The following is a 72,089-nucleotide window of genomic DNA, read 5'->3' on the forward strand; positions in this document are numbered from 1 at the left end:
TACTTTTGAAAAGGAGCCAGTGCTTGTGTAAAAACAATGAAGGACAGATCCTTCTCTGATTGGAATCCATGTTTAAGTTCCTATTACTTTCTTTGGGAGTATGGTAGCCCCTCCAATTTCCACAGCACAACAATACTCAAGGCTCAGTAAAATGCAGCTGTGAACATTTCCATGCCTTCAAACTCTGACCATTAATATAGTTTAGTTATGCTCAATCTATGGAGAATTATCAAATACTAAAATTCCTGATTTCCACTGTTACATTTCATATTCATTCACCAACTCATAAAAAGTTCAGGAACTTTTTTCATGAGGTTTAGCTAAGCAATGTTATACATTGTATAACATAGAATAAAATTTAATTTGTTAAGTCTGTTGAGCGCCACACCAAGGTGAAAACATTGGCCCAGATCCTCAAATACTATGGGTATCCACAGAGTGGAAGGTACACAAAGCAAGCCAGCCATTCAGCTGCTAGTTACATGCTCCACATCCTAGTCTCCATCGGTGCCAGAACTATACCACTGCATTTTCCAGTTCTGAGTCTGAAACATGGGCAAGCTCTCTCTTTGCAGCTGAGCCACCTCTGCCACGCATGGAACAAAGTGGCAAGCATGCTCATGTGTATTGTGGTAAGGAGCCACTGTTCAGTCAGTGACATTTGAACTCTCTGCTGTGGTAATGGTGACTGAAAGGTCACCAACCAGGTGATTTGTGATTGCATCCTCAGCACTCATTACAATGTAACATAGAGTTTGATTGGCCATGCCCCCTTTTCTGCTAATACTGCTACTTCAGGTCACCTCAGGATCACAGGAGGCAACATATTAATGTTTTTCAACTGGAAAATGTCAGCCATATATCTGCCATAGTTCAGCTAACAGGCTGCAAGGAGCTGAGTCTTGAATCAATGTATTAGGCATAAAGTCATTGTATAAAAAATCTCAAACTAAGTGTTATTCACACATTGGACTCAGAATGACAAGCAACCTACAAACCACCAGTATGCAATACAGGTGCACCTGACTACATTGTTTTTTCTAATGTCGATGCTTTGTGTCACAAAGAGAGGGAGAAAATGCTAGTTAACCAAAAAAACCCAGAAGAATTGAATAAATTATTTCTGTGCCTATAAAGTTGAAAGCTTTTAAGAAAGGAGATTGCATTTGGGTTTCTCCAGGTGCTTGCAATTAGAAGTATATTGGTTTACTCAAATTGACCGCAATGAATTCTGCTGATACTAAAATACCAGAAAACCAAGACACTATTTTACTCATTCAACAGTTAAATCTCTTCAACAATCGTCAGCCAAGAGGTATGTCACATGCAGTATATCACACAGTGTAAACACCATGCAGATTTCCCCACTGTAGTGTTTGTGTTGGCAAAAACTAATGGGTGGTGTGATCTTCAAGTATTGAATTACTTTTCAGGTACAAGACTGATTTTACAGATAAAAATCCTAGCTATGCGTTCATTTCTGATTCAAATAGTGCAGCACATCTCTGGAAAAAAGAATTTGAATGTGTTTTATTTTAAATATTTAAACTTTTGTTTATTTGTAAATCTCTTGCATAACAACAAGGCCAAGATTCTGCACTGTGCCTAAGCTGGACTTGGTGTAGCTTGAGAGAAGCAGAGATGGCTGTACCCTACCTTTGTGGCCTCCAGATTTGGAGACCTGCCAAGAATCAGTCCAGCCTACTTAGTAAATTAGGCTGGCTCAAAGACTGCTTTGACTTATGCTCAGTTGCCAGGGGGCTGTTCCAGCACCCAGAAATACTAACCTTAACAGAGTTGTGTCCCTTTTTCTTGACCATAGCTCCTACTCCACTCAGCAACTGCCCTTCCCTCAACCTTGACCCCTGGATCTCCCCTACCCGGCACCACCACACACACCAGTAGTGGTTCTCTTTCCTCCTCCCCCTCATACACTCAACACCAGGCAATTCCCCTCAGGTAGCTGCTTTGTGCTGCCAGAGTTGTGTAAAGCAGCCAGCAGGTAGTAAAGCAGCCAGCACAGGGGCCAGAATCTTCATGTACAGAGACTAGAAGAGGAAAGGTATCAAATTCACACAGGCAGAGGTTGATTTGGGCTAGTTCAAAAAGGCAATGTTTTTCTGTAGCATCTGCCATGTTATGCATGAGATCTCACTGTGTGTGGGGTGGGAGGGGAATCATCTGTAGTCCACATGATTGTGAAGATCTTCCAACATGAGCTAAATGTAAACTGACTCAATGTCCATCTACAAACAGTGTGAAATAACAGTTATGAGACAAGAGTAAATTGTCTCTGTTTATTTCAGTGTGATGTTCAATCCAAAGCCTTGTGACAATTTAAATTTCAATATTAACTATTTTACTTCTGAACAAAGCATAAAAGAGAGGAGAGAAATGATCATAGTATGCAGATCTGCACACTCTAATGTGAAAGACATCTCATTTGAGCATCATGACTAGGCAGAACATGGGTTGTGGACATTATTTAGGAGGAGGTACTACCACTTTTTTCCAGTTGTTCCTTTCACAGAAGTATTTATTGTTGGAGTACTACAGAGTGGAAAACCTGTAACAGTTTATAGAGGAAAATGCACATTGCAGGGCATCATATCTCACATTTGTATCTCATTATGAGGTGTGTTACTCATTTCCAAATCCAATCTAAACTAAAATATCTCACTTTTCATTCCTAGGAATTGACATCCAAAATGGAAAATCTTACAAGAGACAAGCTTTTCTCTCTGATTTTATGATGTAACTCATGATGTTTCCTTGCCAGACTTTAATTAATATGTTTAGGTCTTGGAGGTAGACATCATGCATTATGATGTCTGAAAATATTAAGGAAAGGGCTGATTTGAAATGCTTTGAGACATGTAAAGCAGGTATGTGATAGGATGTTGTGACTTTCAACAGGGAGTTTTTGGAGACCTCCTTGTATAACAGTAACCATTGGCTGACTCGTGTCATATGTCATAACCTGATTCCTGTCATATGATAGAGGTATCACTTTCTCTAACCCTGGCCCACGTAATGTGATTGAAACAAGGGAATAATGATCAATCTATTACCAGTTCTCCTGTGCATCACACTTTTACGACATAGCAAAAGGGGTAGATTAAGTATGTGGTGTGTGTAACTGAAAGGAGAGGTTGACATTCAGTGCCTTTCAAACTGCAGCTTAACTCTCCCACTCCTGCATGCATTCCTAGAGATATTGTGGCTAAATCAATCAGAATTCCTGCAAAGACTCTGGCCACAGGATGAAGCTCCTCCTCATTCATTTTACAACATACCTAGTAGCTTTACATCACAATATGACCTTTATTCTGTATAAAGGAATTAATATAGATGCTTTTGAAAATCCCAAACTAAGTGATTTAGAAGCACAAATCTCATTGAAAGTCAATGGGACTTGTGTTCCTAAATCATGAAGACATGTTTGAAAACCCGCCCAAAACCTACTTTCTGACAAGATTTATAGTATTTAATAATATAGAAGAGTGGTTGTAGATATAAACATCAAGGATATGATAATTACAGAAAACAGCAGCTCAAAGACACTATTATGAATCAATACCAGTTATAATAATAAGACTGGGCATTAATATACTTCAGCACTAACAACTGAGCCATAACATTAGCAAATCCTAATTTATCTTACATTTGTATTCTTCCATCCTTCTTCTGGTACAGTGTTTTATGCTTTAAATAAGACTTAGCACTCCAGAAATGCCAACAGGAATTTTTGTGGCTTCCCAAAGAACAGCCTTCACTAAAGGAAGTTTTGCTGTCCCCATTAATAAAGCATTGTAAAACCAGAAGTGTTGTTCTACTGAGCGTTTGTTTTGTCTTCTGTGATAACTGCTGCCTATTTTTCTGTAGACCTATCAATAGGAGGCTCCCTATCTCTCTGGTATGGTATGTGTTGTACCAGAATATCATAAACAACTTTTATGCATTTAATTAATCTAATTTAGTTAATCCTGCTACCCAAGAAAATGTAGTGAGCAATTTTGAAAGAAGTTTCTTTCTCAGTTTCTGAAAATTAATTACCTATTTACATAAAATTTTATCTAATTTCAAGAATCCACTTTGGCTTTTTTGTTTGTTTTGTTGCAGCTAGTAGTTCTTATTACCATCCACATTATATTAAACCAAGGTTTTCAGGGGATGAAGGGAAAGAGGGCCAAATTCATCCCTCTTGTTAGCTGCCTGAAAACAATCCAGGGAGGAATTTGGTCCACTGACTGTGTATGGGATATTTCACTGTCCTTTTCTCTTCTCAAATCCCCCACCCCCAGCCCCCAAAGCAAGACTGGGATGTTTTCAGGTCAGAGTGGTATCCATCCACATCTTTTTGCAATAAAAAGGGAATATGTCAGAAATGCAAGTTTAACTGTGCACTGAAAGGGTAGCTCCCTGAAATGTAGTAGGCCAGATCAACTTTTCCTATAGGCCGGGGCTAGGAAAACCCACAGGCAGGGCAGAAAGCAGAACACAGAGTTTCTCCTGATTGGGCTTTCCATAGATTGTTCCATCAGCAGTACAGGTTCTGCCCATATGTGGAAATGGCAAAGGATCCAGCATCCAGAATGTGCAGGGCACACCTACACAGAGATAAAAGACCCACTGCATGGCCATGGCTGGCTAGGGTCAGATGAGTTGGGCTTACGGGGTTTGGACTGTGAGGCTAAAAATTGCTGTGCAGATGCTCAGGCTTGGGGCTGGAGCCTAAGCTCTTGGACCCTCCATGATCGTGGGCTCCCAGAGCTCTGGCTCCAGCCTAAGCCTGAGCATTTACACAACGATATGTTTCTACTCACAGAGATTGAGCCCAAGTCAGCTGATATGGGCCAGCCACAGGCTTTTTATCTCTGTATAGACATAGCCTTAGTGACCTGGCTGGAGGGCTCAGTCACACAGAGGAAGCTACGGCTCCTGGAGTGAGAGAGAGGCCACAGCATGAGAGGAAGGACAGTGGGTTGAAAAACTGCAAGAGGAAGTTTGAACAAGGAAGAGAGCTATTCCCCAGAGAAGCCAGAGCACCACCTGTGGTGAGTGTGTACTCTGAGACATCCACTAGACCCATATTTCTCAATCTTTTCAGGTTGGAGACTCCTTTGAAGTAAAAAATTTGTGCGGCCCCCCTAACATTTACTATAAAAGTAAGAACAAAAATATGTATCTGTGATAAGACTCTATAATGTATTTGTGCTGAGAGGTTGACAGAGAATATTTGACCTCAAAGGGTGATGGTGGGAGGAGAGCTGTGGAGTGAAATTTTCTTCGCTTTCGATTGTAATAAAATTTTCAGTGCCTTGTGACTGAGAGCTGCCACCCACCAATTGAGAAACACTGCACTATACCAAAACATTTTAGTACCTGACTGAGGAGGGTCCTGGAAGCCGGCACTGGAAATTGTTTTTGTCAGCTTCTCACTTAGCTTGTTTCAAAAAGGAAGATTAGATTTTGGGCAGTAATTTTACTATTTAGTCCAAGCCAGGAGGTAGAGATGTACTAGAGGTGTGGTGAAAAGAGGAAGCACAATGTGTGTCAGTTTGTTAGCTAAAGGGGTAGGGAGAACTACACCATCTGTCTGTGACCAGTACACTCAATAAAGAATTCCCTTTGCTTTCCGTGTAACTGAGTCCTATTTCTTCTCAACCACAAGTGAGGCCACCATGCTCTTTCACATGAAGACCATTAAAAGTAGTGATTTTTTTAAATAGATCTTAATGCTTCTTAAAGGTACTCTTTATATGTGTAGTATTCATAAAACTTTATTCCAAACAAGCAGAAAACAGTTTAGATTCTCCCTTCATTTACACCAGATGGTCAGTGAAAACCCTGACTAACCCTACTGTAGTCAATGGAATTACATCAGCATAAACCTGGTTTAAATTAGAGGAGATTTTGATTTTTACAATGGAAAAAGGTCTTCACTGTAACTTTTTAATACAAAACAATTCATGCCTTCATTTGTATGTAAATATAAAATATCATTTCAGAAACGGGAGGTCAGGGAGCCCCAACTGCTAAGGAGGTGGTTAGCCCTGTGAACCTGGGATCCCACTGAACCTGCCAGCCACACGGTGGGGGAGCTGGGTAAACCTGGGAACCCAGGAGACCAGGGAGCCAAGCAGCTTCCTGCCTGCCAGGTTTCTGTTGAAAGTTTCAATGGAACTGACATGTTCCCACAGTCTGTTTTGATTTCTTTGAATCTTCATTTTCCAATAAAAAAAACTGTTCCTTTGGAAAATTTATATTTCTAGCTAGATCTTAATCCAGGGCAGACCTATTTTCCACTTGGATTGTGGCTGATTGTGTGAGGATTCTGTCACATTGTCCTGGGCCTGTGCATTTTGGTATGCTCATGGTAGACAGAATTAGGGTTTTTTGAGGTAAATGGGGAAAAACACTGTTTCTCAAGCTCATCCAAGAGCACTGAGGCCAGTTCTGATGGTTCTGCTTTTGCTGATGCCCTGTGAGAATAATTAAGCAAAAGAGGAACTTTCCTTTCTTCAGTTTCTCTGGGATTGCCAGACCACAGGGGATGAGAAACAGTGTTCTAAGGAATATTCAATATTAGCAGAAGTACTTACAAAAAAACAGGACATTGCAGCTCTTATTTAAAGTAGCCAGTCTAATCTAGCCAACCTTTACCTGAGCCCAAAAATCCTTTAAAACAATGAAAAAAAAATCTGTGTGACTATGTAGATAAGGATAAGATAATGAAAACCGCTGGCAGACTGGAAATCAGTTGCCAGTATAATTGCTTTTCCTGCTTGATGAAATCATGAAGGACCCTCAAGATATTACAGGGAGTCTGCCTCTTGCAGATTACTCAGCAAAAAGAAGAGAGGGTTTTCCTCTTCTCCTTGCTCTTTCTCTGGCCAATCCTCATCCTATGTCAAAGGGATAGATGTTAATATATTTTGAGGCTGCTGTAAATTGTGCCTTCTGGAACAGAGGGTTGAAAGGTACCAGAAAACACCTATGTCGAGTGATATTCTATGTCCTCCTCCTTACCTAAGTGCACTAAGAATTCTTCTGCAGTACCTGGGGATCTAACCCAGATATTATTACACCTTTATTCACAGTCTGAGCATAGTTCATTAGCACTGGTTTGAGAGGTTTTACACATCCATGTAATGGAACACTTATTTAATTGTAACTAAAACGTATATAAAGAATCATATTATAGATCAGGGATCGGCAACCTTTGGCACACAGCCTGTCAGGGAAATCCGCTGGTGGGCCGGGACGGTTTGTTTACCTGCAGCTTCCACAGGTTTGGCCTATTTCAGCTCCCACTGGCTGCAGTTCGCTGTTCCAGACCAATGGGGGCTGCGGGAAGCCGCATGGGCTGAGGGATGTGCACGTTAGGGCTATGTCTTCACTAGAAGCACTGCAGAGGCAGAGCTGTAGCACTTCAGTGTAGTCACTCACTATAAGGATGGGAGGGGTTCTCCCATCACTGTAGTTAATCCACCTCCCCAAGAGGTGGTAGTTACATCAATGGAACTATTCTGCTGATTTAGCACTGTCTACACCAGAGTTAGGCCAGCTTAACTATGTGGCTCAGGAGGGTGGATTTTTCACACCTCTGAGCAATGTTGCGGGGTTGTCCTAACTTTTTAGTGTAGACCAGGCTTTACTTACTCAGGAGTCAGTAGGACTAATTTTGTGAATAATTGTTTGTTGAGGTAATAAAGTAGTTCACAGTCTAGCCCTATGTAATCCTTATTTTGTTAGCTTTATAGGTAAAGTCCCTCCTTCCTAGTCATTAGCTTGGTTGCCTAACTCTGTATTTTGTTCATCTTGCCTATGTGCCAGTGGAACTACGCTGATTTACACCAGCTGACATTCTGCCTATATATCTTCAAATGAGGTGACCAACAATGGCCACTGCACTCAATGCTATGAATTCTCCAATTATATATGACGTTATTTAGCTTTAACCACTGTACATACTAAATGGAACTCTAAAATGCAGCTACCTTACTTTTCAAAGAATCCTTCTATAAGATGAACACGCAATACTTGCAATGAACCAGAAAACAGTCCGTGTTTGCCCACGGTTTTTATTTCTTGCCTTAAGACAATAAACAAGGCACACACTCTGAGCTGCTAACACTAGAATACACACACAGCACTCAAGTTGACAGGGTAAGTAGACTTATTGATAAGAAGAGTGAAAGCCTAGCATTTACATAGCTGTGGAATGAATCAAAGGAAAAGCAAATGAACGAAGTGTTCCTGACCACAAGGAACTGATATAAAAATAAATAAAGTTCTGTACAGCTAGCAACCTGTTTGAAAATCTAAACAAAGAGTGCATTTACCATATCAGACAGGGTTATGGCAGAATTTGGCTCAGGAACATGGATATCACAATGATGAGCATGATCTAAAATGATGTTTTAGAGTTCTGGAGTTCATCACCCTCGATTTAAAAGCTTTAAATAAATATAGTTGCGGTCAAGTTGTACTCGCCAGCTGAGAAATGTATTGAGATTTAGTATCCTGGAGATTCCATGAAGTTCACTGTGTGGAATTTCCTTGGAATTCTTTTCTCAAGCAGACAGTGTTTTCTCATTGCAGAAATGATTAAGGAGAATTAAGAATTAAGAAATTAAGAATTTCTTCTTCCTAGCAATCGAATCAGAATTGTGTTGAAATGTGTAGCTACAGTAAAGTGCAATAAAACAAGTCCCACTGTTTACTGAATGGAGATATATAAATTAATAGATACAATAGAATCTGTTGAAAAGTAATTTGGCTATTTCAGTAGAACCAATGCTTGTTGCCATGTTGTTACGTGTTTATGATATGTTTTATGATTTACAGTGCACAGGGGTCAGTTAATTATAAACCTGATGAAAAGTCTAGATCCTTTGCTGAAGTGGGATAAACTGTGTGACCCTGGAATTTGGAATTTCAAGTCACACAGTGACAAAGCTTGTGTCGAGAAATGTTTGAAGAGTGATAAAGCCTGACAGCAATTTGCTATCTGCAAAGTGTAAACCACCCACATAAAGTAGTTAAACAAGGAAGTAGGCATTTAAAGAGATTAGTTTAATGGTGTGTTGGCCTCATTTTTAATCCATATGAAAATGTGAAATAAAGTATAAATAAATACATATATTCTTCAAAAAGTTATTCTATTGGTGAGTCTTCCATGATAGATTGAAGCACTGAGGGAGAAAAGCTAGAGATCACTGTTGCAAATTGTAGGTAACATTTGTGTCAGATATTTTGAGGCCTTGGACTAGCTGAGCTCTGCAATGTAATTTGGAGATCATTTGGCAAAGATTTTGGTTCAATTCCTGACTTTCCCAGTAAATAACTGTATTGCTATCTATCTTTGAGAGTTTAAAAAAATCTACTCATAACTTTGTATTGACGTCTCTGACGGATGTCCCTTGTAGATAATGCATTCTGATAGTACAGAAGCTGGCTAGTGAGCAAGCTCTACTGCAATGTAAGTAGATAATAATATATATAGAGAAGGAGACAACATGAGTGTTCAGGTAGTAGCTGACCAGAGGAAAAAAGAAGACGGGAGAAAGTGGAAATGAAGAAAAAAGGAAATTTTCCAGAAGAGGTGATGTGGAAATCAAGGAATATTAGGTGTTAGAAGTTTGAGAGGAAAATCCTAATCTGGCCTTCACTGACATGAACAGGAATGGAATTTGGGCTGTCTCTTGCCTAGGAATCAGCAATGTGACAGAAGTGACAGAAAACGTCTACCCCCCCCCCACAAAAAAAAAAATGTCCACTGACTATTGACAAAGCTGAGAAGGAGGTAGCAGTGTCATTCTGCAAATTCTGTCTGGAGTCTCAAGGCAGACAGATTGAAATCTTGAGAAGAAGAATCAAAGTGCTGGTAAAGGGGGAAGTTGCTCAAGTTCTGGAAAACTCATCCTGGAAGTTGTCACACTAACACAGTCTGAAATGTGGCCTTAGGAGCAGGGAAAGTCAAGGTTAACAGTGGATATTAATGAAGGCTCGGACCCTGATAGGTTTGTCCAGACTGACATTCTTTACTTGTTTGTTTATTATTTTTTAATGGTTTTTGAATTAAGAGATAGACTTGTTTGGGAAAATAACTCACACATGGGGCAAATTTTGATCTGTTGCACTGGTGTAAATCCAGAATAATTTCAAGGAAATCAGTGGATTTACTCTGGATTTATAGTGCTGTAGCTGAGAGCATGTTTTTTCATTTTGCAAGATTTGTTTTCTTATGGCAAATTATTAGTGCCTGTATGAAAAATACACAAATATAGGGCTGAGGATATTTTCAGTACTCTCATCTGTGTTGTATTTAATGAAGTTAAGCCTGTGAGACTGAATTAAATATTTTGACAAGTTTTATTCTGTTGCACTGCTATGGTATTCTATTTGCAGCAATACAGGTGGAAATTTTAGGTACAAATTGTTCAGTAATTCATGTTTATCCTATTGTTGAGGGAGAAAAATCCACAAAAACATATGGAAGGAATAAACCCAGCAGCGGTAATCAACTTGAGTGTCAGTTCATTAACAGCTAATCCTACCCAGATGATGTATAATTCTAGACCAAATACAATCCTGATGTAAATGAATGCAAATCTCATTGAAATTAATGGGAATTGCCCCTGCTTACAAAAAGAGTGGAATTTTGTCATTTAGTTTTACAGAAGTAAGCAACCAGAGTGGTTTTTAGCTTAGCAGTGCTATTCCATTGACCAGATAGGTTAGCTGCTGTCTGATTTCATGGTGCTGTTCAGATGTTTACAATTTCCAGGATTTATAAGTAACACTGGCGAGAAAACTGCTAGCAGGGATATGGTGAAGTATTGAAAACCCCACTAACATTTGCCCATTTATAGAACTGAGCATGAGATGAACTATTTTTAAAGCTGGGCTGTGTTTAAACAAGAGCTTCATGTTTGAATCCAGACTAGGTTCTTCAATGCAGTGTTGATCACAGTGTGCTCGGTTCTGAAGTCAAAACAGGAGTACGTCAGGGGTGTCTGATATCTGCAATCCTCTTCAACATTGGCATTGACTGGATAATGCAGTGTACAACAGAAGACATGCCAAGAGGCATTAAATGGACATTCTTCTCATCCCTGGACTCCCTTCTCACCCTTGAAGATCTTGCTCTCCTATCACATACCCAATGCCATATACAAGAAAAAACAACTTGACTCAACGCATGCAGCCAGCAAATTGGATTGAAAATCAACCGCAATAAGACAGCTATCATGACCTTAAATATTGCCTCACCATGACCAGTATGGATAGATGATTATGTTCTCACCCGTGTAGAAACATTCACATACTTGGGCAGCACCATCAGCCAGGATGGTGGAACAAGCCAGGTCATCTGGAACAAAATCAGTAAAGCCAGGAACACCTTCAGGAGCTTAAATACAGTCTGGAAATCGTCAACAAACAAAACCAAAACCAAACTCAAGATTTATCAGGGCTGCATACTTTCAATATTGATTTATAGTTCAGAATGCTGGGGAATGAGAAAGTATGACATGTCCAAACTATCTTCAGTCCATACAACCTGCCTCACAAAACTCCTCCATATCTTTTGGCCCAGAACAATCTTAACCAAGATCTATTGACACAGTGCAGCAAAGAGGATATGAGTACCATCATTTCCAGGAGGAGTTGGAGATGGATTGGCCATGTGCTTCATATGGAAACTGATTCCATCACCAGAGTAGCAATGAGATGGACACCTGAAGGCAAGAGAAAATGAGGCCACCCAAAAACAACATGGCGAAGAGCTGTGGAAGCCGAGCTGAAAAACCTGGAGCACAGCTGGGGAACCATTGAAAGACTTTTCATAAACAGACAGGAGTGGAGGAGCTTCATCTCTGCCCTAAAGGCCAGAGGTGTAACGGGAACTTGATGATGATGAAGTGGCAAATTATTACAAAAGGACTGTTCTTGTAATATTTTCCTACTGGGGCAGGAAATAGAAATTCTGGCAATCTTGTATGCAAGTCTTTTTAGAGAAAGTCTTCAAATCTCTCCTCTGCTCCATGTACCTTTACTGATGTTGGCAGGGGATAACCAAATGGGCCCCCCACTCCACCCCGAATCCTAGATCTTTGAAATCCAGGGTTGAGTTTGTTAGGGTACTTTCTAGGGTTGGGGAAGGGAAGCTATAGAATCTTACCTACATTGATACATCCCTTACCTTCCTAACAACTATGCTGGAAACACAGGCAATACATCTTGCTGCTGCTGCTGTCATCTCTTCTCATTGTTTTATGTCTCTAGAGCCTGTGATGCCTCAGGGTGAACTGAAGTCTGTAGGATTCCCCACAGGGCCAGACATGAGAAGCAATTAAAAGGTGGGGGAATGTAACAGAACTAGTCATTGTATATATTTACTGGTCCAACTGGTGCTTCAGAATCAGAGGTGCAGGTGAATGGGCACGCATTCATCCCCTGACAAGATATCCTGGGTAACCGAGGGCCTAATTTTTCCCTCACACCTGCAATCTAGAATAGAGAAGCAGATCACTGGTCCCACCAGTGCAGATATAGGATGAGAAGACTAAAAGCCAAGATGGTTATAAGTGGTTCTCTCTGTGGTTCTCTCTCGGGAGTGGGTATGAGATAGACTTCTAGCCTTTTTCAGCTGGGACAAGAGATGAAGCCTTATGTGAGGTTCTTTTTTCCCCCACCAGAGGGCTTGGGTTATTTTCTTCCTCCACAAGAGCCACTGGAGTCTGATGGATTCCCTTATCTCCCAGTTCTCTGAAGTGTTCATCAGAGGGGAATTTAGGGGTCATTATTCCCTTCCCACCATCTTCCACATGATTTTGAAGAAAGATAGCTGACCAGTCCCACACACACACATACGGAAAGGAGGAATCGGTAAGGAGGGGACTAGTGTGTCCCTATATTAATAAATGGTCTTTAAAGGTCAAATTCAAATTCTGTGTAATTCATTTAAAAGAACAGCTCTGAAATGTGCATAATAAAATCTTATTAGCAACATTTATTTTTGTCACAGGAAGTTTTACTGACGTACCAAAAAGAGTCAGACTGAAGCATTGATTAAAAACTGCTTACAGGGATGTTATTGATTTTTTTTTACTGTGACATTAGTGAACGAAAGGATTATGTCAGGGCTTTTCTGTTTTAGTCTTTCAGAACAATGCTGTTTTACTTCAGGGTTTTACATTAAAATTCAACAGAAGATCAGAAGAAATGCCTTCATCCTGATTTCATCTATCACAAACATGACATCTAAAATATATAGAGAGAGTTTCTTCAATATCACAAAGTATTTGTTGTATCGCCCATCTAGTGTACCAGTCAGCCTTTATATCCCTCCTTAAAACAGAATTCTTCCATGGGGCATTTCAAAAATGATAACTGTGAGATTCCTACACTACATCCCACATGCACCAGTTTACCGTATGCTTTGTGTATCTGAATTGGTTTGTCTTTCTTCTGAATTAGATTGTAAACCCATTGAAAAAGAGTGCATGTCCCCTTGACTCTACAAGGGTTCAAAAAAGAACTAGATAAGTTCATGGAGAATAGGTCCATCAGTGGCTATTGGCCAGGATGGGCTGAGATGGTGTCCCTAGCCTCTGTTTGCCAGAAGCTGGGAATGGGTGACAGGGGATGGTTCATTTGATGATTGCCTGTTCTGTTAATTCCCTCTGGGACACCTGGCATTGGCCACTGTTGGAAGACAGGATACTGGGCTAGATGGACCTTTGGTCTGACCCAGTATGGTCATTCTTATTTGTCATGGATGTGCCAAACACACTGCTGGCACTCAAATACTGTGTATTTATAAACTTCTTCTCATTAGAGGATCTCAAAACACTGTTCAAAGTTGGGCAAAACATTGTCATCGCCATCTTACCACTGGAGAAACTGAGGCACAGAGATCATCATAGCTGATCACTCCAACACCATAGTCAAGAGCTGGTGTTGTCACTTATCTCAAATAGTTCCTTGGGAGTATGGGATACTGACAAGGGCACTGCATTAGGCAGTGTTCAATTGTTTTCCTAGGCTCTCCGTATTCACATTTAGGGTCACTCCTCAGCTTTCAATTGGTCATATTGTCACCAGTCTTTGCCACCATTTGGAGTATACCCATGTTTTCATTTGAGGCTAGTGCCTGGAAGGAGATGTTATGAAGTAAACAGTAGTAGGTTGGGGTAAGGGATTTTCAGAGTCAAAGATCCTTCTGGATTCAGCCTGTTGAGTAATGGAATGTGTCTATACAGTAGATGTCTTGGATCATGGACCTGTTTTTGTCTCTTTTTACTGAAGCCATTCCACTTGACGGATGGTTGTGCAATCCCCAAGAGGCAGTGTGGCAACAGTGTGGCAGCTGGTTTCAAAGTCCCTGTAATTATCCTACAGGATTGATTGAGCTCAGTATCAATTTTGTGTGCATGACTCAAGTATGACCATTCTGGAGCACAGTACTATGCAGCTGAGTAACACAGGGTAAGAGACTGATTGCCAGGAGTGTTTTGGAGTCAGCTCCCCATTCTGTGTTGGCCAGTTTCTGGAGTACACAATTCCTAGGGTTCATTTTCTTTATCAGCTTCTTGATGTACTCTTTGAATGTTAGTATACAGTCTAATGTGACCCCAAGATACACCATAGTACTCAAGGACTGTACTATCCCATGATATCTGGAGTTTTTGCTTCACCTGACGGTGTTTCAGGTAGAAAGTGCACATTTGTATTTTGCTAGGATAGACACCAGGAACCCTGTGCAATAGTAGTTTTCAAGTACACGCAGGGAGCCAGTTAAAATGCAGTCAGTGTCTTCAAATCTTTCTGATTAGGAGGCAATGCAAAGATTATGTGCATAAACATATCTTAGCCTCTTGCGGAATTCTGGTTGGTCTGACGTAGACATTAAACACCAAAGGTGATAGCATGGAACTTTTGGGCAATTCTTTCCATTCACTTTTCTGACCACCTATCTCAACAAAGAAATGATTTTCAAGCAGGGAGATGACCTAGACCATCTAGATATTTCCCAAAATTATTGCTAGTTTCTGGATAAGTACATGATGGTTCACAAGTGTCATAAGTTGCTGACAGATCAACAAACTTGTAATTTTGCTGGTTTCAAAGCCATCTTCGATGTATTGAGTTAGATTTGCAACTTGGCCACAGTATAAACATCCTGGGTGGAAAGCCAGGTCATCAGCTGCCCTTCCTTTACTGCTGCTATTCTATGCATTATAATCTGCTCATATAACTTGTAGGTTGAGTAGTGTAAGAATATTTGGTGGTACCTCTTGGCAGAGTTTGGGTCTTTATGTGATTTGAATACTGCAACCACTTTGGCCTGTCTTCACAACCTGGGAATCTGCATTGTCTCCATGCAATAGTTAAAGAAATCAAGCAGCCACTTCTGTGCTCTCATCCCAAAGTGCAGTAATAGTTCATTAGACATACCATTGAGTCCCACTGCCTTCCCACATTTTCAGGATTTTCATGGCTATTGTCAGCTCCTCAACAGTGAGCTGCTCACTGTGGACTTTGCTGTCTCTGAGACATGAGCAAAGTTCCTGCTTGACTTGTGTTGTTCTGCTCTTTGATTTGTGAACTGGTTTACTATTTAGGATAAGTTGGTGTGGAACTTGGTTGGGAGAGACTGTGCTGATCTACTTTGGTAGTTGTCCATCAGGGATCAGCTTGTGAATGCTGACCCATTCTTTTTTAGCTATTATGACTTGGCTTTATTGTTTCAATCAGTTCCCTCCACCTATTGGCTCCCTCCAGCCCTCCCTTTCCTATCTGTCTCAAAGATTTTCCCCAGGCCCAGTAGTTTTTGTCACCAAAGGGATCCGGTTCAAACAGTTCAGAATATCTCTTATACTGTTGACTTGTCTGTTCTGAAAGCCAAAGTACATATAGTATCCAGTGTTGCCTGAGATGTGCTTTTGGTCAGTCTTCCACACCAGGGAGATAAATTCTCCAGAGTGCTCCTGGCTCAGAGTAATATTACAAATGGATTCATCTAATTCAAAGGTAAAACCTTCCCACTCAACCTTTCTGAAGTCAAATATCAGAGGGTATTGTTTTTCTGGGTTGTACTGCAGCCTCTGTTGTCACTTGCACTAGTCCAAGGTAAGACTTGCTCAGGGTCATAGAGTGCCATAGAGTGAACAGAAACCTGAGTTTTTAACTCCTTGCTTTGGAGTCACTACTGAAGTGCTGCCACTTTTATTGAAAGTCTTGTGATACTTGGTGTTTTTCTTAATGATCCCACTTTTGGACTCATAATGTGAGAATCTAATGATATTTTTATATGAAGGAAGTTTCTAGCCCTCACGGTTGTGGAGCAGAGCTTGAAATCTTGATCCCTAAAAGCTCAAAAACCAGAAGGCAAATAAAAAGAACCCCAAATATATTCTTTTTACGTCTCGATTTTGAAGGTGATTTCATTATCTTTTTGGGACAGACTCATTATTTTTCAATGGTTGGGATAGCAATATTGCTACAGTAGTAATCAGCTATCAAGAAGCCATACTTACCATATAAACAATTATTTGAAAATAAACATCTTGACTTATCTGGCATCAGCCCAAACATCAATACAATTTATGTTATGTCAAAATAAAATGTGATGTGTACACTTCAGGGCACTACCTAGTCCCCAGTACACAACGGGTTAACTCCAGCTTCCCTGTCCCTTTGTCTGCACCTATGGTGACTAGATGTCCTGATATTATCGAGACCATCCCAATATTAGGGGCTTTGTGTTATATACACAACTATACACTTCCCCTCTTCCCCCCAAAAAGTGTCCCAATTTTTCACACTTGCTATCTGGTCACCCTATCTGCACAGATGCAGGGCTATAAACAGGGCTGCTGGCGAGCCTTTGGCTGGGGCCATTTTTGTTAGTGTCTCTTTGCTTATATTGCTTTGTGTTTGAGACTCTCTCTTGCTGAGCAGACCTATTGTCATGTTTAGCTTCTGCCCAGCCTTCCCAATAGCTTGCAAGTATGAGAAAGAGGAAATATTTAGTGACACAAAACATCTCCCTTAAGTTGAAATTTAATTAAGTTTAGTCTCCTGGACATCTTAAAGTTGACAGTCATAGTGGATTGGTATAATAATTTTTTTTTGTTTTTAGAACGGTGGCGTACCAATCCCCAAATAGCAGTTTCTATAATTAGATAATTTTATGACTCATTAAAAAGGGAAATTCCATCTTCACCTCCTCTTCATTTCCCTTATTCCACAAATAGTTTCTAAAACACAAGGTCATAATTCAAGCTGGGCAAAACTGACAAATGTGCTTTCAAATGGACTGAAGAAACCTTGGCCATTTTTAGATTAAAATGCTCTTTTTATATCCCTTCACTCACAGACCTGCAAGCAAAACCAACCCACTAACTCCCTCTTCGCCTAACACACGGAGCGAGCACTTGGAGCTGGTGCCCCTTGATTTATTGGAAGACCCCTGCCTGGCATGAAGGGGAGATGAAGACACATGCTCCTTCAGTGTTTGGACTCCATCACCTTCTGATTGTTTTGGAGGTGAACAGAGGATTGAGGGGAAGAGACACTTCCAGTCCCCTCTCCCAGCCAGGCAGCAGGAAAGGCAGTTAGAATTCAGAAGGAAGGGAACATTTTTTCCAGTCAGTGGGGGACAAGTAAAAGACATAAATCAATGGGGGTTAGGGCCATGAGCTGACCTCTGACACTTTGTGATTGCAAAGGTCTGGGAGTGCATGCATTAGATAAATTCTATCTATTTAGGGTACTTATATGGCCCCAATCACCATAGATTGTGAGCCTCTCTCAATCTTCAATGTATTTATTCTCACAGCTTAGGCAGACAACTTACTTCCTCTTCCTGTAAACTGACCCGCCCTAATGAGCTGAGCTGGGCAGCCTCTTTTTAGAAGCCAGTGGGCATAGCAAGTCTCTTTGGTGGAGCTGGCCCTCTGCCTGGTTACCTTTGAAGTCAGTTAAACCTGTGAGTGCCTGGCTCCATGTGAGGTATGGACAGGCCACTGGTGATATACTGATTTTACACCAGCATAAGTGAGATTTGAATCTGCCAACCATGTTTCTTCAAACTGAAGAACAGTATTGTTGAAAAAAAAATCATAGGAATTAAACAGCGAAGATTAAGGAAGCACAATACAATGGCAAAACACTTTCCTCCCATTTTAAACAAGACTATTCATGCAAGTAGGAGAAAATTAGTAATGCATCTCATGTGTTTAATTCAGCTCCCGGGCAAAAATTCTATTCAACATACAAAGTTAGCTTATCTTAGTTGACTTTTTAATATTTTCCTCTCTATATTATCTCAAAAGCAGTAACTTCCCAGCACAGGGCACTGGGCTTGGAGATGCTTGGCTTCCCTAAGAAGAAAGGGGTCTGCACCTCTGAGCTTCTCTGCAAGACCTTGAAAAATTATTGTTAAAAGGCTAGCAAATTAGCTGCTGCTCCCCATAAACAGAGAGTTTATTTTCAGCAGCCTTGTCAAGTTGGGAATTGTAACCACTAAAGTAGCAGTAAGTTTTCAGATCTTGTTCCAAAGACATGTAAATGAAGAAATGCCAGTTGTGACACGTGCCTTACCATCCTGCTAAATATGATTGCCATGTTACTGGAGGCTACAGGACCAATGAAGGGATATGCTCCTCCTAAACAGATTGTGGTATCTCTGCTTTAAATAGGAAGGCACTTACAATGAAGAGCAATCTATGAAATAGGATAGTTTGTTTTTCTAATGTATCCTTTCTAAATATATAGGTACTCTGGAGGTCTCTTCAATGTATATTATGAGTGTATAGAAAATTCCTTCAGTAAGTTGCTTAGGTTTTTTTATTCTATATAAGGTGATTTAAAGAGTTTTACACTGTCATACCCTGTAATGGGTGGCAGGTGAAATAGGGCTGGCATTAGCCATATGTAGTAGGAATTACAATTCAGTATCAACGCAGAGCCTAAAAGGCTTTACAGTGGACTCGTTCATTTTTCATACATCCATTTAGGTTGGCATCACATTTTTCCCACTCTTAATTAGCCACTTTGTAAGTATCCATTCTTAATAGAGAGCCTGTCCACTGAATTGAAAATTATCGAAGGATATGAAAATAAAATTAATATTTTTAATATTTGTTTCACAAAGTATAAAATGCTGGAAACTTTCCTGAGGCTGGGGTATGTTTGCAATATTTCCTGAATCATACTTCAGCCCAAGCATTCTTTCCACACAGAAACCCTCTCTGTGTAGAGTTATTAAAAAGATCACTGCAGTATTACTGCTATTATTACTACTCTTTTATGGAAGCTATTCTATATCAAACACATTGATGCTCCTAAAATCTGTTTAGTTGCATGACTTTACCATCTATTCTGCATAGATCCATGTTCTATGGTAGTATAGACCCTCTCCTAGCCTGCCTTCTATATTGTACAATTTTCTGTGATTACCTTTGTCAATAGTGCATGAAATCTTGAGGAGACAATTAGCCAGAGAACTACAAAATCCTGGGACTAAGAAACAGAGTATTTCCTGTAAACAGATATTTGGCAAGTAGACTTGTATGCTCAGAGATTCTAGTTTCCATTAAGTTTTTAACTTGAGTGACACAGTATAATTAAAATGAGAACATCAAAGTTGGGGATACAAATCTTTAATTATCACTAAACTTGTTCTCCTTTATAAGGCTAAATTTCTGCATTTGCCTAGGTCAGAGTTTTCAAACTTTTTTCATCTGTGGACTCCTAAAAATTTTTGAATGGAGGTGTAAACTTCTTCGTAAATCTTAGGCATAGTCTCCAGACCCCCGGGGTCCATGGACAGCAGGTTGAACACCACTGCCCTAGGTTTTTAAAAATATCCTATAGCATATATGACTTATTCTAGGATCTAATAAAAACAAAATTGTAAGTATGTGCTATGAGTGATCAAGAATGTGGTCTAATATCATATCATATTAATATTTGGTTTTGTTTGTATGGTTAGACTTCCAGATTGCCCTAGGTACTTCCTCTTATGGAAAAGCAGGAGTTCACAGAACAGCAAGCACCTTCTTTCTGCAGGTACTTAACATAAGAACATAAGAGTTGTCATACCAGGTCAGACCATGATCCATCTCGCCTAGTATCTGGTCTCTGGCAGTGGTCCATACCAGAGCTAACGGGGGGAGTGTACAAAGAAGGAAAATTATGAAGTGATCCACCCCTGCCTTCCACTCCCGCCTTCTGGTAGCCAGAGGTCTAGCATTGCCCCGAGCATGGGATTGCGTTACTGATCATCTTGGCTTATAGCCACTGATAGACCTGTCCTTCATGAACTTATCCAATTCTTGTTTTGAATCGAGTTATACTTTTGGACATCACAGAACTGCATGGCAATGAGTTCCATAGGTTAGTTGTGCATTGTGTGAAAAAGTTCTTTCTCTTGTTTCTATTAAACCTGCTACCTATTAATTTCATTGGGTGACCCTTGAATTTTGTATGCAAAAGAGTTAATAACACTTTCTGTTCCATTTCATATTCACTTTTTCCACATCATTCATGATTGTATTGACATCTATCATATCCCCCGTCTTAGCCATTTCCTTTCCAAGCTCAACAGCTCTAATATTCTTAGTCTCTCCTTATATGAAGCCCTTCTTTCCTCTTGACCAGCTTTGTTGCCATTCTCTGAACATTTTCTGGTTCCACTGTGTAGTTTTTGAGATGGAGTGATAGGAACTGGATACAGTGTTCAAGGTGTGGGGTACACCTAGATTTATATAATGGCATTATGATATTTTCTGTCTTATTTTCTTTCCCTTTTTAGGCTTTTTGACTGCTGTTGTACAGTAAGCAGAAGTTTTCAGAGAACTATCCATGGTGACTCCAAGATCTTTCTTAGGTGGTAACAGCTAATTTAAAATCCATCATTATATATGTATGGTTGGGATTATTTTTTCCAGTGTGCATTACTTTACACTTATCAGCACTGAATTTTATCTGTCATTTTGTTGCCCAGTCACCCAGTTTTTTGTGTAGCTCCTTGCAGTCTGCTTTGGATTTAGCTATCTTGAATAAATTTGTATTTTCTGCAAACATTGCCATCTCACTGTTAATTCCATTTTCCAGATCTTTAAAGAAATGTTGAACAGCACAGGTCCTTGGGGGACCCTGCTGTTCTCATGCCTCTGTCCATTTATTCCTACCCTTTGTTTCCTACTTTTCAACCATAAGAGGACCTTACCTCTTATCCCATGACTATTTAGTTTCCTTAGGAGGCATGTCTGGACAAGTTCTTACACACCAGCAAGCATAAGCTCTGTGGAGGCTACATCGTTTCCCCCAGCACACAAGAAATATATCTTATATAGACATAATGCCTTCCTCTGCTGCACACAGATACTGGAGCCTCCCTCCTCTCCAACTGTATTCCACTGGCTCTCAAGAACTGTAATGTATCCCTAAAATGCATTTCTTCAGTGAAGCTTCCACATAAATGTATACCTCTAACTTGGTTCTAAAAGCTTAAACCAGACTCTTCTAATAAACATGGGATTAGTTGAAATCTGGTTGATACAATTGCTCTTTTGCCAGAAGACTAATGTAAGAAAAATGAGTTATAGTGTGTGCTGTTTAAATGGTGTATCCATTAGCATCCTTGCCAAAGCAAAAGCTATTTCACAGACAGCACTCAGCCCAGAGCAAGCTGGTGGCCTGAATTTACTTGAGCCAGAAAAACATCTTCAAGCTGATGTTTGATTGGCTTTTAGGAGCAAAAGTGGATGCTGGATGTTTACATCATGATAATTATATGCAAGAAAAGATGCGAAGCTGGCAGGGGTTATGCTTCATTCTCTGTTACAGTACGTTTTAATGAATGGGAAAGGTGCTTGGACATCTTCCGCTAGGAAAATAACTATCTCTAAATGTGGGTACTTAAAAGTGGGATGCTACACCATTACGAAGTGCAAATGACTTTGAGAGTGTTCAGGAACATTTCTTGCTTTCATTGCTACGTCAGTGTTCAAGACAGGAAAATCTCAACGAATGGAAATTGCTCAGTGCATAAAGTTACTCCTTTTCAGTTTCAGCATACAAAGACAACTACTGTTATAGTAGCCTATGCATTTCCATTCTAAAAGACCTTCTTTCAGTTGCTTAGAATCTTAAACTTTCACCTATTGGGGTGAATTTTCTGGGTTTGGTCTATGCCCAAGATTTTATTATGGTAGTGCCTAAGGACCATCCAAGTACTAGCCTTTATTTGGCAAGGCACTCCACAAATACGGAACAATAAACAGTTCATGAGTAAGGATAACTTAGGTAGCGTTTGATCAAAAATGTTCTTCTGGTTTTGATGTGAAGGTAGTGGAGCATAAATTTTGTTCTTACACACTTTTGTCTATTGTTACGTTCTAGCCCCATAATGGAAGGGGATAGAAAGTTGAAATTTGCGATTGTCTAACTTTCCAGCAGGGATTTGTGCCTGTCTTATGAAAATCTGTTTAGATTTGTCTGGAGAGTTTATAAACATTTTGTATGTACACTAATATTTTTATTAACATTTAGTCACAAATTTTCACCAAAAATGTAACTTTAAAGAAAAAAGAACATTTACAATTCTTTTCTATTTTCCAGCCCGCTTTACTAATAAATGTTTAAAAATAACCATCTCCCAGTGTTCTGCTGGCACTGCACATTCATACGTATGTAAGCAGAGTGGAATCTTCAGTGCTGGAGGCTGTCTATGAAATATGTAAAACTGAATGTGAAAGGAAAGAGGGCTTGTCCATGTAACACCAGAAGGTGCCAAACTCTGGGGTAAGAGGTCAGGGAGAATGAGAGGTAGACTGACCGAGGTCAGGAGAATTTGGGGAACTGCCAGGGAGATTATGAGAGAGTGAAGAAAGTGTATGACAGGGTGGTGTGCCATGACATTTTTAGTCAGGCATACAATTCAAAATGCATGCACAATGGCATCGTCCATGCAGGGTGACCTCGAACGTCTGGTGCATGTGAGGTCATGCTGTGCGAGGAGGCTTTCTTGTTCTACACAATGGTGTCTTCCAGGAGCATCCGAGAGCCAGAAGGAATTGTCCTGAGGCGCAGCCAGTCCAGGATATGCAATGCATTCTTTGCGCACACAGACAGCACACCACTGGTGACAGGGAGGGAGAGTTGGCGGCAAGGGACTATGGCAGTGTGGATTATTAATTTAGAACTACTGTCTGGATTTCTATTAAATATAAAAACAGTTCTCTTGATTAAACTTTTAACTTATTTTTCTTTTTAATACAAACCTCACAATAGACAACAAAAATGAAAATTATAAACTTAAAATCACTATCAATAACATACATCACAGTGTTAACATATATGCAAAAAACATTTTGAACATCCTTAATATTAAATTATAAAATTAAACAAATACTTTAGAACTAATGGGGGGGCCTATAGAGGTAGGCATGGGATGTGTAAAAGTGATGGAGTGGGGGGAGAAGTGGGGAAAGAATGAACAGGGAAGAGGAAGGGAAAGAGGGAAGGAGGTCTGGACTCACCACTGAACGTGTGGGTTTTCCTTAGTCAAACATTTCTCAAAATGGAGCCCAGATTTCTTCAAACCGATGTTGTTGATCCCTGTGTCAGAAAATGACCCTTTCTTTGGCCACTAGATCAGAGGGATCCATACCATAGTTCTGCTCTGTGCTTTTCCACATCTGTAAAATCTACTTTTCCACATCTGTAAAGTCATTTGCTTCCAGATCATGGCTGCTCTCAGAAGCAATGAACACTATACTGATGAAAGACATAGCTATGCTGTGAAAGACATAGCTATGCTGAGAGATATCCTAATATCTAGTATTTAACTCCTGTTTGATTTTTAAATCACAAAATCATTTTAATTTTAGTGTCAGCATCTTCACATAAATGTTTAACTGAAGGACACACTCACAATATGTGAAGAGGTGTGCCCTCATCTTTACCAGAGCACCAGCATATGGCCAAAGGAAGGACTTTAATCTTATGTAGCTTTTGCAGTATCCAATCATTGTAAACTTTTTTGCTGAATTAAACATAAATCTATAGAAGCCTGGTTTGCATTGCATAATACAATTGACTATTGGGGAACCTATAAAGGATGCTCTAATTCTTTATCCCAGGTTTTAGTAATATCTTCAGGACGTGGGTTGTACGTGAATGACATTGGTCTGGGGACTTTGTGGAGCATGTCTGCTACAAGATATACTTCAGAGGTGGGTGAGGTAATGTCTTTTATTGGATGAACTTCTGTTGGTGAGAGAGACAAGCTTTTGAGCTACTCAGAGCTCTTCCTCAGACCTATATAAACTCAAAGGATTGTCTTTCTCACCAACAGAAGTTAGTCCAATAAAAGATACTACCTCATCCACCTTATCTCTCTAATATCCTGGGACTTTACCTGATTTCATGAATTTCAGGATGTTGCAAGCTCTAAAGTTAATGGGGCATCTAAACTCTCCTGCTTGGTGACAGAGTTGGACCATATGTATTTAAACAAAGAAAGTTTCCAGAGACTCCTGTGAAGTGGCTCACCACTGCTGCTGAGCCCCCAGGTGGTACCAACATATTGCATAGTGTGCATGTTTTGGCTTCTGGAGTGGAAGGGGTCACCCAGTGCTATATTTGGGGGTAGGGGGCAATGCTGGTAGATTGCCTGGAGCACTCAAGAGGTCACTCTAACACGTTCTGCACCTCCCTGATGTTTCCTTGTGCAGAAACACTTCTAATGGGCTCCAAATTTTATAAAATTTTATTACAAAATTTAAATTGTGGGTTAAATTAAAGGTCAGGCAGAGTTTATAGTGAATTTTGTAATGGTCATTTAAATTTGAACGCAGTAAGAGTGAAAGGATTTGAAGTATGAAAAGAAGGTGGACTGTAAACAAAACATGTAAAGCCATAAGGGTAGCAACTGATGAGTTTTCAGAACTGATACTAAAAATTGAAGCTACCATCACATGAGGTAAAATGCAGCTCACCTTATTCATGACAATTGTCACAATTGTCAGGATTTGGCTTCTTGCTTTGATACCTACTTCAGCCTGAATGCAGTAAGGAGCTGGTACTGGGCCTGACTGTGCGACCTAGGTCCCCTCTGTTGCAGTGCCCTTTACCTTCCTCAGATGCTGCCCAGGGTAAGTGCAGTGAGGGTGGAGGGAGAGGTGGTTCTATTTGGTGTGGAGTGGGCAGGCAGGAGAAGCTAGATGAGAGGTAGGCACAGCCCCTGTCAACAGGCTCCATGGAGATTCTGTTGGGCATGTTTAATGTACCGTGAGGCTTTATTACATTTGTAGGATCACCTCTGTCCTTTAATGAAGGCCTGCGGTCCATTGCAGCATTCCTAGCAGCACTGGATAGGTGCATGTTACTATGGAGTCATTTGGGCACTGTTAGGGACCTGGAGACATGGGGGACCTTCATGAATGGCTCTGCCACAGGCTGATCCCTGAGACCCCTGAGACCCTGAGGATGTGGAAAAAGCTAATGTGCTCAATGCTTTTTTTGCCTCTGTCTTCACGAACAAGGACAGCTCCCAGACTGCTGCGCTGGGCATCACAACATGGGGAGTAGATGGCCAGCCCTCTGTGGAGAAAGAGGTGGTTAGGGACTATTTAGAAAAGCTGGACGTGCACAAATCCATGGGGCCGGACGAGTTGCATCCGAGAGTGCTAAAGGAATTGGCGGCTGTGATTGCAGAGCCATTGGCCATTATCTTTGAAAACTCGTGGCGAACGGGGGGAAGTCCCAGATGACTGGAAAAAGGCTAATGTAGTGCCAATCTTTAAAAAAGGGAAGAAAGAGGATCCTGGGAATTACAGGCCAGTCAGCCTCACCTCAGTCCCCGGAAAAATCATGGAGCATGTCCTCAAGGAATCAATCCTGAAACACTTACATGAGAGGAAAGTGATCAGGAATAGTCAGCATGGATTCACCAAGGGAAGGTCATGCCTGACTAATCTAATCGCCTTCTATGATGAGATTACTGGTTCTGTGGATGAAGGGAAAGCAGTGGATGTATTGTTTCTTGACTTTAGCAAAGCTTTTGACATGGTCTCCCACAGTATTCTTGTCAGCAAGTTAAAGAAGTATGGGCTGGATGAATGCACTATAAGGTTGGTAGAAAGTCGGGCTCAACGGGTAGTGATCAATGGCTCCATGTCTAGCTGGCAGCCGGTGTCAAGTGGAGTGCCCCAGCGGTCGGTCCTGGGGCCGGTTTTTTTCAATATCTTCATAAATGATCTGGAGGATGGTGTGGATTGCACTCTCAGCAAATTTGCGGATGATACTAAACTGGGAGGAGTGGTTGATACGCTGGAGGGCAGGAATAGGATACAGAGGGACCTAGACAAATTGGAGAATTGGGCCAAAAGAAATCTGATGAGGTTCAATAAGGATAAGTGCAGGGTCCTGCACTTAGGACAGAAGAACCCAATGCACAGCTACAGACTAGGGACCGAATGGCAGCAGTTCTGCGGAAAAGGACCGAGGGGTGACAGTGGACGAGAAGCTGGATATGAGTCAGCAGTGTGCCCTTGTTGCCAAGAAGGCCAATGGCATTTTGGGATGTATAAGTAGGGGCATAGCGAGCAGATCGAGGGACGTGATCGTTCCCCTCTATTCGACATTGGTGAGGCCTCATCTGGAGTACTGTGTCCAGGTTTGGGCCCCACACTACAAGAAGGATGTGGATAAATTGGAGAGAGTCCAGCGAAGGGCAACAAAAATGATTAGGGGTCTGGAACACATGACTTATGAGGAGAGGCTGAGGGAACTGGGATTGTTTAGTCTGCAGAAGAGAAGAATGAGGGGGGATTTGATAGCTGCTTTCAACTACCTGAGAGGTGGTTCCAGAGAGGATGGTTCTAGACTATTCTCAGTGGTAGAAGAGGACAGGATAAGAAGTAATGGTCTCAAGTTGCAGTGGGTTAGGTTTAGGTTGGATATTAGAAAAAACTTCTTCACTAGGAGGGTGGTGAAACACCGGAATGCGTTACCTAGGGAGGTGGTAGAATCTCCTTCCTTAGAAGTTTTTAAGGTCAGGCTTGACAAAGCCCTGGCTGGGATGATTTAATTGGGGATTGGTCCTGCTTTGAGCAGGGGGTTGGACTAGACGACCTCCTGAGGTCCCTTCCAACCCTGATATTCTATGATTCTATGATCCCAGGGCGTTCTTGGAGTGCCTCAAAAGGGAACAATCAGGCTTGCTGTATCTATTGTACTTCAAACAGCGCTAGATCTTAGTTTTCTCAATGTCAAACTGAAATTAGCATCTGAACAATGAGCTACATGGATAAAGCTAATCTAAAGCTGACTTAAGGCAAGAATGAGATGACTGCTAAGTAGAAGGAAGAGCTGTAAAGAACTTAACTCCTATAACTGCTCCAACAATTGAGGGGTTGTGAGCTAAATTTCCATTAATCCAAACCTTTGGGAGATTATGGACTCCTCAATCCTATGCTATGCCCAAATAAATATAAAAGCCAAAAATGTGCACTTCCCTCAGCAACTGACCAGAAGTCAGCATCCCGTCTGATACAATTGTGGCCATGGTAATCCACACAACATGATCGCCCAATTGAAATAATGAAACTCATCAAATCTAGAAATCAAGCCATGTACTCTGAAAAGCTCCAATTTGTGCATAACAGAACAGCTGGTTTGGTTAGCAGCATGCATTGCTCTGAAAACCTCATGCTGAGGCTTGCTTCTCTGTCCTGGCTCCCTGTTTAATAGAATGCAGTTCAAGGTCTCTTTCCTGATATCCTAAACCCTCCATAGGATTGGCCCTCGCTACCTGAGAGAGAACACCTTTCCTTCAGGACCATGATCTCCCATGCCTGCTACATGCCATTGATATAAAGTAGGTGTAAAGTCAATAAACTGCTGCAAACCCAAATAAAATAATTTTTAGACAATAACTACAAATTGTAATTAGGCTATAAATCAGATGTTCCTAGCAAAATGTTCTTAAAGTTGGCAGGCTTAACTAAAAATTCAGAACAACATGGTCTGGACAGTGTGGTACATGTTTAGTTTAAGTTGAATAATGTTATAGGGGGGTTTACAATAACCTTTTGAAATGGTAATAAATATCTTTAAAGGAAATACATATATAAATATCAGCTTGCTTTAGCCAAGCTGTGACTCTGGAAAACTAAATGTACAAAAGGATTAAAAAACTTGCAGAACAGCATCTCTCTAGCTGTTTGCTGTAATCTCACACATTCCACACTGAATGGAACTTTCCTTCACATCAAGAAGGATGTTGATAAATTGGAAAGGGTTCAGGGAAGAGCCATGAGAAAGGATTAGAAAACATCTTAGAGTGATAGACTCAAGGAGCTCAAAATATTTAGCTTAACAAAGAGAAGGTTAAGGGGTGACTCAATTAGTCTATAAATACCTACATGGGGAACAAATATTTAATGACGGGCTCTTCAACTTTACAGAGAAATGTATAACATGATCCAATAACTGGAAGTCTTAATCGCTGACAATTTTTAAATCAAGATAGGATGTTTTTATAAAAGGTATGCTCTAGGAATTATTTTGGGGAAGTTCTATGGCCCGTGTTATACAGGAGGTCAGACTAGATCACAATTGTCCCTTCTGGGCTTAGACTCTGTGAAATGAATGTAATTAAGTTCCCGGGGTAAGCAGGACACCCCAAGCATACTGTGCAGAATATTTGTATTCCATTCATTGCATTGGAGTGATACGTACAGATGTGCTGATTAAATATCTTTGTTTGTCCTGCTAATCTTCAATAAATAGTTCCTCCTCCATGCCCTTCTGGGATCTATCATTTAAACGCAATGCAGACTTAGGGCTAGTCTACACTGGCAATGCTAAAGCGCTGTTGCGGCAGTGCTTTAAGGTGGCTTGCGTAGTCACGGCAGAGTGCTGGGAGAGAGCTCTCTCAGCACTCTAAAAAAACCACCCCCATGAGAGGCGTAGCTCCCAGCGCTGGTGCACTGTTTACATCGATGCTTTACAGCACTGAAACTTGCTGCACTCAGGGGGTTGTTTTTTCACGCCTCCGAGCGAGAAAGTTGCAGCGCTGTAAATTGCCAGGGTAGACAAGCCCCTAGAAAGGAGAGGTGGAAGTAAGCCACCTATATTCTAACTTGTAATGTTTTATATTAATGTTTCAAATCACCGAAAGAATTTCTTTCACAAAATTGGCCATAGTGCATTGATTCACTATGTCTTTTATCATATTTCACCATGAAATATTGTGCAATGCTATCTAAAACAGGCAGGAGGAGTTTGCAAAGGTCAATAAAGTACTAAATTGCAGCACTTTTTGTCCTGTGTTGGAAGGGTATTCCTGCTGGGAGAGTTCATGCCACATTGTTTTGACTGATTCACACTAATGTGAAAAATCTGTTGGAATTGTGGTGCCTGCTTGCTTACCGCCTAGCCTGACTTCCTAGCAGCTTGCTAAAAATAGCAGGGCTTGGCTTTATTTATGGAAATACAAATTGTCTTGATGGTGGGAAATCTTTCAGGATTTGTATCGTTACTTTTAACAGATTATTTAACTAGTGTTTTCATCGTAGCATAAACCGAAAGGAGACTCTGACTTCTATTTTATCTGAAGAAATAAATGGAAAATAATTGGTGATACCGTCTAAAACTATGTCAAGCTGTTAGTTAGAGGTTGAGGCCAAAACTGTTGAACTCAGGACTCAAGTGAGGCACCTAATTACAGTTTTAGGCATTTTAGTAAGCAGCTTGGTCACTCAATTGTATGGCGCACCTGCAACTCCCATCGAGGTAAAGAGAAGCTGCACTTCTGAAAATCGAGACCAGTATGTAGATGACTAAATATGTATATCCACACTTGTTCTGGCTATAGGCAGACGGCTATTTTATGGTGACTAGTCCCATGGCATCTACTGGGAAAAAAAAATTAGTTAATCTAAGTATTGGTTTATTGTCAATCAGCTGAATAGATCCTGCACTTATATATGTACACATAGATAGATAGATAGATAGATAGATATGTGTGTGTGTACACATGCAGACATGCACTTTTGCACAGAAGTCTAGAGAATCATTTTTTCTTTCCATGTGTATGATAACGTTAGCATCCAAAACAAACGGGAAAGAAGTTTAGGATTGTGTCCGCAGAGTGCAAATTATATCTCCCTTAATCTTAGACAAATTCTAGTGGAGAAAAAAATTATAAGGCAGCCACACAGGATCTCTAGCACCAAAGTATGGTCAGTTGCTGCTTCCTTAGGAAAATCATATGAGATGACGATTAGTTACAGATCAAGGATCTTTACAGTACATTAAACCAGGTAACAACAAGCAACATCATACTGTAAAACACCCGATGTCTCCACTAACATCCATAAATCCCTTAAAATATCCTTTTGGAGAAAGCTGTTAACAACAGATTCCACAGTTGTCATCATATTGCACAACATAGCCATCCAGTTGGCTGCTCAGTGAGTACCCATACTCTCCTGATCCTAAAGCATAAGGCCCTACCACTTAAACTAAAGGATAATCTCTGATATCCTCAGCAGTATTTGACTCCACGCAGTCGAACACAGTGGTCACATATATGCAAGCCACTTCATTTCAATATTCCTCAAGGCTCCCAGGCATGAAAAATGACCTCTTTGGACACCCACATTTCCTGGCTTGTGGTCTACCACAGATAGGTCTCATATTTTTACCTCATCATGTTAGTTAAATGCTCTTGTACAGTAAAGCGCTATCCAACGTAAGTAAAAAAAGACTGAGGCCAGTTTTCATGCTAGGGCACCTCAGTCAGTATTTAGGAGTCTATATTGTTAATTAGAGGCCTATACTGCTTCTCCTAGGATTGCTGGAAATTAGCAAACTTAAACATCATGTAAAGTCTGTTGTTGTTGTATATGTCTCTTTGGGAAACATTTGAGTAGTTAAGAGAAAGAGAGAAACCCTTATTTGGGGGTAGGAAATGGGAGTTTACTTGTGAGTTTGAGTTTAAACATCAATCTCCAAGCAAAATATGAAGGGATTGGTTCACTGACAGTTCCTATGCCAAACTCTACAGGGGTTTAGTTAACAATGGTGCTTGCAACTAGAACCCTGCAAACATACCTCAGCCATAGAAAATACCCACACACAAAAATGTGGAGTAAAGTGAAAGATGTTTTTCAATGCCTTTTTTATGCAGTTCCTCCCTCCTACCATGCGACTGTTATCAAGTTTCACACAGGATATCTTTTTTGAAATATAGTGGCATATTTTATTTTTTATGAAACCTCATACTCACTGTATGCACATGCTGAGAAAATAGGCATTAAAAGCAACCTTTTGACTTTTCAGACCAGTTCTTCCACTGTATCTTAACAAACTAATAAATTATTGTTTAGTGGGCAATTGTTTTTTTGTCTCGAAAACAATGACCTCTAGAACCACTCTATATAAATTACAAATTAGGAACAGAGGTTTCAAACCTAATTCTCCGTGGTGCCCTATTTTATACCTTCTGATGGTAAGATGACAGAAGACTGTTTCAGGCCAGTGTAAGCACAGTGAAGATGTCTGTGAGCAGTTCAGTAGTAGCTCATTGTGCTGCTTTGTGAAATAACCAGGTTCATTTCATGGTAAGATGAGTAAGGATGTGCTTGCGAGGGGTACTGACCCAGGATCCTGGATGAGCCCCCAGAATATAACCCTTCTCCCAGTTGGAGTTGGAAGCAACAAGGGTTAGGTTCAATATCTAGGGGTTCCTTATCAACAATACAACACAAAACTGGCTCGAGCCCCGACCCAGTAATCTGGGACAATTACATACCACCCACTGGGCACCTCTAAGAGACCATACAACCCCTCTTGCAAGCACAGAATCTGATTGTAGAAAAGAAACTTTTAATAAAAGGAGGGAAGTAACCCAGCATTTATTTGGGGAAATGCAGCAAGCATAAACATAAAACCATGAGCAAAAGACCCACCCCAGAGTACGTTGGGCAGTGTCCTTAAAATTCATACGAGAGTGAAGCTGGAGGTGTGACTAGAATGCTAAGGTAGGGCACAGGCATGCTGAAGATATCAGAGTGACATATGCAGCGTAAGATCCCAGACACTGGTAGACAGATAAGACTGTAAGCATAGTTTTATCATAGCAGTTGCTGGTAGCTATCACTATACATAAGACTGGAAAATACATAACTTTCTGAAATATTCTCATTTGGGCTGGATTTTTCCATGCTTGGTCTCTGCATTCCTTTATGAAGGTTTTTTATTTATTTCTTTTGGACACAATTTTTGAGCTGCTATGAGACCGAATGCAATACCTCTGGGAGTATGAGGGAATACACAAAGCAGAATCCACTGAAATTTCAGGATGTAGTGTGCACTACCTGGTTCCCAGTACCACCTCAGATCCACTGACTGTTCTGAGTGTCACCAGGCCATTGCCTTTCCATGCCTGTGCTTGGTAATTGATGGTGTCAAATGCTGGAGAAAGGGAAAGCAGGACGAATGTGGTGTATTTTCCTATCCTATAGACCAGAGGAGGCTATCCATCAGAGCAACGAGAGCAGTCTCAGTATAATGTGGTGTCCTGAAGTCTGGTTGTATCCAGGATACTAGCAGCTGAAAGTTGGTATCAGAGACTATTTTTTTGCTGGCTTCCAAATATGCTTGCTCATAAAAGGGAGGTTACATGCTTAGGTGGAAATTTTCGGGGGTTTTAGTGTCAATTGAAGCCTTCTTCTTTAAGTTCCCGTTTATGAATACTTCTTTTATACTTTTCAATGACTGTAGAATGTCTTCTCTACACATAGTAAGGAAAGGAATAGAAAAATATACCTTTTGAACATAGTAGCTTATTGAATACGCTGATTATTAATTAATTATTATTATTTTATTTTATTATATTTGTTATTTGATGAATTTCTTCATACCACATATGTTCTATCTTGTAGTCTAAATGTGATGCTGTTGTACACACATCAAGACAGAACTTCTTCGTAGCTTAGAATTACTTTTGTATTTATTCTGTTGTGATACATTGACAAGTTGCTGGGTGTCGCCGTGGAATTTTATTTCTTTTCTTTTCTTTTACAGATAGTCATCCCCTGAGGGAAAGAATATAAAGGAGCCATTGGCACAGAAAATACATGAATATATTCAGGCCCGCCGACAGCACTTCCAGGCCTCAGGGCAGAACAGTGCTGCTGGCTGTGCTGCTGGGCACGCTCTTCTGACATGGTCAAGGCTTCCACATGCCTCCCCGGCTGCCTTTGCCACTGCTGGTACCGCCCCGTAGGCGGCTAGGAGCATAGGAGCCGACTTCCAGATTTCAACCCCCCCTGCTCCATCCTAGGCCCCTTCCCCCAATGCCCCACCCCCGCCCCACCTCTTTCCATCCCTGTTCTGCCCCCTCCACTGAGGGTGCCCCATATACAACTGGTGCCTCCCCATAGTGGGGGTCACGGTCTGAAGGAGAGGTCCTGTGTGTCCCCCCTGCCCAGCCCAGGGTCGCCGTGCTCTCACCGCCCCATGTTACCTGCAAAGGGGCACTTTGTCCTCCCACTGCTCCTGCCCCCTCCCACAGCATGTTCCGCTGCTCTCCCTGGAGGGCAGGAGCCCAGGCGGGGAGCAGGAGGGAGCCCCTTTTAACGCTAGCCCCTCCCGGTCACTCTGCAGCCCTGCCCGGCAGCTCCCTGACCCCAGCACCCGAGCGTGAGCAGGGAGCAAAAGTCACCTCCCCAGCAAGGCTCTCTCAGGCAGCCGCTGTGCAGGGCTGCGGAGACCAAATGCAATACCTCTCAGCGGCTGGAAGGGGCTGGGCCCACCCCTTCCACTCCTGGCATCTGGCCCGCCCCCGCCCTGCCTCTTCCCACCCCCCTCTTCTCTCCCTCTCCCCAGTGCCTCTGGCATGCCGCCAAACAGCTGACGGCGGCGAGCAGGAGGCAGTAAGCTGGATGGGGACGAGCTGATCGGTGGGGCCTCCTGCTGACAGGAGGCACCAGGGCGGGAGGAGGGGCCTGCCAGTGGGTGCTCAGCACCCACTCAGCACCTATGCCTAGGAGCCCTGCGTCCCGCCCAGGTGATTTAAAGGGGCCTGGGGCTCTCAGCTGCCGCTACCATGGCAGCAGCGACGGCCATGGGCCTGGGCCCTTTTCAATCGCCTGGATCCCTAGGCATTTGCTGCCTTTGCCACCCCCGTCGGCAGGCCTGAATGTATTACCAGCCTCATCCAATAGCATTCTGGAAATGATCATAACCTATGGAAAATTAGAGTACAAGCTGCCAATTGCCAGGACTTGTATGAAGTTTCACCTTGAGGATTTTTTTTTTTATTTTTTAAGATTGAAAATGATTTTCCCTCTTGTTTTTTAGGATGAATCTGGTGTTTATGGTAGCAACTAGGTAACTCAGGTAGTTTCTTGACTAGTGACAAGAGGTCAAATTCTGTGGTCCTTAACTGAACAAAACTCCCATTGAAAGGAGCATGCCAATTTACCAGCTTGCTCTGTAACAAATCAGTGGAATATTTGTTCAATTCGGAACCAGAGAGTTTATTTAAAAATGAACTCATCAGGGAACTGCCTGATCTACTTGAGTTACTAGGTAACTACCCATCTCAATCAAGTTGGGAGTTTTGCTCAATTAAGAACCCCAACATCTGATATGAAAGAAACTGTGGGCCAGATTTTCAGATAGAATAAAACGGTGTTGCTCCATTGACTTCAACAGTGCTATGCTGATTTACACCAGCTGTGAAATAATGTCTTCTATTTTCATAATGGTATGGGGGAACTGGTTCAGATAAAGTAGGAACCAATTCTTAAACTACTGCCAAAAGTTCACCTGAAATCCCTAGGCTGTCCCTGATGTTTGAAAATACGAGATTAAAGTTTTTCTTTTTGATTTTCTTATAGCTCTGCATTTCTGGTTTCATCTAGTTCAAAAAGTAGAAGCACGAAGATACCCTGGAATGCTAAATTTAGCACAGATGTGAAATCCTGCAAGAATGCCTGCTCTCACAAGCTTTCTAAACTAAAGAGGTCTGGATAAATTCCCATAACTTTTGAATGTATCCAAATTTGAGGATCACAAACAAGCTGTATCTCCAAATATTTTGATGTATGTCCATCACAATAATACAGTCCTGACCTACAAGGAACATTGTTTCAGCAAGAATTGTGCCAATTTCCCTACTGTTCATCATTCTATAATTGCATCTCTAGTGGCTTTCTTGTGAATACCAGGAAGGACAGAAACAAGGGGGCCTACAGTAGAGATGTAGACATACCATACAGGATGGTAACAAATGAGGGCCCAATCCAGCAAACTCACGATTATTTTTACACTAGGGCTGATTGGGCGAAATTTTTTTATTGGTGCTGATTTTTAACAGAAAATTGTTTTGACTAAACAAAATTTTCACAGGAAATGTCTTCCTTCCACAGAAAACTTTAACTATGTTGAAAACCAAAACCCCTTTCACCCAAAAATATTTAAATCTTTCATTGAAAATTCAACATTTTCCACAGGGAGGAAACCCATTTTCTGACCAGCTCTATTTTACACATATAAGCAGTCCCATTGCATAAAGTTAAGTATATGCATAAGGTGTTTCTTAAGCATCAGAGGCTTAGATTGTAAACTCCTGGGGTAGGGATTATAATTTGCATAGCTCCCAGCATACTGGGGACACAACCTGGTTTCTTCCTTTGGATACTACTGTGATGTAAATAATATAATAAACCTACCTTGGCAAGGGGACGGAGGAGATGACCTAATCGATCTCTTCGATCTCAATTTTCTGATTTAGTATCTTTATTTACATTAGAATTTACAAGGCACTCAAGTGGCTCACGAAATGTCTCTTAACACAAGCCAAAAGCTAGAGAAGAAGAGGCTGAGCCGTTAGCCATTAGCTGCATAATAGTAAGTCTCTGTTCACAGTATTCCAATTTATGAGGGGTTCTGCATGGATATGACACAAGCATTTTCTTCATAATTAGCTGTAATGCTCAGGGTTTCTTGCCCTTTAAATATTATTTGGCAAGTTGTTTTTCATTTTCAGCAGGCAGGCATGCCAGTGACATAAATTAATCTGACAAGTTTGGTATTTTACATTAAGATATGTAAATACACCAATATTTCTGTCACACTAAATGGGCTCCATAAGGGGATGTTTAATAGATCTCATTTCATAATGCACAACACAATAAACTAGTCTAGACTGGAGTTTAATTCGCTAAGCCATCTTCTTTCATGGGGAAAGATTAAATAATTCTTCACAGACCTGGCTCAGGCTTTCTTTAGGCAATCAACAACAATGGATCCACCACAACATTACATACAATCCTTCAGATGAATTATAGGATTGTCTGTCAAATGGGAATAACATGGACAGAGTTCTAAATGATCCCTAGACACTAAATATAAAAGCAGTTTTGTTATGAGCTTAATTGACCCAAATAGAAAAATGGAAGGAGATTCAGAGTCAGTGCTTCCACATCCTCCTGTGCTTGCATCATTAAACTCTTTCATTGAAGTGGTCTCTGAACAATGGATGAACTTGTGTGCTGAAATATTTAAATATAATGAGGTAAATGAAAGACGGAGATGGAAGTTGGTAGCCTTTCTTTGGAATCTCCTTGCTTTTGTTAGTTTAAGTCATTCCGATACCTGCACATACTCAAAGCATTGTGTAAGATTTTAGCTTTGCACCTCCCTCTGAAGTCAATGCATTTAATGCACATGTCTGTTACCTATAGCCTTGCTAGTGCCCTGTTCCTGCTTCCATTGATGTTGATGGAGTTTTGACACTGATTTAAATGGGAATTGGATTGGGCCCAATATAAAATTCATCAGAGTAAATAATTAATTACTGACTCCTGAGTTTGAACCCAAATTAATAAATCCACTCATTTACAGAAAGCAAACTAGAGTTGGCAACAAGAATGAGCTCAGATCAATAGAAAATAGTTCTAAAAACAAACCAAAAATGACCCAGCATCTGTATGTCTACTGTGCCAGTAAACAGAGTTCAGAAGGCAAATTCTTCTGGTTCCTCAAATGTAACTCAAAAAGAATCTGGGCATGATCCAAAGCTCTTTTGAAATCAGTGGGATTCTTTCCGTTAACTTTAATGGGCTGTAAATCTCGGAAGAACAGACTTTTTTCTGTGTAAGCTGGCATGTCAGCTTGCCTTCATAACTGGAGCTCGGAACACCTAGATAGGCAAAACTTTAAGAGAGACAGACAGAAAGGTGCATTAAATATTTTCAGACCCCTGAAGCGGTTCATTTCAGACTCTAGCTGAGTAGTTGGTGAAGATTTGTGGAGGAAGCAGGTGCTTATATTACTTGAGCCCTTACACCTAGTTCTGGGACTGCTACAATGTCAATGGACCTTGTGTGATGTGACTCTTCTCATATAAAGCTCAAAATCCTCTTCACCTTGTCCATACAAGGAATCCCATCAATTCCAGTGGAACTGCTCATGTGAGTAAGGTGAGCAGGATTTACCTATATGAGGGAAGGGTAGATGCAAATGAAAAGCTGTGATCCGGGGGCATTCACCTGTAGTATCAAAACACACTGATGAGTATGTGATATAGGTCCCTCTCTGTGCTCAATCCACAGGGGATGTGAGTCTCTTATAGTCCCAGTTAGGGAGGCTTGTTTCTTTAGCTCAAGCTATACCGGCTCAGATTTTTAGCTATGAAGGCTACCCAATTCCGTCCCCGGTGCATTGTCCAAAATGGCAGTCATCTCAGTCACACGCCGGGAGGTGCTGAGCCTGGGGGTGAATTAAGGATGCAGCAGGTATGTGACCAATAGATCTGCAATTTCATAGATCGGTTTGTATGGAGAGTGGCTACTTCAAATCTTAAGGCCCCCCGCCTCAGACCATGGGGAAACCTTCCTGTGCAATGCTTGGTTATCTGGGTTTTTATGTCTCCCAGAGGATTTAGCCCATAGAGACTGAAAAGCCACGACAGATGTTCTTTGTGTCCTGCACATTGAGTCTTGCCAAAACATAAGGATACTGTTGGGAAGCACAAGTACTATTGTCACACGATTTTATGATAGTAAAAACTAGCAGCACAGATGCATAAACTATCCCTGAACATGCCCTACTGTATTTAGTGAACTCGTACGGTTAGATACGTAAAAGTTTCGGGGGGATATGATATATCATGTTCTTCAGAAGGAAGATGTTAGAAAGGTCTTTTGAGCTTCTTCTGGACTTTTTCTTTGCTTTCTGAAACTTAGGTTTGCTTTTTATTGAAACTGATGGGCATCTCCCTATTAGCCATAGCTGCAGAAGCTAAATTAAACACTAAATACTGAACATATATATTACAATAGAAACTTAGAAAACTGTAGCAGGTATTTTAATGTTTTTGTTTTTCTTTTAGAAAAAAACTGTTTAATCCCAATCTGTTTCAAAATATGATTTTTAAAAAGCCTAAAATAGTTTTAAAGTGACTCCAAACAAATTTTGTTTTAAAACGAAGAAGGAAAAAAATGAGCTTCTTTACATTTGGGCTGAGATGTTGTTAGGCTCTAGTCCAATGTGAACTAAACCAGCTTTTCAGAAAGAGGCTTAATAACAAAAATACTGACAAAGCCAGGTATCATTATAATTCACTCTAAGGCATTATAGAACATCAAAAGCAATATCTGGATCCCCAAGTTTTGTTTTCAGTAATTTTTTTTGGATGATCTTTTATAATTTCTCAAGAACACAGATTTGGCCTCAGAAATTTTTGGCAGGGGGTTTTGTTATCAGTTTAAACAAATGCATAACTGACATAAATTAGTTTGATAAATGTTCGCATAATTTCCCCTTTGGGTAGAGAGGAAAGAGCCAATCTTTTGTTACGGCGTTGTTACATAAGAAAGTTGGTGTCCTTTAACGGGTTATAAATTTGAAACTGGTATTTTAATATTTTGAAATGACAGTGCTACAACTTTCATAGCTAGACCCTGCATACGCAGTCCTTTCACATTCAAAACTTCCACTGGCTTCAGCACAAGGAATGCAAGATAGGTCCCATATTAACTTTTCCCTGTAATCAATGATCCACGAGTTGATCTCTAACCAACCTGATTACATAGTGGATGTTCTAAATGGCAGTGCTGATTTGCAGCTTGATTCTGCATGATTCTGACCACTCTGGTCCTGATCCAGCAAAGTATTTAAGCATGTGCTTAAAGATTAGCACAGAAGTAGACTTGGTTCCTTCAGTTTAAGAATTTTGCTGGATTAGGCCCAAAGTGCTAAGCAACTGAGAAGATTGAGACCATGGTAACTGGATGAAACAAACAAAAGGAGCAATTAGGATAAAAGTTCATTTAGGGCACAGGCAATAGGGTCGAGGTCACAGAGGAGATGCGGAGTGGTTCAGAGGTGAACACATGAAGCTTGAACTGTATGCAGAAGAATTGGGGGCAGTGCAGTTATTTGTGAAGAGGGTAAATGTGGTCTGATGGGAAAGGAAGAAGAATGACTGTTGTAGACACTGTGATATCGATGTGCCACTTTCATAGATCCTAGACCCTACCAATTTGGGGAGTAAGGGAGCAATTATTACTAAAGAATTAGCCTATATTAAACTAGGTTTTAATTGTGATGGCACTTTTGTGGCAAAGCCAAGCTGTTCCCTTTCTCCTTTAATAATCTGATCACTTATGTCTGTGTTTCACTAGAAGATAATGCTGTTAGAGTAGAAAAACACATTTATAGCTCCTTTTATAGAACACAAACGTTATAAAAATTAGTGAGATCAAAACTTGAGAATTCATTTCACCAGTTGTCATGAACCCTTTTATGTCTGGAGTTTTGGGTGAAGGAACTTTTATTCACAAGAATGTAAGTAGAAAGCAAAAGTACCTTGAATAATAGCATGAGCAAATGTTCACAAGAGATTTGCACTACATGTACTCTCATGGCTATCTTGAAAGTCCCATTTATTATTTTCACAATAAATTCACTTCTTCTTAGCATATGTGCAACTTGCCTCAGTGGCACGTGACCAGGATTCATCATTGAATTTGATCCGCAGGTTGGATCGTTAGCTTCCTCGGCTTGGGCCAGATACTGAAGTGGAATGCAACATGAATGCTAAGCCATGCTCCGCAAAGAGTCAATGAAAAGTTATAAATGTTCTTATTTGGAAAAAGAAAAATGTATATATAAATCATAGGTTCTCAGAGAACAGAAACAATAACATGTAATGTAGATAACATGATATATGGCGTGAACAGCAAACATTTAAAGCACCATGCAACCTTTTTAGTTACTAAACGGACTAATGTAATAGGATACATGCTCCACAATTAATAATTCAACCTGCTCTACATGCATTGTACTTGAAATTACAGAAGAATGTACACATTATTGTACACCTCACTGTTGGCACTATATAGAGGAAAATGTGGTGTTTATTTGGATTCTACGATCAGTTAACTTCTAATAAACAGGTTTCAGAGTAGCAGCTGTGTTAGTCTGTATTCGCAAAAAGAAAAGGAGGACTTGTGGCACCTTAGAGACTAACCAATTTATTTGAGCATAAGTTTTCGTGAGCTACAGCTCACTTCATCTGATGCATAAAAGTGGAAAATCCAGTGAGGATGTTTTTATACACACAGACCATGAAAAAATGGGTGTTTATCACTTCAAAAGGTTTTCTCCCCCCACCCCACTCTCCTGCTGGTAATAGCTTATCTAAAGTGATCACTCTCCTTACAATGTGTATGATAATCAAGGTGGGCCATTTCCAGCACAAATCCAGGTTTTCTTTCCCCCCACCCACTCTCTTGCTGATAATAGCTTATCTAAAGTGATCACTCTCCTTATAATGTGTATGATAATCAAGGTGGGCCATTTCCAGCACAAATCCAGGGTTTAACAAGAACGTCTGAGGAGGGGGAGGGGGGGTAGGAAAAAACAAGGGGAAATAGGTTACCTTGCATAATGACTTAGCCACTCCCAGTCTCTATTCAAGCCTAAGTTAATTGTATCCAATTTGCAAATTAATTCCAATTCAGCAGTCTCTTGTTGGACTCTGTTTTTGAAGTTTTTTTGTTGAAGAATAGTCACTTTTAGGTCAGAAATCGAGTGACCAGAGAGATTGAAGTGTTCTCCAACTGGTTTATGAATGTTATAATTCTTGACATCTGATTTGTGTCCATTTATTTTACGTAGAGACTGTCCAGTTTGACCAATGTACATGGCAGAGGGGCATTGCTTGCACATGATGGCATATATCACATTGGTGGATGTGCAGGTGAACGAGCCTCTGATAGTGTGGCTGATGTTATTAGGCCCTGTGTTGGTGTCCCCTGAATAGATATGGGGGCACAGTTAGCAACGGGCTTTGTTGCAAGGATAGGTTCCTGGGTTAGTGGTTCTGTTGTTTGGTATATAGTTGCTGGTGAGTATTTGCTTCAGGTTGGGGGGCTGTCTGTAGGCAAGGACTGGCCTGTCTCCTAAGATTTGTGAGAGTGATGGGTCGTCCTTCAGGATAGGTTGTAGATCCTTGATAATGCGTTGGAGGGGTTTTAGTTGGGGGCTGAAGGTGACGGCTAGTGGCGTTCTGTTATTTTCTTTGTTGGGCCTGTCCTGTAGTAGGTGACTTCTGGATACTCTTCTGGTTCTGTCAATCTGTTTCTTCACTTCAGCAGGTGGGTACTTAGTTGTAAGGATGCTTGATAGAGATCTTGTAGGTGTTTGTCTCTGTCTGAGGGGTTGAGGTTGTATTGAAGATGAAGTGAGCTGTAGCTCACAAAAGCTTATGCTCAAATAAATTGGTTAGTCTCTAAGGTGCCACAAGTACTCCTTTTCTTTTTTCTTATAAACACTCAGAGTTAGAGCAGGACAGAAAATGGAACTTCCATTCTGTAAGCAATTCTGACTTTTTAAAAAAAATCATTCTGAATTAGAACAAAAAAGAAATTTTCCACAAAAGACAAATTCAGAAGCATGAAAATATTTCATTTTGACTATGTTGAATTGTTTCATTTTGATAATATCAATATATTACATACATACATATATATAGTACTATGATAGTTAAAACAAAAGTAATGGAAACAATAAGAACAAAATGAAATGTTTTTACCTTGTAAAATGAAACTTTCCTGTTAAAAAAATTGTCAAAATTGACACATTCCTGTGAAACATTTCAGTTTTAATGAAACTGTATTTTCTGAGAGAAAAACTGTTCCATCAAACATTTCTCAACCAGCTCTACTTTGTACAAAGTCTTGTTGTATTAATTTAGAGATAATATATGGGTCTACAGAGTCAAAGGTGTTAACAAGATCCAGTCATTGCCCAACATTAAACAGTGTTAAACAAGGTTTGGGATTTGGTATACAGAATCATAGAATCATAGAATATTAGGGTGGAAGAGACCTCAGGTGGTCATCTAGTCCAACGCCCTGCTCAAAGCAGGACCAACCCCAACTAAATCATCCCAGCCAGGGCTTTTTCCAGCCGGCCTTAAAAACCTCTAAGGAAGGAAATTCCACCACCTCCCTAGGTAACCCATTCCAGTGCTTCACCACCCTCCTAATTTTTCCTAATATCCAAGAAACAGTTTTTCCTAATATCCAACCTACACCTCCCCCACTGCAACTTGAGAGCATTGCTCCTTGTTCTGCCATCTGCCACCACTGAGAACAGCTGAGCTCCATCGTCTTTGGAATCCCCCTTCAGATAGTTGAAGGCTGCTATCAAATCCCCCCTCACTCTTCTCTTCTGCAGACTAAATAAGCCCAGTTCCCTCAGTCTCTGCTCATAAGTCATGTGACCTCAGTCTGTTTAGTGCCATGTGCCACGGCAAACACCATTAACAATCTTTTAAACTCTGTTTTAAAGAACCAGAAAAAGAAGGAAAAACAGTTAAAGCATTTGAACTGTCAAGTATTAAGCAAATCTTTAATTTTAACAACATATTTTGTTCCTTAGCTGGAGAGAGTTTTTAAAAGGAAAGAGACCTTTGTTTAACAGTCTCTTTTATGGCAATAATTGTCCCTTTGGGGGAAAAGAGAAAAAGTTAGTTGAGATGTGATGGACCTTTTGTTAAAATTAAATCCCATTTCTTAGAAGACAAAAGAAGAAAGAAGAGAGGAAAGACAGAAAATGCAGCTTCTGTCTCGAGTGTGGATTTTCACTTGCAGCCTCACTGCTGGAAAACATAGGCACAGTACATGGTCTTATGAGCCACTCTGAGACCTGTCAACTTGTAGCAGTGTTGAGCAGTTTAGGGCATTGCTTTTAACTGCCTCTTTCTAGTCTCAGGTGTACGGCAGTGTTACAAAATATACATTCTTGCCTTGCTAGTCCAGACTCTTATAAACAGAAGGCAAAAGGAGTGAGAGAGGAAAGAGAAGAAAAAAGGTAGAGATGTTTTATAATTTTCTTTCACCTCTTTTGTTAGATTTCAGAGTAACAGCCGTGTTAGTCTGTATTCGCAAAAAGAAAAGGAGTACTTGTGGCACCTTAGAGACTTAGAGACCTTAGAGACAAATAAATTGGTTAGTCTCTAAGGTGCCACAAGTACTCCTTTTCTTTTGTTAGATAAAAGCATGTTCCTCTTGCTTTTATCCATGGTCAAGACCATGAATCCTCAGTAAAAACAGAAAGCAGTGAGACAGAGGGCTATCTTTCAAAATTCATACAATTACTTTGCCTTCAAAAATTGGGAAGATATAAGTGGGAATTCAGAAATCGGTGGGAGTCCTGATCATGATCCAGAATACATTTGCTTAAAGCTGTGAGTGGAGAGAGAGAGAAAACTGAAGGTGATACTGAGACTTCCTAGGCCTGTCATCTCTGCAGCCAAATTAGGTGACCATCATGATTGTTTTAGCACTGACAGTGGGCTGGTAATATTCACATATAGAGGAAAGCATGGTCCCTGCCCTTAAGGGTTCCATGATTTGATTCAGACCTGATTGTTCAGTCTAATCACAAATGGAGCACAGCCTTAGGACATAATCTCATTGTAAACAGTTAATTGTTTTAATATAATTGTTCTGCTGATTGATTTGGAATGATCACTGACAGGCTCAATGGAAGTGGGAGAGTTTGTTTAGCTCACATGGGTGGGTGTTCTGAGCATAAGGACACAAGAAGAAGAGTGGTAGCGGGGAGGTTTGTGAGGCACACAGGCAGCAAGGGACAGGAGCAGGAAAAACTGAAAGCAGAGGCAGAGCTGTGCAGGCCATTGAAGGAAAGAAGAAGCTTAGATTTTGCTATGAAAAGGGAGAAGAACCCAGTCAAGTGATTCAAGCAGAATTACATGATCAGTTTAGCTGCAGCATTTTGTACAGGATCGTGGGGTGAGCTGCAGCATTTTGTACAGGATCGTGGGGTAAGATTTTGTGGAGGATGAAATTTGACCTTGAAGTGACTGGCATAGGAGACCAGCAGGATAGTGGTGCTGTCAGTGAAAATGATGAAAGAGAAGGGAGAGGTTGCCCCATACTGTACAGTGCTCACATGCACATTCCAGAAGTGGGAACTAAAGCAGAAGCAGTGGGCCCTCACTGGTTGCCACTGAAAGGCATATTGAGTATGCCTGTAATTAATGTCCCTTTGCAGCCAAGGTGAGTCAGTGCCCCAGCTAAAACTTTGACTCAGAGCAGCTAGTGGAGTAACCTCACTACAGATCAAGAGATGGGGGCCACGGTTACCAACTCTTACAGGATGTTTCCCTCCATTCCTTTCTAGTAGAGAATTTCTCTTCAGGAGATTGGTCAAACATTGATGTGACTGACCCCAAAACTGGGGAATTGTGGCAAATGATTTTTTTAAAAAATATTCGCTTGGAAGTTAAAATGTGGAATTGCCTCTTAGCATGTCCCAAAATTCCTGTTTCAAAAAAACACGTGCTGGGTTCATCAGAACAGGTCTTCGTGTATTTGGGGCATTTTCATGAAATATCTGTATTGGAATATTCTACAATTAATGAGCAGCTTAGGTTCCTAAACTGGCAAGAATTAATAGTGTGCCACTCCAGATCCCTCAGGATATGTCATCAGACTGTCAGTCAGGAGACCTGGGTTCTACATCTGACTCCACCATTGACTCTAACCGTGATCTAGGCAACTCAGTTAACCTCTCTGCTTCAGTTTGTAGCTCCTTTTGTTAATTCCTCTGTGATTCAGATCTACAAAATGGGGATAATAAAGCCAACCTGTATCAATTGCTTTAAGATCTACAAACAAAAGCACAGTATAGATTTTACTGCTATTGTTTTATGTACAACTCCTTTTAATATTAGTGGAAGGTACTGCAGACAGACATAAAGGGAAGCATGTCATTCTGCTTTAAAGCATTCCATTCTGCTTTAAATTAAACACAGCTGCCAGCCAGGCTTAGAGTTTCTTTCAAACCTGAACAACCCAATTTACAGACCATATTAAAAACCATAAGTATTGATGTGGAGAGTGAAAGCCAGTTCTTCTGCTGGTGCAAATTGGTATAGCTCCGTGTCCAGGGAAAGCTGTTTTTTATTATTGACTAGGATAACTATGTCAGGACAGCTTATAGTACAGTAAAGGGAGCTGGATGCTTATATTATAAATACCTTGGAAGAAATTGCTAGAATCATTCAGACATGTTCTCGGAAGGTTGATCCAGGAATGGTAGTGAACATTGATCATTACGTTGTGATAACTATGAATAAGTGCCAAATAAAGCATAGTCTTATTCCTATAAACTCTCCTGTCTTTGTGCCAGTTCTTTTGAAATGAGTGAACAAAGAAACCATGCCAAAGACAGAAATCCAAGGGCATGTAGAGGCACAATACAGAGAGTAAGGTCTTCAACAGCACCAAGAATAAGTACCTTGATATATCCCTGAAATCTGTTCAATACATATGTGAGGATGGGTGGTGGTGGTCGGGGACTCCCTTCTAAGGGGAACAGAGTCATCCATCTGCCGTCAAGATTGGGAAACTCCAGAAGTGTGCTGCTTGCCTGGAGCTAGAATTTAGGATCTGATGGAGTGTCTGCCAAGACTGATCAAGCCCTTGGACTGCTACCCCTTCCTAATTCTCCATGTGGGAACCAATGATACTGCCAAGAATGACCTTGAGGAGGGTCACTGCAGACTATGTGGCTCTGGGAAGAAGGATAAAGGAGTTTGAGGCTCAAGTCATGTTCTCGTCCATCCTCCCTGTTGGAGGAAAAGGCCCAGGTAGGGACCATCGAATTGTAGAGGTAAATGCGTGGTTGAGCAGATGGTGTCAGAGAGAGGGCTTTAGATTCTTTGACCATGGGATGTTGTTCCAGGAAGAACAATTGCTAGGAAGAGATGGGATCCACCTAACGAAGAGAGGGAAGAGCATCTTCGCAGGCAGGCTTGCTAACCTAGAGAGGAAGGCTTTAAACTAGGTTCGCGCGGGGACAGAGACCTAAGCTTTGAGGTAAGAGGGGAAGTGGGATACCAGGAGGAAACACAAGGAGGAGGGTGCAACAGGTGAGGCCTCCTGAGTCATACTGAGAAAGTAGAGCAATCGGCTAGTTTTCTTAGGTGCCCGTACACAAACGCAAGAAGCCTGGGAAACAAGCAGGAAGAATTGGAAATCCTGGCACAGTCAAGGAACTATGATGTGATTGGAATAACAGAATCCTGGTGGGGTAACTTATATGACTGGAGCACTACCATAGAGGGGTATAAACTATTCAGGAAGGACAGGCGGGGGAGATAAGGTGGAGGAGTTGCACTGTATGTAAGAGAGCAGTATGATTGCTCAGAGCTTCAGTATGAAACTGGAGAAAAGCCTGTTGAGAGTCTTTGCGTTAAGTTTAGAGGCAAGAGCAACAAGGGTGATGTCACATCAGACCAAGAGGATGAGGTAGATGAGGCCGTCTTCGGACAACTAACAGAAGTTTCCAGATCACAGGCCCTGTTTCTCATGGGAGACTTCAATCACCCTGACATCTGCTGGGAGAGCAATACAGCAGTGCACAGACAATCCAGAAAGTTTTCGGAGAGTGTGGGGGACAACTTCCTGGTTCAAGTGCTGGAGGAAACAACCAGGGGCCATGCTCCTCTTCACCTCCTGCTCACAAACAGGGAAGAATTGGTAGGGGTAGTAGAAGTGGGTGACAACCTGGGCAGCAGAATACGGACCCTGGACTTCAGAAAAGCAGACTTTGACTCCCTCAGGGAACTGATGGGCAGGATCCCCTGGGAGGCTAATATGAGGGGAAAAGAAGGCCAGGAGAGCTGGCTGTATTTTAAAGAAGCCGTATTGAGGGCACAGGAACAAACCATCCTGATGTGCAGAAAGAATAGCAAATATGGCAGGCAACCAGCTTGGCTTAACAGAGAAATCTTCGGTGAGCTTAAATACAAAAAGGAAGCTTACAAGAAGTGGAAACTTGGACAGATAACTAGGGAGGAGTATACAAATATTGCTCCAGCATGCAGGGGTGTAATCAGGAAGGCCAAAGCACAATTGGAGGTGCAGCTAGCAAGGGATGTAAAGGGTAACAACAAGGGTTTCTACAGGTATGTTAGCAACAAGAAGAAGGTCAGGGGAAGTGTGGGACCCTTACTGAATGAGGGAGGGAACCTAGTGACAGATGATTTGAAAAAAGCTGAAGTACTCAATGCTTTTTTGCCTTGGTCTTCACAGATGAGGTCAGCACCCAGACTGCTGCACTGGGCAGCACAATATAGGGAGGAGGTGAGTAGCTCTCAGTGGTGAAAGAACAGATTAAGGACTATTTAGAAAAGCTGGACATGCACAAGTCCATGGGGCTGGATGCAATGCATCCAAGAGTGCTGAGGGAGTTGGCAGATGTGATTGCAGAGCCATTGGCCATTATCTTTGAAAACTCATGGCAATTGTGGGAGGTCCTGGATGATTAGAAAAAGGCAAATATAGTGCCCATCTTTAAAAAAGGGAAGAAGGAGAATCTGGTCAGCCTCACCTCAGTCCCAAAAAATCATGGAGTAGGTCCTCAAGGAATCCATTTTGAAGCACTTGGAGGAGAGGAAGGTGATCAGGAACAGTCAACATGGATTCACTAATGGCAAGTCATGCCTGACCAACCTGATTGCCTTCTATGATGAGATAACTGGCTCTGTGGATTTGGGGAAAGCTGTGGATGTGCTATACCTTGACTTTAGCAAAGCTTTTGATACGGTCTCCCACGGTATTCTTGCCAGCAGGTTAAAGACATATGGATTGGACGAATGGACTATAGGGTGGATAGAAAGCTGGCTAGATCATCCGGCTCAATGGGTAGTGATCAACGGCTTGATGTCTCGTTGGCAGCCAGTATCAAGCGGAGTGCCCCAGTTGGGCCGGTTTTGTTCAGTATCTTCATTAATGATCTGGATGATGGATGGATTGCACCCCCATCAAGTTTGCAGATGACACTAAGGTGGTGGGAGAGGTAGATACGCTGGAGGGTAGGGATAGGGTCCAAAGTGACCTAGACAAATTGGAGGATTGGGCCAAAAGAAATCTGATGAGGTTCAACAAGGACAAGTGCAGAGTCCTGCACTTAGGACAGAAGAATCCCATGTACTGCTACAAGCTCGGGACCAACTGGCTAACCGGCAGTTCTGCAGAAAAGGACTTGGGGATTACAGTGGGCGAGAAGCTGGATATGAGTCAACAGTGTGCCTTGTTGCCAAGAAGGCTAACAGCATATTGGGCTGCATTAGTAGAAGAGTTGCCAGCTGATGGAAGGAAGTAATTATTCCCCGTATCCGGCACTGGTGAGGCCATGTCTGGAGTACTGCGTCCAGTTTTGGGGCCCCCACGACAGAAAGGATGTGGACAAATTGGAGACAGTCCAGCGGAGGCCAGCAAAAATGATTAGGGAGCTGGGGCATATGATTGAAGGGGGGTTCCAAAGAGGATGGAGCTAGGCTGTTCTCAGTGGTGGCAGATGACAGAATAAGGAGCAATGGTCTCAAGTTGCAGTGGGAGAGATCTAGGTTGGATATTAGGAAACACTATTTCAGTAGGAGGGTGGTGAAGCACTGGAATGGGTTACCTAGGGAGGTAATGGAATCTCCATCCTTAGAGGTTTTTAAGACCCGGCTTGACAAAGCCCTGGCTGGGATGTGTTGGTGCTGCTTTGAGCAGGGGGTTGGGCTTGATGACCTCCTGAGGTCTCTTCCAACCATAATTGTCTATGATTCTATCTTGGTTTAATAAATGATCACTTGCTCCCTAAGCAATAAGAGTTAAATCTTAGCCAGTGTGAATAGGCTGTGCAGAATTAGGTGGTATAATCCGGTTTCCCATTAAGGAGGCAGGATTCTAAGCATCCAAGCAGTCCCACTGCAGTTGCTATTGCAACATGAGGGATGCAGTGGGATTTACTGACTACTTTACGTAGGTTTAACCCCAACAGTCTGCAGAGTTGCAGCCATCACCCAACTATTCTATCTCAAGATCTGTTGCCATGCCATGTAGAGAGTCCCCGCATGGCTTCCAACCCACTCTTTATGCAACTGAACGCAAACAGTCCCTCTGCATTCAGGCCTTTTCATTGCCTTTAGCTGGGCTCAAGGATAATCAGGAAGCATAACTAAATGTGTTATTTCTGTGTATTAATTGAGTTCCTGCTTGTAAAATCCAGCTTTTTTCCAGCTACTTTATTAACCAATTACAGTTACATTTAGAAGTTCAGCCTTAATTTAATCTCCTTGTCTGTATTAAATAAACATTACTTCCTGTTTCTATCACGCCTTCAGTCTGGAGCAGGTGATGATTCTCCACAGGGGCTCAGAGCCTACAATAATTCTTTGTTTTTTTCCAACTGGAACAAGTATCTGCTTTAATTTGAAATAATTCACACACAGCTTAAGGCAGTTCTTCTGATGTACAAGATCTGAACATTGTCTGGTTTTTGGCTGATACTAATTATTTTTTCTATTATTCTGGCATATTGCTCAGGATAATAAGGTGTTTACCTTGAATTCCCCATTGGCTATGCTAAGAAAGGAGTAGGCACACAGACAGAGACACAGCAGGGGCCAAAGAAACCTGTCCATTCAACTACTTGTCATCAATGTCTTTCATTAGCATATTGAAATTACTATGACTCAAGCAGAGATGGGCCTAAGCTATAGAATTTGGATCTGGGTTTTAAAACTCAAAAATTTGTGGTCGTTCGGAACCAAAATTTTGGTTCAGCCCATTCATAGAAGCCAAATGTGGAACCCAGAGCAGAGCCTTGTTCGAAACTCCCTACGTACCCAGGTTTAAGTGGTATCCAGATTTGGGGTTCTGGTTTTGGGAACATCTTACTTTGTTTATGAAAAGAAACAGTATTTTGCATGCATATGAATTACTCCATAGGGTGATCATATTTCCCAAAGGGAAAACAGGACACCGTGCGGGAAGTCCCAAGCTCTACCCCCAGGGCTGATCCAACCTCCTCACCTGAGCCCCCCCAAGGACTTGGCCCAAACCAGTTGCCGCTCGTTCCCCCTCCATCGCGGGGCTGGCCCGAGCTCCCCTTTCCCCTGTGGGGCTGACGCTGGCATCACTGCTCACTTGAGCCCTGCCTACCCCCCACCCAAGCCCAGACTACCCCTACACGTTCCTCCAACCCCACTTTTTTGACAAAAGTGGGCATTTGTCCTGTTTGCTCTTGCCAACTGATCAAGTTGACTGCAATAACTATATCTTTATTCAAACAGATTATTACATCCATAAAAACATTCATTTTCAAATAAATTTTTTCAGTTGCCCCCAGTATTTCAGAATTAAGCATGAAAAATAACAATACAAATTTAAAAGTACAGCAACTCCTTTGTTCTTTTGTTCTTTGTTCTTGGTTTCTCTTCAATGTCTGGCTTTCTCTTTGTTCTTTTGTGCTCTGTTTTGCTAAGCACACCTATGTATCCAATTTCCCTCTATCTTCATATGGCTACATCAATTTCTAATACAATTGAAAAGTTAGAACTATTGACATCAGGATGAAGAGTGGCAAAACTGTAATTATAAATAGGGCCCTACCAAATTCATGGCCATGAAAAATGCATCAAGGACCATGAAATCTGGTCTCGTACCATGAAATCTGGTCTTTTGTGTGCTTTTACCCAATACTATGCAAATTTCACAGAGGAGACCAGTGTTTTTCAAATTGGGGGTCCTGACCCAAAAGCGCATTGCAGAGAGGTTGCAAGGTTATTTTGGGGGGGGGCCTCAGTATTGCCACCCTTACGTCTGCACTGCCTTCAGTGGAGGCAGGAGAGTGACAGCTGGTAGCCGGAGAGCAGCAGCTGGTGGCCAGGCATCCAGCTCTGAAGGTGGTGCCCTGCCAGCAGTAGTGCAGAAGTAAGGGTGGCAATACCATACCATGCCACCCTTACTTCTGTGCTGCTGCCTTCAGAGCTGGGCGGCGGAGTGTGGTGGCTGCTGATTGAGGGCCCAGCTCTGCAGGCAGCAGTGCAGAATTAAGGGAGGCAAACCATACCATGCCATCCTTATTTCTGTGCTGTTGCTGGCAGCAGCTCTGCCTTCAGAGCTGGGCAGCCGCCGCGCTCCAGGTGCCCAGCTCTGAAGGCAGTGCCTGCACCAGCAGCAGCTCAGAAGTAAGGGTAGCAGTACTGCAACCCCCCTGCAATAACCTCGTGACACCCACGCACAACTGCTTTTTGGATCAGGACCCCTACAATTACAACACTGTGAAATTTCAGATTTAAATAGCTGAAATCATGAAATGTATTATTTTTCAAATCCTATGACCATGAAATTGACAAAAATGGACCATGAATTTGGTAGGGCCCTAATTATAAAAGCTATGGAAGTATTTCCTTGTGCAAACAACTTTATGAAGATGTCATAAATATAAAGGGAAGGGTAAACCCCTTTAAAATCCCTCCTGGCCAGAGAAAAAAATCCTCTCACCTGTAAAGTGTTAAGAAGCTAAAGGTAACCTCACTGGCACCTGACCAAAATGACCAATGAGGAGATAAGATACTTTCAAAAGCTGGGAGGAGGGAGAGAAACAAAGGGTCTGTGTCTGTCTGTATGCTGCTTTTGCTGGGGATAGAACAGGAATGGAGTCTTAGAACTTTTAGTAAGTAATCTAGCTAGGTACGTGTTAGATTATGATTTCTTTGAATGGCTGAGAAAAGAACTGTGCTGAATAGAATGACTATTCCTCTCTGTGTGTCTTTTTTGTAACTTAAGGTTTTGCCTAGAGGGATTATCTATGTTTTGAATCTAATTACCCTGTAAGGTATCCACGATCCTGATTTTACAGAGATGATTCCTTTACTTCTATTAAAAGTCTTCTTGGAAGAAAACTGAATGCTTTTTCATTGTTCTCAGATCCAAGGGTTTGGGTCTGTGGTCATCTATGCAAATTGGTGAGGATTTTTACCAAACCTTCTCCAGGAAGTGGGGTGCAAGGGTTGGGAGGATTTTGGGGGGAAAGACGTGTCCAAACTATGTTCCCCAGTAAACCCAGTTAGAGTTTGGTGGTGGCAGTGGAGATCCAGGGACAAAGGATAAAATTAATTTGTACCTTGGGGAAGTTTTAACCTATGCTGGTGAAAGTAAGCTTAGGAGGTTTTCATGCAGGTCCCCACATCTGTACCCTAGAGTTCAGAGTCGGGGAGGAACCTTGACAGAAGACAATAATAATATTTAGGGCTCTCAACTGATTAAAAAAATCATTGTGATTAATCGCACAATTAATTGCACTGTTAAACCATAATAGAATATCATTTATTTAAATATTTTTGGATGTTTTCTACATTTTCAAATATATTGATTTCAGTTACAACACAGAATACAAAGTGTACGGTGCTCACTTTATATTTATTTTTATTACAAATATTAGTGCTGTAAAAACAAAAGAAATAGTATTTTTCAATTCATCTCATACAAGTACTGTAATGCAATCTCTTTATCATGAAATTTGAACTTACAAAAGTAAATTCCAAACCTACAAAAGTAGTTGAACTATGAAAGTGCCATGTGAACGCCTGTTGTCATTTTCAGGTGACATTGTAAATAAGAAACCATCGGCATTATCTCCCGTAAATGTAAACAAACTTGTTTGTCGTAGCAATTGGATGAATAAGAAGTAGGACTGAGTGGACTTGTAGGCTCTAAAGTTTTGCATTGTTTTGTTTTTGAGTGCAGTTATGTAACCAAAAAAATCTACATTTGTAAACTGCACTTTCATGATAAAGAGATTGCACTATGGTACTTGTATTAGGTGAATTGAAAAATACTATTTTTGTTTATCATTTTTACAGTGCAAGTATTTGTAATAAAAATAATATAAAGCGAGCACTGTACATTTTGTATTCTGTGTTGTAATTTAAATCAATATATTTGAAAATGTAGAAAAACATCCAAAAATAGTTAATACGTTTCAACTGGTATTCTGTTGTTTAACAGTGCAATTAAAACTGCGATTAATCATGATTATTTTTTTTAATTGTGATTAATTTTTTTGAGTTAATCGCATGAGTTAACTGTGATTAATCGACAGCCCTAATAATATTTTACAATGGCTCTCTGCACCTTCAATCCAAAAGGATCTTAAAACACTTCACAAAGAATATACTTAGTTTACCTTGTGCACAATGGAGCCTCAGTCTTTACTGAGTTATAGCGCTACCACTATATAAATTACAATAGTCACACTGAAACACAGATTATATACATTTCTCTCTACCCCACAAAAATGAATCTTCAGTCATTTTACTACTTTTTACTCAGTTACAGATTTATGAAAAATAACTCCCCAATAACATTCCCACTCTGCAGTGATCTAGCCAAGGTAACACAGTGAGCAGGTGACAGAACCAGTGCTGGAATCCAGGAGTGAACTCCTGGCTCCACTGAGACCAATGGGAGCCTGTGACGGGGCATCTGCCCAACATTGGCCTGTAAGGGGTTAATGGAATCCTAGGGAGGATGCATGTAGAGCAGCCAATAGGAGAGGGGCTTCGAGGAGCAGCCAATCAGGCCCTGGCAGGCCCATGTAAGAACAGCTGCAGGGCAGAGAAGGTTCAGTTAGTCCCTGGAGCTCAAGGAGGGAGAACTGGCTGCCTTGCAGATGGCAGAAAGCTAGTGCCCTGGATAGAGCAGTGCTGGGCAGGAACAGGGGAGTGAGAGAGAGGTCCTGGCTGACTGCTAAGACTGGCATGCTGAGGCCCTGAGGTAAGGATGAAGAAGGTTGGAGGGGGCGCAGCACATGGCTGCCATCTACAGTGTCCCTGGGCTTGGACCCAGAGTAGTGGGCAGGCCTGGGATTTCCCCCCCCACACACCCACATACACACACTCACCACCAAGGAAGTGGCTGGACAGTTGGACTGCAGTACTGGCCCCCGGAAGGGGGAGCGCAGAGTGGGGCATGGCCAGGGGGCCGTGTCATGAAGAGGATGCCATGGTCCTTGGAGTGATGTGGGTCCAGGAGCAGGAGTGACAATGGGTGAGACACCACTGGGAGTGGGTATACTAACCTGTGGAGCTGATCCCCAGGACGACCAGAAGAAGGCGCTAGTGTGGTGAGTGGACCTTTGTCACAGAGCCCTTGACTTCAATAAGACCAGGATTGTACCCTGTGTCCCCTGATTTCAGGGCTAGTGCCCTATACACTAAGCTATGCATTAGCCTATGAAGGTGACATTAGACTATATTCTAATTATGTGACAAATAAAGTGCCATTATGGTGTCTATACAAATCTGTCAAGTTTGAAAATCATCTACATTGTATCCAAAAGATTTCACCTGATAGGGATTTTGAAAGGAAAATAACAACCTGCTCAACCCCCAAGTTAATAATACTCTTTCACTTAAACACAATGGATTTAATGAATTTGGCCCTATATGTTTAATCCTACCAAACACCTTGATGAGGTAGGCAATTAAATATTATTAACCTCCATTTTTAACAAGGTGGAATCTAAGGCAGAGCAGGAAGTTATTCAATGCCTCAGAGGGAGTTGGTATCAGAACCAGAACTAGTCAATATCTCCTAGTCTTGTGCTCAGACCCCTTGGTTACAGCCTCTTCTTCTCTTCCTGGAGTCAACACTGGAAGCTGAAGAACATGTTTACTGGAAAAAAATAACCCACAAAAGGTAAAAGTAGTCAGATTCTAAGCCATAGTGCAAAGTTCACTTTGCAGCATATATCCCAAAATACTGCTATGCTGGTTGCTCCCATACAAGCAATGAGATACATGGTGATAGCCATTGCACAGTTGGAGAACTAATAATCTACAACATTACTGATCATCAGTCAGCGATAATGAAATGGAGGCGATGGGGGAAAGAGAATGTTAAATATACTGGTTTATTTATTAGAAGATTCCCCTCAGCATGACTCAGGTGGAAAAACTCTCCCTATAAAAATTGTTGTATGCCTAAGCAGGGGTAGTGAGCTCACTGTAAGAAAAAAAACTCTGCTTTTCTCATTAAATAATGCAAAGGGATTGTGCTGTCAATATGTAAAAAATATGCTTTTTACAAGGTTTCTTCCCAGGCTGAATTTTTCTAATTATCACATTCACAGGAACACCTGCATTAAGAAGCTAGAGCCCATCTATTGTGTAATTTTTTGCTTTGTCAGGTAGTGCCCCATTTGTTACCTTTGGTGATCTATCAGCTCTTTGATCAATGCTACAGTATAGTAAAAATGTACGTATTGGTGTAAGAATAAAAAATTTACAAATTAAACAGCAATTGAAATAGTGTTTGACAGAAAAGGGATGGCAAAATGTTTTTTAAAAAATCTAGGTGAAGGATTTTAAAAAATCTAGTGAGGTTGGGAAGGGGACTCCATTTAAGGGAACAAAGGTAATTCACAATTAGGCCTGGTCTACACTACAAACTTAGGTTGACATAAGCTGCATTAAGTCCATCTAAAAATGTATGTGTCTACACTACCGAGTCCCTTCCGCTGACCTAAGTGGCCTGTAAAGTCAACTTCTGCACTCCACCTCTGCGTGAGGTGTAGTGTTTGATTTGATATCCCTGGGTTGACATGGGGATAGTGTAGACACTACGTTATGTAATCGAACGACTTGGCCTCCAGGAGGTGCCCCATAGTGCTCCGCTGTGACCGCTCTGGAGAGCACTTTCAATTCCACGGCACATCAGCCAGGTACACAGGAAACAGCTGATCCCCTGTTAAAGCCCTGGGAACTTTTGAATTTTCATTTCCTGTTTGATCAGTGTGGAGAGCTTGCCAGAACAGCTCATCATGGAGGCTGAAGGCTACAAATGCACTCCAGCATGAAGTACACAGGAGGGGATGGATCTTATTGCTGTGTGGGGAGAAGTGTCTGTGGAGGTACAGCTCCAGTCCAGCAGAAGAAATGCTGACATCTGTGCCAAGATCGCGCAGGACATGGGGGAGAAAGGCTACACCAGGGACACACAGCAGTGCCGCATGAAAATAAAGGAGCTTCAACAAGTGTACCTGAAGACAAGGGAGGCGAGCAGTCATTCTGGTTCTGCCCCACAGACATGCCACTGTTCTGAAGAGCTGCATGTGGTTCTCAGCGGCGACAACACCACTACCCCAAAACACTCCATGGATACCTCCCAGGAGCCCCAGGTGACCTTGAGCAACAATGAGGAGGACATTGTTGATGCTCAAAATTGGCTGCCAAGCAATCTGCCTTAACCCCTCCACCCCACTGGAAACTATTATCCCTTTGTTTCACAGATATTATGGAGCACAAAGCAGGCAGCAATATCAATGGGGATATTGCTTTCACTCAGGTCTAACCTAGTAAGCAAACAACACCAGCAACCTTTTAAACATCCAAAGGCACATTCCACCACCATTCTGCACTTGCTCAGCCTATGGTTGAACCGGTCCTTACTGCTGTACAGGCTGCTGGTGTATGGCTTCATGAGCCATGGGAGCAAGGATAGGCTGGGTCTCCCAGGATCATGATTGGCATTTCAACAACACCTATGGTTTTTTTGCAGTCTGGAAAGAAAGTCTCTGCCTGCAGCTTTCTGAACAGACCTGTGTTCCTAAAGATGCACACATCATGCACCTTTCCCAACCATTCCACGTTGATGTCAGTGAAATGGCTCCTGTGATCTACCAGTGCTTGCAACAACATTGAGAGGTACCCCTTTCAGTTTATGTACTCTTTGGCAAGGTGATCTGGTGCCAAAATAGGGATATGCATTCCATCTATTGCCCCATCACAGTTAGGGACCCCATTACTGCAAAACTATCCACTATGTCCTGCACGTTGCCCAGAATCACTACCTTTCTTAGCAGAAATCTGTTTATTTCCCTGTAAACTTGGATCACAACAGATCCCATGGTAGATTTACGCACTCCAAATTGATGCCCCACTGACTGGTAGCAGTCTGGTGTTGCAAGCTTCCACAGAGCTATCACCACTCGCTTCTTCACTAACAGAGAAGCTCTCATTTTAGTGTTGCTGCACTTCAGAGCTGGGGAAAGCTCTTCACACAGTTCTGGAAAGTGGCTTTATACATTTGAAGGTTCTACAGCCACTGCTCATCATACCATAGCTGCATAATGATGCGGTCCCACAAGTCAGTGCTTGTTTCCTGGGCCGAGAAATGGCGCTCAACTGTATCAAGGTGATGCGTGACTGTTGCCAGCAACTGCAAATTGCTCCGCTCTATATCTTCCATCAGGGCTGCTTGTGTGGCATCACATTGTTCTGTGCAGCAGCTCCTGTATTGTCTGTGTAAATACTGCAAGATAAGGTACAAGGTGTTTGTAATCCACACAACAGTGTACAGTCAACAGTGTACAGTTGAGCAGGGTCCATGCTTGTTGTTCTTTAGTAAGCCTGTGCGGGTAACCCAGGCTTACAGAAAAAAGCACAAAAAAGGCTTGGTTTGTTTGCTGTTGATTTCAGGGAGGGAGAGAGGCAGGGAGGTAAGTGCATCATGGGAGACTAACACCATGTTCCCATAACCACCCGCGCCAATGTTTTGGTCCCATAAGGCATTGCAAACCCAACCCAAAATTCCACTTGGCTACATGTACTGTGGGATAGCTACCCATAGTGCAGTGTTCCGTGAATCGATGCAAGCCCTGCTAGTGAGGATGCACTCCACTGACACAATGAGCGTAGTGTAGACATGCAAGACCAACTTGCTTAAGTTGGAGGGTCAATATTGACTTACATAAAGTCAACTTAACTTTGTAATGTAGACATGGCCTTAGTCTCCTGCACTAGTGGTTCTCCAGCAATGCTTCTCAGTACACCTTCTGAGGTGCTTTTTCACACTGCCCTTCTGGGAGCCTGAATGTTAATGATAAAATCTAGTCCTAACTCTGGAGAACATTAAGCCAATGGTATGATCTAGTCTAACTATGAAGGTCATTCTGCAGGGACAGTGCATGACCGGACTAAGAACCATTAAAAGCATTCTCATTCTGCTTTTGCCTCTTGATTCCATGTTGGATTGTGCTTCATTTTTCCTGGCTTCCCCAGGTATTTCTCCAATGATTATAAGTAAATGTTTCTTCTAGTGCTCTATTCATAGTGGTTGGTTCCAAATGTGTATAGTTGCATCCAGAACTTCCTAGGTTTTATAGAGAAGGTTCCATGGAGAGACCCCTTTAAGGTTGCTACTCTAAATTATTCAGTAGCCACTGGCTGGGGTGAAAAGAGACAGCATGCTAGGAGAGCCATCACAATAAGAGAAGCAACAATATATTAAGTGCGAGAGAACTTAGAAACATAATAAATATAACATACACATGCTGCAAAGTGAAAACATTTTTTTCAGGGATACCTTGGAGCTTTTTAAATCAGCTATTTATGCTGTATTTTGAGTTCAGATGTAATTTGTTGTGATTGGTCACATGAGATTTTCCTCTGCCACTGATTGAAAAGTCTATACTATATTTTCAGGGACGTCAAACCAGCTTAAGAGAAGTCATTTTCACTTGTTTTTTCCAAAGAAAGCTTCTCTAATTTCGTTGAGCTCTCTCATCTAGCTGGAAAAGTCTGAGGGATGGAAAAACACCCACCATTTTCTCCCAGCCCTTAGATCTCTCTGACTTTAGCAGGCAGTGGCAGGATCAGTTAATTACCTTCTGTAATTTTTTCACCTCCAGGGAACTCTTCCCTTATTACATTGGGTAATTGATAGTGCCTGCTGTAGTCATTATAAAACAGTTTCCATCAAAACTCCTCTTTCTATACATTCATAGTTTTCCAAAAACTCATCTTTTGGGCTGAAATGTTCCATGCTCGATGTCTTCATGGAGGAGTAAATCAACTACAAAGCTTGGAAAAGATGGTTGAAAAAAGTTTGAAGGATTGAAATTGAGCTATTACACCTTTGCGGTAGAATATTTGATTTAGCTTGAGGGCACACATAGAAAGATGCACTGCATGTGTATACCTCTTGAAAATGCAAAGTTCAATGTTGTCAATAGAAACTGGTTGGGATTAAGGGTTAGCCCGCCACCCTGCTTCCCATCCCCTTTTCTGTCTGCCTATAGCATTATTTCTTGGAAGATTGTTTTGTTATCTCAGCTGTGTCACCTAGATTGTGAATTCTTTGGACTTGCAGTGTTGTTGTAGCCATGTGGGTCCCATCCATTTCAGCTGCAATGTCGGAAGGGAGTCATACTGAATATACTGCCTTCCGTCCTACTAATGCATAGACTTGGTAATGGCAGGCTGCTTGCCAGGCTCTATGCCAGCTGCAGTGAGTCTTTCTTTGCTTTTTTTGTTGAGACTCCCTGTATGTGTTTCACTCCCTGCCACCCTCTCCATTGATCATCTTTTTGATCACTTTTTAAAATCATTTATCACCTTCTCCATTTATCATCTTCCTCCAAACCCTCCAACCCTTCCAAAGCCTCCCCCGAGGAGGACATAAGCGCTATAATATTTGAGGTTAAGCTGAACTTTTTGACCCACAGTATTTTTAAGTGGGTTCAAAATTGGGCCCATCCCTGTTAACTACCCAAATAGAAATTCATCAGGGCTTGGAGATTTACTACCCTGTTTTTCTGAAAGCTACTATAGGATCTTTAATGACCACAGCTTGACACCACCCTATGTTTTGTATCTGAATAACTCCAGCAGCACAGTGTCCCCTATCAGCAAATTAGGGCAGTGCTGGTTGTAAGTTCTCTGAGGAGGGACTCTTCTTTTTTTCTGCCTAGCACAATGGTGTCCTGGTCCATGACTGGGGCTCCTAGGTGCTAAGGAAATGCTGTTGTTGTTGTTGTTATTATTAATAATAATATTTTATGTATTCATAATTTATTTTTGTTATTATGATTAATAATAAAGTCTTAGATGGAAGGATACCTCATAATGAATTGCCAATATCACATGTTTTGCATTAATTTTTATAACAAATTCCTGTAACATATTTATGTATAATTTAAAACAGTTTTATTCTCATTATATTCAAGAAACTGGCATGTATTGCTATTTTACTATTCTTGTACATTATAAAAGCTATGTATATTTAAAATTGTTTTGTTTGGAACTGGAAGTGGAAAGACATTTCAAAAGATAGCTAAAAATCTATTTTATTAGCTGTATGGAGTGATCCAAAAAGACAACCTATTAAAAATAAGTCTTTTAAGTTGTGCCAGGGATGTAACTGGGCTCCCTGCCATTTATAGATATTGAATAATTCAGCATTTATATAGGAGAGCAACATCCAGGAAACTACCTGGCAAATTACATTCCTTGCACACAAAGTATTTTACATAAAAATATATTATTGAGCAACTTTTCTTAAACTTTTCCCAAAACATAAACCCCCCCAATATTAGAACTTGTTCACCTAAAAGATAATGGGATAGATATATCACAAATAACATGTGTCTGTGAATCACAGAGCAATAATCCCATCAAAAGGTTTTGATAGCATCATAAAACACATGAATCTTGAGTACTTGGTGCACTTACTCCTCAATGGAATTATAGCTCCATAATTCAAATTTTCATTTGTTTTTAATTTTATATAATACACAGATCTATCCAGTCAGGGGGAATATTTTATTTGTTCTCCCTTGTGATTTAAATGAGTGTAAAATCAAAATCCATTTTTCTTACTGTATTTCTTTTGCCATCAAATGCATTTTCCCTTCTCCTTACTTGTTGCTAAGTGAAAATGCCTTACCTTCTCCCAGTCAAAGTATCAGTTCTGCGGGTAGGTGTAAGACTGCTATTGCTAAGAATGCTAAGATTGCTAATAGATAGTCAACAGCTCAGTGGGGGCAACACTAGGGTATGCTGGGATTCAACTCCTTTTGCACTGGAGGATTACCCCATGAGAGATCACTTCCTTTAATTTCTAAGAACCCCTTGATATATCACTGAGATAGGAGGGATTTCTTTGGAAATGGTTGCAGCATATCTAATACTATAGTGCATGTATAATTTTATATGAAACAAAAGGGAACAGAGAAGCATGAACAGAATATTTTTCACAATATGCAGTTTTATATTTGAAAAGCATTTGGGCAGGACATGTGACAAAGTTCCTCCTCTACCTTGGTGGGTCTTGCACTTATTGGCAGATTCGCTCGCGTTGGAGATTCACGGCAGCCCTCAGTTTGGCCGTTTTCGTGAACCCACAGTCCAGGTCAACGACTCCTGTGTCTGATCAGGAGTTGGGAGGTTTGGGGGGAACCCAGGCCCGCTCTCTATTCCAGGTTCCAGCGCAGGGCCCTGTGGAATGCTGCTGTCTAGAGTGCCTCCTGGAACAGCTGTGTGACAGCTACAACTCCCTGGGCTACTTCCCCACGGCTTCCTCCCAACACCTTCTTTGTCCTCGCCGTAGGACCTTCCTCCTGGTGTCTGATAATGCTTGTACACCTCAGTCCTCCAACAGTATGCGTTCTCATTCTCAGCTCCTAGCGCCTCTTGCTCCCAGCACCTCATACACACACCACAAACTGAAGTGAGCTCCTTTTTAAACCCAGGTGCCCTGATTAGCCTGCCTTAATTGATTCTAGCAGCTTCTTGATTGGCTGCAGGTGTTCTAATCAGCCTGTCTTAATTGTCTCCAGAAGGTTCCTGATTGTTCTGGAACCTTCCCTGTTACCTTACCCAGGGAAAAGGGACCTACTTAGCCTGCTCTCCTGCTGCTGCCCTCTGGCCTGGGCTTTCATTACTTTTTGCCCCTGCTTTTGGCTTCCCCCCGGACCGGGCCAGATGCTCTCCTCCCTTTCTTTTCTTTTTGGCGGTTTTTTTTCTTTCTCTGCTGTTGCTAGAGTGCTAGCCAGCTGCCGGCCGGCTGTTAGCCCCCTCCCGCCCGGCCGCCCTCGGACGCTGCTGATGCTCCAGCTGAAACACGCCTGCCCCTGAGAGGGGGGGGCCTGCAGGCCCGCTTCCCCAGAGGGGGGGAGTGGAAGGACCCAGCCCCAGCCGCTTGCTGTTTGTCTGCGGACCCGTTTCCGGTTGAGAGGATTCTTATCACTTGCTCCGGCATTTGTGGAATGCAAAAAAGAAAGCCCGGAACAGATAGAGAAAAAGCCATCCACCAGAGGAACACCGCCCAGGGAATCTACAAATCGCCGTGGAGGGGGCCTAAGACTGAGTAACTTTCGAACTGTGCTCTCGTGTGGGGGGAGGCCTTGACTGTGTCTTAACTATGTTTGTAGGGACACAGGGGGTGTGGCACGGAACTGCCCCCCCGATCCATCTGTGTCCTCCCAACCCCCACACTACGATTTTCACCACTGGCCCCTCCACCGTCTTTGCTGGCTATTTAACATCTGCCTCTGGACTCAGCTGCTCGCCCTGATTCCACCGCATGGGTCAGAAGCACCAGCCAACCAAACAGGACTCTCTGGTCAAGTGTACGGTGGTTCATGTACCACCCCCCCCCATGAATTTTCCACCCCACAGCTTTTTACTTGACCCCAACTCCTGTTAATCATCTGCCACCGCCCCCGCTGGGCATCGGCAATGGAGGGCACCGGGGTGACCTCCACCGCTGCCATGCCCATTGGCTCCCCAGACTCTAGGGAAGCCCCTCCAACCAGCGGGAAAGGCCAGGGCAAGAAGAAGGGGAAGGGCCCCGCTAAAACCACCGGGCCCTCCATGGAAAGGGCCACCCCCACTGCTGCAGCCCCGCCACCGACCACGGCGTCCTCCCACGCTGCCCCCTCCACCAGCTCTGTGGATGTCCCTCCCTCATCCCCCAGGATGTATGCCCGGGCGGCGGCAGCCCCCCCGCCTGCCACCTCGTCATCTCTCCCACCCACCGCCTCCACCACCATCAGTAGCGGCCGGGGCCCCTTTCCCACCATGACAAGGAAGCACGGCGTCCAATGCCTCCTGGTGCCTGCCTCGCCCCACGTGGAGACCTACATGCGGGTTTTGGCAAGAGTGGTGGAGCCCTCGGCCATTGTGGAGGCCTCCAAAATGTACGGGAAGGTCGTTTTCTTCTTACCATCAGAGGCTGCCACCCAGGAAGCGGTGGAGAGGGGCCTGGAGGTGGGGGGGTGTTTGTCCCCCGAGAGCCGCTAGAGGACCTGGGCGTCCTCCTGGTCCTGACCTCTGTCCCTCCTTTTCTCCCCAGTGCTGCCCTCCTACCCACCCTTTCCACCCTGGGGAAACCTGTTTCTGTTATCAGCCCTCTCTCGTTGGGCTGCAAGGACCCCACCCTCTGTCACATTTTTCCTTCCGCCGGCAAGTGCAACTTTTACTGCCATCAGCAGCATGTGATGGAGTGGCGCTCGAAGGGTCCTTCCTAGTCCCCCACCAGGGGGCCCGTTACCTGGTGTACTTTTCCACAGGGGAAGCCTGGTGCTACCTCTGCCGGGCATCACGGCATGTCTGGAGGGACTGCCCCTTAGCCCGGCAAGGAGGGGCACCTGGGATCCCCGAGACCTGGCAGGACATTGGCCCCGTCATTGCCGACGCCCCTGGCTGCCCGGTACCCGAACCCGCCCCCGCTCTTCTTTGGACCACCGCTGCTCCTGCTCAGGCCCAAGGGGCATCTCCCCTACAACACCCAGACGAGCGGGAGAGCCCCACCCTCGCTGCTGACAATCTAGCGGGGCCTATGGAGGAGGGTGTGGCAGAGATAGCACCAGGCATAGGAGAGAGCCTGCCCCAGGGAGAATCCTCCCTCCCTTATGCCGCCCCACCGTTCCCCCTCCCAAGTCCCTGAGCCATCGCCTTTACCCCCTGATATGACCCCTGCTAACCAGCCCCCAAATGATGCCATGGAGGAATGGGCCCGAGTCAAGGGGAAGCAAGGCAAGCGGAAGGCTCGAGCTCTGCCTCATCTACCCAAGGCGGACGCCCCCCGGAAGACCAGGAAGGGGGGCACCGATGCCGAACCTTCCGCTTTGCCCACGAGTGCGTCCCATCCACCGGTGTCAGCCGGGAAAGACGTGGCAGCACCGGAGGGTAGTGTCTCCCCTCCACGGGAGACCCTCCCCTCCGAGACTCTCGAGGAAGCCCCTTCTGTCCTAACGCTACCCGAAGCCCCCGTGAACCCCAAGGCAACCATCATGGCGGGTGCTGGCGGGGAGAAACCCGGGGCAGCGGAAAGTGTCCTCTCCTCCATGTTCGAGGAGATCGAGGCCTTAGATCTGAACCCGGTCGCCCAGAGGGAGGACGACCTTTTGCCAGCAAATCTCGATCTGGGCGACCTCACTCCACCCCTCTTTTCCCCATGCTCCCTCCCCTTAACTGTTGCTCCTACTCCCACCTCCGAGGAGCCCCTGGACTCCTCCACCGACCCAGCTGCTGATGGCACCCCGCTGACGACCACCGAGCCTGCTCAGGTGACAGCTGGTGCCACGAGGCTGGGGCACGAGTCGCCAGGGGCACCCCCCGTTGGTGCGGAGCAATCGACTTCCTTCCCAGGCAGGGGCCCTACAGAAGATAATCCACCTCCTGATGCTGTGGCCGCTAAATCCACCACAGAGCATGCGCCCAGTGTCACTGAGAGCTCCCTCCCCACCCCCTTAACCCTTGAGCCTGATCGGGAGGTGCCACCATCTAGCTCTCACCATCACAACGTTGAACACCCGGGGTTGTAGGATGGCTCTCCCCAGGTCCCAGGTGCCCTCCTTCCTTTGGGAGGGAGGGTACTCTGTGGTTTTCCTGCAGGAGACCCATACGGACCCGACCACCAAAGACAGTTGATGGATGGAGTGAGGGGACAGGGTCTACTTTAGCCATGCCACGGTTAAACAGGCTGGAGTGGCTACCCTGTTCTCCCCCGACCTACGGCCCGAGGTGCTAAGGGTCGCTGAGGCCGTGCCGGGTCACCTGCTGCATCTCCAGGTCTGAATGGAGGGGCTCATTGTTAAACTCGTTAACGTCTATGCCCCGACATCAGGCCTGGAGTGGCTGCAATTCTACCAGCGGGCGTCCGCCTTCCTCGGCACCTTAGATTCTCACGAGTGCCTGGTCCTGGGAGGGGACTTTAATACCACCCTCGAGGAACAGGACTGCTCAGGGACCGAGCAGTGCCCGGCTGCCGCGGACACCCTCCGGGAGATAGTCGAACATCATTCCCTAGTGGACATCTGGTGCGACCACCACCCGGATGACACTTCCACGTTCACCTTTGTCCGGGTGGAAGCCCATCGGTCGAGCCACTCCTGGTTGGACCGCATTTATTTATCATGCTTCCATCTCTCACGAGCCCACTCCTCCAGTGTTCGACTGGCCCCATTTTCTGACCATCATCCAGCCACTGTGACAGCCTCGCTCTGTGAGGAGAAGCCGGGGCTGGCCTACTGGCATTTTAACAACAGCCTGTTGGAGGATGAGGGCTTCGTGACGTCCTTCCGGGAATTCTGGCTGGCCCGGCTAGGGTCTGTGCTGGCGGATGTGATCCACCTAGACCAGACCTACACCGTCCCGGACTGCAGTATCTTTGATAACCTATTTCTGGTTCAGGACCTTTTGGAACTCAGGCGTAGAGACGGTCTGTCGTTCGCCCTCCTGTCCCTAGATCAGGAGAAGGCGTTCGATAGGGTGGACCACGGGTACCTCCTGAACACTCTGCGAGTGTTTGGCTTCGGACCCCAGTTTGTGGGTTTTCTCTGGGGCACCTGGGATCCGCAGAGTGTCTGGTTAAGCTCAACTGGACCCAGCTTCGGGCAAGGAGTACGGCAGGGGTGCCCCCTCTCGGGCCAGCTGTATGCTCTGGCAATCGAGCCCTTCCTCTGCCTCCTCTGCAGGAGGTTGACAGGGTTCGTGCCGCAGGAGCCAGAGCTGTGGCTGGTCCTGTTGGCGTATGCTGATGACATGCTCCTTGTGGTCCAGAACTCAGGCGACTTGGCATGGGTGGAGGCTTGGCAGGCCACCTATTCAGCAGCCTCCTCTGCCCGGGTCAACTGGGTCAAGAGCTCTGGCTTGGCGGTAGGAGACTGGCGGCAGGCGAGCTCCCTCCCACTCGCGCTTCAGACCATCCGGTGGAACGCGGGTCCGCTGCTCTACCTCGGCATTTACCTTTCTGCCACGCATCCCTCTCTGCTGGAGAACTTGGAAAATTTAGAGGGCGGGGTGATAGAGCAGCTCCGGAAATGGACGGGACTACTCCAATGTGAGAGCGCTGGTGCTTAATCAACTAGTCCTGTCCAAGCTCTGGTACCGGCTCAACAACCTGGTCCCAGCCCCGGGTTTCCTGACCAACCTCCGGACATCGATTCTGGGGTTCTTTTGGTCAGGAATGCACTGGGCCCCTGTAGCGGTTCTTCATCTACCCCTGAAGGAAGGAGGACAGGGCCTGAAGTGTCTGCACACTCAGGTCTGTGTCTTCCGCCTCCAGGCCCTACAGAGGCTCTTTTATGGTGCAGGCAGTTCGGCGTGGAGCATACTGGCGCACACCATCCTGCACCGCATCCAAGGGCTTTGATATGACTGGCAGCTCTTTTATCTCTGTCCGGGAGGTCTTCCGCGAGACCTCTCTGGGCTGCCGGTCTTCTACCAGGACCTCCTCCAGACTTGGAAATGGTTTTTAATGACGAGGTACGTGGCGGCCACCGAGGGGACAGATCTCCTCGCGGAGCCCCTGCTACACAACCCCCAGCTCTGTGTGCAGGTGGCGGAGTCCCGCTCGGTGCAGCAGAGCTTGATCCTGGCAGAAGTCACAAGAGTTGGAGACCTCCTGGACTACGACCGGGGAGACTGGCTGGATCCCCTGACGCTCGCTCGGCAGATGGGGCTCTCCAGACCTTGTACCCCCCGGCGCGTACTTCAGGAGGTGAAGGCCGCTTTGCCACCCGCTGCTAGAGCTCACCTCAATCGGATCCTGCTTGAGGGCATGCCCTGCCGACCCTCTACCCCAGGCCCACTGGACCTTCTAAATGGACCCCTGCCCCGTAGACCCAATCGACCTCCTCACCCCTTTACGGCGAGCCGGCTGCATGAACTGCAGCCGGTATGCTTCCAAACTGCACCAAGGAAACATCTATACACGCTCGTGCTCCACACCCTTCACGCCCTCACCCTAGTGTCCCGCCCCGACACAAAGTGGCAAGACCTTCTGCCACCTTTGGAGAGTGAGCAGCCCCGGTGGGCCAGCCTATATTCCACCTTGGTTCCGAGGCCCGTCGGGGACATCAGTTGGCGGCTCCTTCACGGAGCTGTGAGCACAGGCACGTACTTGGCACGGTTCAACCCCATCCCAGATACTTGTCCCTTTTGCAGTGTGAGAGAAACCCTGGTGCACGTATATTTGGAGTGCGCCAGGCTGCAGCCCCTGTTCCGGTTTCTCACAAATCTTTTATTACATTTTTGGTTGCATTTTTCCCCTCACCTTTTTATTTATGCACTCCCCATCCGTGGCCTCACAAAGTCACGGGATCTCCTAGTTAACCTCCTCCTGGCCCTGGCTAAAATGGCCATCTATAAAACCAGAGAGAGTAGGTTGGCCGATGGAGTTTCCTGTGACTGTGGGGCCGTTTTCCGATCCTCGGTCCATTCACGTACCCGGGCGGAGTTCCTCTGGGTGGCGTCCACTGACTCCCTTGATGCTTTTGAGGAGTGGTGGGCGCTGTCCGAGGCTCTCTTCTTGGTGTCCCCGTCCAGCTCCCTTTGTTTTGACCCTTTGATTGTGGGAGAGAGTAAGGGACCCCAGCCCCAGGCATTGCTGCTGCGGACACCACCACCTTAGGGGGGTCCTTTCACATGTGGGTGCACGTGCCCCCCCCCCGGGTTGTCCACCCCACAGCCTGCTCCTTTTGTTGGGTGCTTTCAGAGGAGGGAATTGTTAGTGACACTCAGGCGTGGCACCAGCTAACTAGAGGGGGTGGCAGACCTTTAGAGTCGATGAAGCCCCCTCGCTCTGGACCACCAGGTAACTCGGAAGGGTGGAAGACCACGAGAGTCAAGGAAGCCCCCCGCTCTGGGTCCAGGCAAGCTTGAACTCTTCCCTCCCCTAAAGCTAATGAGAAAACAACTGTGATCGGTTGCTGTGTTACACATTGCATATGCTGTTGCTTTGTTTTGTAAGTGTGTTATGCAAATAAAAAAAATACCTTTTTTTGCTTCAAAAAAAAATTACTCTCCTGTAGCCATCTGGCCTGACCCTGTCACAGATATTAGCAAGCAGGATGTCATGTCTTACATACAGCCCTGAATGGATGTTATAAAATTTGTTATGGAAGGTGTTTATCTGATCTGTTGTTTCAGATCTAAAAGATGATTCAGAATCAAAACAGATTTGCGGCGTACAACAGAGATTGCAGTTCAGACATCTCTCTAAAATAGGCCAAACCCAAACACCGAGCCCTATCACCCTGAATGCTGGGAAATCATGAAACTTGGTCTAGATTTTGAACCTTCAGGTTTGGATATGGAGTTCTGGTTCTAACCATTATAAAGATTGTAAACTGGAGATTCGTGATTTTGATTTAGGACAACGTCATGGTATGTCTACACTGCAATAGGGATGTGACTGCAGTATGTGTAGACCCGAGCTAACTTTGATCTAGCTCGTTCAAACGTATCTTGAGTAACCATAGCAGTGAAACTGTGGCAGCATGAGTGGTGGCTGTTTCAGTATGTATCTAGGGTCCCGGGCTAGCAGGGCTAGATTTTGCATGATAGCTTCATACCTATAGGCTGAGGAGCAAGAATGTTCTCTCGGCTGATGACCTTTACCTCTCCACTTGAGAAAAATATTGACATGGAGGCCCTAAGACTTGGAGAAAGATGTAGGCTGATATTGTCAGAATTTGTTTTCCTGTTAGTACAGAGATTGTGGAAGGGTGGCAATGGATGGCCATCTTGGTTAATTAAGATGAAGGGGGAACCAGATTTTTAAGGAGAAGCATAATGATCTTCTGGGCCCTGAGGGCTCAGTGCTGGGAAAGCACAATGCTGGTGGAGGCTCAGTTCTGAGTATTGCAAGTGGGGACAGTAAGTGAGTGATTTTTTTAAAAAAAAATAAGGACAGGGAGCCCTGAAGATCTTTAGGCCCCAAGGTGGTGACCCAGTTACATGTGTGGAAAGAGAGCTTCTTGTGCTGCTCTCTTGTTTCTTGGCTGGGGCTGCCCATGGTATGACAAACCTTACAGGTGGTTGACAGATCACATTAATTAATAGGCAGCAGGTTTAAAACAAACATAAGGAAGTACTTCTTAACGCTACACATAGTCTAGCTGTGGGTTGAAAAAAGAATTAGAAAAGTTCCTGGAGGACTGGTCCATCAATGGTTATTAGCCAACATGGTCAGGGATGAACCCCATGCTCTGGGTGTCCCTAAACCTCTAACTGCCAGAAGTTGAGAGTGAACAACAGGGAACAGATCATTCAATAATTGGCCTGTTCTGTTCATTCCCTCTGAGGCTTCTGGCACCAGCCACTATTGGAAGACAGGATACTAGACTATATAGGCCACTGGCCTGACACAGTAAGGCCATTCTTATGTTAGGAATTAAAATGCTTTTCTTAAAATTAAAATCATTAGGGACTGATAAGAGGATGGCAACAAGTACTTCTTGCAATCAGTGAAGGGACTTAAAACAATCAATAATAGACCAACCAGTTGTTTTGTAGAAGTATATAGACTTGTCAATAGCCTTCCACTCATCTCTAAAATGGATGTTCTTTTAAACATTGTTTGCTTTCTTAATATATCTCATTAATGTTCTGTCATATCTGCAGGGCTGTTACTTCAAACAGTGGAAAACATTGTCCGGAACATACTGTCTTAAGTACAAATGATCTGAATAAATATTTGCTGATTAGAACATACCGGTTCAATAATAACAGATGTTTTGTAAAACATTTTTACTAACTTAATTTAAAAAAGCATCTTCATTATGTATCTTTAAAAACAAAACCCACACATACTTAGAAAATGTAATGGGTAGGTTGTGAAATATCCTTTGACAAACTATCTATGAATGTAGTGCATCTGCTCTTAACTACTCATTTTGTTAATTATCTGCCTCCAAAATGAAATATGCATTTCAACTAGTGATGAGCAAAGGAAGTGATGGGGGTTAGGTGGAAATTTTCAAAGTTACAAAGGACAGTTAGGTGCCTAGCTTTCATGGAGTATAGGCAGAGCTGGTGGCAATACCTAGAGTTAAGGTTCCCAATATTTTCCACTGTAAGACCTTGTTTTCAGTGGTGCACAACTCTTCCAAATTTTTACTGTTGGACCTAAATTTTTTCATGCCAGGTGTCCGCCTGAGGTTGAATCTATGTGGGAAATTTCAGCGAAAATGGTTCAACCATTTCCAGGAATGAGAATTTGTTAAATTTGTTGATGTCTATGTTAAAAACAATTCTTCTAACTGTTTTGGTGAAAAGTTCTAATACCTACTTGTTTGAATTAGGAACCTGAAGCTTGGTGAGGGTGTCTCCCTGATGTCAGGAATGTGCCTTTTCACATCCCTATGAAAACTCGCCTAAATATAGCCAAGTTATACACCTCTGAAAAATCACAGTTTGCACATTTAAGGGCTGGAGAAAATGCCTGATGGTGAGAGACTGAAAAGAGCTTAACCGGTTTGGTTTATACACCAAAAAAAAAGAGAGAGAGAGGGATGAAGAGCTGGCTTGATTGCAGTGTATAAGTACCTTCATGGGGAGAAAACACTGAGTAATAAAGTAGTCGTTAATCGAATAGAGAAAGGCATAACAAGAACCAAAGACTGGAAACTGAAGCCAGACAAATTCAAATTAGAAATAAGGCATACATTTTTAACACTATGGTTGAGTAACCATTGGAACAAACTACCAAGGAAAGATGGATGGATTCTCCATCTCTTGCTGTCTCCAGATCAAGACTCGATTGCCTTTCTGAAAGATATGCTTTAGCCAACAGAAGTTATTGGGCTCAAACCAGGGCAAATGGGTGAAATTTCAGGGCCTGAGATATACAGGTGGTCAGACTAGATGATCTAATAGACCCTTCTTGTCTTTAACCCTATGAAACATGCTCAGAAGAGACTTGTTAAGAGTTTGTTAGCTAAATTCTATGAAGATTCTGTCTACACAGAACATGATCCTTCTCACAGCTCCTATGCATGACTGGACTACGCATCCCCACAGAGTAACTGAGCATGCTCCAGCTATGAGTATGGTGGCTGAACAGAACTTTCCCTTCTGTTGCTATCTCTGACTGATATGGACTGTTGTCATGCCAGGCACAGGAACTGAGAGCAGGGAGACTGTCAGTCTTTATCTCCTTCTGCTGGCACCTAGGTAGTGAACAGAAGGAGGCAGCTGCCAGACAAGGGTGAGAATGGTGTGAAGAGGATGAAGAAACGCAAAAAAAGGGGGCAGTTAAGAGCAGGAGCTGTGATGGAGGAAAGAAACAGGAGTGGTGGCCGCAAGGAAGGATAGGAAGGCTAGAACATGGGCAGGAACAGAAGAAGGGACAGGAGCGAGGAACAGAGACCAGGGAGAGAACATCTGGGGCATGAGTTGGAGGGAGGACAGAGGCAGGCACTGGTTGGGGAGAAGGGGACAGGGAGAGGCTGGAGAAATGTGGCCCAAAAGTCTATAACCACTAGACACACTCTCCTTCAGAACATGGAATTGGACCCAGCATTCCTGACTTTCAAAATTCCTTTGCTATCAGCAAATAGCTATGAAACCTACTGACAAAGTGTGTGTGTGT

Source organism: Eretmochelys imbricata, chromosome 5, assembly GCF_965152235.1.
Source record: "Eretmochelys imbricata isolate rEreImb1 chromosome 5, rEreImb1.hap1, whole genome shotgun sequence".
NCBI classification, from domain to species: Eukaryota; Metazoa; Chordata; order Testudines; family Cheloniidae; genus Eretmochelys; species Eretmochelys imbricata.